Source organism: Macrosteles quadrilineatus, unplaced genomic scaffold (genome assembly GCF_028750875.1).
Source record: "Macrosteles quadrilineatus isolate MER2022 unplaced genomic scaffold, UCM_ALF_1.0 Scaffold_7__1_contigs__length_78375512, whole genome shotgun sequence".
NCBI classification, from domain to species: domain Eukaryota; kingdom Metazoa; phylum Arthropoda; class Insecta; order Hemiptera; family Cicadellidae; genus Macrosteles; species Macrosteles quadrilineatus.
This window is the reverse complement of record NW_026542600.1, coordinates 49,677,375-49,744,136: the sequence shown is the minus strand read 5'-3', so window position 1 is coordinate 49,744,136 and position 66,762 is coordinate 49,677,375. Positions and strand designations below refer to the sequence as shown.

Below are 66,762 nucleotides of genomic sequence, written 5' to 3'. Positions count from 1 at the left end.
TGTAGTCTTATTTACTGTGTGTTGTGTGTTGTGTGGTTTTAAATTATTAACTTAACGACTATAACCGAAGATATCTAACGTTTTGTGTGACGAATTATCTGTAGTGTAAACAGGTAAATACTGTGCGATATCAAGTGAAGTTCTATCTCAACTAAACGACTATAATCAAAGATATCTAACGTTTTGTGTGACAAATTATCGGTAGTGTAAACCGGTAGAAGCTGTGCGACATCAAGACGTGAGAGCTGATTGAATATTCGAGATACTAGCTTATTTGTGTAATCTGTGTAAATATCAGTGTAAACCATCCTTTCCCTGTGGTTCGCCCGCAGCATCCCCCGATCCTACCTGTGGTTCGCCCACAGCAATTAGCTTTAGTTAGCTTTAGTTCCCTGTGGTTCGCCCACGGCAATTAGTTGTAGTTAGCGATAAACCCCTGTGGTTCGCCCACGGCAATTAGTTTTAGTTAGCTTTAACTCCCTTTCCCTGTGGTTCGCCCGCAGCAATTAGCTTTAGTTCGCTTTAGTTCCCTGTGGTTCGCCCACGGCATTTAGTTGTAGTTAGCGATAAACCCCTGTGGTTCGCCCACGGCAATTAGTTTTAGTTAGCTTTAATTCCCTTTCCCTGTGGTTCGCCCGCAGCATCCTCCGATCCTATCTGTGGTTCGCCCACAGCAATTAGCATTAGTTAGCTTTAGTTCCCTGTGGTTCGCCCACGGCAATTAGTTATAATTAGTGTTAACTCCCTTTCCCTGTGGTTCGCCCACAGCAATTAATCTTAGCTAACGATAATCCCCTGTGGTTCGCCTACAGCAACTAGTCTTAGTTAGCGATAATACCCTGTGGTTCGCCCACAGCAATTAGTTATAGTTAGTGATAATTACCTTTCCCTGTGGTTCGCCCGCAGCATCCTCCGATCCTATCTGTGGTTCGCCCACAGCACTTAGCTTTAGCTAGCGATAATTCCCTGTGGTTCGCCCACAGCACTTAGCTATAGTTAGCTTTAACCTTCTGTGGTTCGCCCACGGAAATTAGTTATAGTTATCGATAATTCCCTGTGGTTCGCCCACAGCATTTAGCTTTACTTAGCGTTAATTCCCTGTGGTTCGCCCACAGCATTTAGTTATAGTTAGCGATAAATCCCTGTGGTTCGCCCACGGAAATTAGCTGTAGTTAGCGATAATTCCCTGTGGTTCACCCACAGCTCTTAGCAATAATATCCTATCCTTAACTGTGGTCCGCCCACAGCACTCCCCGATCCTTAACTGTGGTTCGCCCACAGCATGTGTAAATAGGTCAACAATACGTTTGTGTTTTATATAACTATATTTCAGGGTCTACAGTTTTAGTAGTGACGAATACGTGTGTCTTGTATAACGGTATTTTAGGTGTTGTGGTGTAGATGATATTAATACGTGTGTGTCTTAAATAACGGTATTTAAGGTGTTGTAGTGTAGAGGTTACTAATACGTGTGTGTCTTGTATAACGGTATTTTAGGTGGTTGTAGTTTTAGCGATTACTAGTGTGTGCGTGTCTTATATAACTGTGTGGTCGGTGGTGTAGGTTTAGTGCTTACTAATACTTGCGTGTTTTTATTTAACTGTATTGTAGGTGCTGGTTACTAATACTTGCGTGTTTTTATTTAACTGTATTGTAGGTGTTGGTGTGAAATAATCATATTTTGCAGCTTAGCTTCTTCCCGTTCCCCCAGATCGACGTATCCGTCCTAACTGTGGTTCGCCCACAGCGATCCGTCCTAACTGTGGTTCGCCCACAGCAATCCGCCCCGAACTGTGGTTAGCCCACAGCACTCCGTCCCGAACTGTGGTTCGCCCGCAGCGCACCTTTCTTTCCATATAGAGAACAAATATGGCAATGATGATAACGTGGGTTCGATTGTTGGAGATTTTATATCTCATACCCTGTGTCTGAGCCATCCGTTCTCTTTTCAGAATATTAGTCCGCCCTTTACTGTCGACTCGTTAGACATTTCGACCCCTGGAACCGCAACCCAGCGCGACTAGCTATCCGGCAACCGGGTCAAAACCGGACTCGCGTATTTTCCGAACGCCTCGCCCGGAAATACGTAGTAGGTTTTGGCGCCCGCGAACAGGGACTTTTACTCGAACACAATAAAGATTAATTTTCGTAAAATTTGCAACTAAGTTGCTGGCGCCCGTTCAGAATGACAGGTGGAACGACTACCACAACCGCTGTTAAGCCAAAGACAACGACTACGAGAACAACCGCCCCAACAACGATAACTCCGTCCACTAATGTTGCTGCGACCTGTAGACCGGAATTAATTACCACGACTGACGTTTTAGTAGTAACTACCTCCCAAGAATTGTTAACACCAGCCACTACAACGGCACAGGCCAGAAGTGAGCTCCTACTTCCGCTCGAATCTGATTCTAGAGTCAATTGGGTTTACAAACTGTCCAAAGATGCAATTAGACAAATTTTAAGGGACTATAACTTGTCAGACGAAGGTAAAACTGACGAATTAAGAAAACGACTTGTAACTGCTATCAGGAAAAGTCCAACTAAGGAGATGGACCCGGTAACTTTGTACAGTGATGTTCTTCGTACGAGCCCATACAAAACCACGAGCACTACTGATTCGACACTTACTACCACGGCTCAATTCGTAACCCCTGTTACAACTAAACAAGTAAAAACTCCATTGACCGACCCACGAGTTAGCTGGATTTTCGATTTAAATAGAGACGACTTGATTAGTGAAATGAAAAAGTACGGACTGAGAACTACCGGACATGCAGTGGATCTTAGACAAAGATTTGCGGATTATTGGTGTAACCACGCGGCTGGAGGCTTCACCACGTCTACTACATCTATCTCGCTGGACTCTTTGCATGTTCCCGCTACGACCAGTAGATTCGTGGATTATCAACCCATACATCAACAGGAGCTTGATACTACACAAACCACCACTGACTATTTGTTAGGAGCACCAGTTTTTCAAACGAAGGAAAATACCAATGTGGTTTTTACTTTTAACAGAGGACTACCTTCAACACATGCCTATGATACTCAGCAATCAGAGGAATTAAGAATCCGGGAAATGTTAAACCTGCCACCCGCGGCTGATTTTCGTACAGTGCAAGAACAGATGTACACAGCTCAGCCAGGAGCAGACCAGCGTGGTCCAAGGGCATACCCTTTGAATAATAAATTGTACGAATACGGCCCTACAGCATTCCTTCATCATAGTTCGTATGGAAATAGAGAGCAGACTTTCGAATCTGTACCAGTAGACAGTAGGATGCAATTTACCCGTTTACCTCAAGGAGACATTCCAGAACGTAATTTTAAACCTAGGTCAGTGTACACATTACCTGATGCTTCGACAATATTTGCTAAAAGCTATGCTCCGACGAGAAATCTAAATGCTGTGGCAGAAGTTTGCAATCAAGTACGGAAATGGAACTTAAAGTTCGATGGTGAACAGCAAGCAGTATTGTTTATCGAGAGACTAAATGAGTTAGCCGAATCTTATGATATACCACCGTCACTTCTGCTTAAAGCAATGCCCGAGATGTTGAAAGGAGACGCTTTACTATGGTTCCGGAATAAAAAGGCGCAATGGGCCACTTACCAGGAATTCGTCACTAGCTTCGCTGAAAATTATTTCCCTCCAGACTATCGAAGAAAACTTACCGAAGAAATTGAGAAGAGGACACAAGGTGAAAACGAATCGATTAGGAAGTTTGTTGTTGCTTTAACCACGCTAATGCGTAGAAGAGGAGGCTATTCACAGGACGATATACTCGACCGTCTGTTCACTAACATGCGACCAGAATACAAGTTAACAGTAAGACGTAACCACTGTTACACCGAGGACGATCTAGTAAAACTAGCCGAAGAGTATGAGAGTTATCTACGGGATAAAAGAAGTTTTCGGCCCCCGCCTAATCATGCTCAATCATTGTTTACTGAAACTGCATACAATCCACGAAATAAAGCATTTACTCCGTATAAAGTTGATGCTATTGAATCCCGACCTTACTTTAAGGAACACAAGCCAACACAGCAAACTATCTTTCAAAATAAGGAAGTGACTCGTGGAAACAACAGATCACAACAACAATCACGTGTGACGTTTGCTCAAAGGACACCTCCTCCCAACATTTTCTACCCTAACAGTAGCCGACCTGTGAGACAATCTCAAGAAGAAACACGATATGTAGAGAGCTTAAAGCGTAATGAAGGAACTGGTAACAATAATGCCAACAATTCAGAAGACTACGTTTGCTGGAATTGCGATGGACGAGGACACAGATTTCGGGACTGTCGACACCCAAAAGTTATAAGGTGTTTTAATTGCAAAAGAGAGGGTGTGTTAACCACAAAATGTCCGTGTAAGGCGGGAAACTCAGCTCGAGACCGGAAGACAAGAGGTGGACCGAGTCTCGCTACAGTAAAACCACCTCAATAGAGTGGGAAAATTGGCTATACAAAGTTAAAAATTTCAATTTCAATACGTGTTCCAAGGTTAATGAATCGGAAAACAGGATTTTTATTACAGTCGAAATTCAAAACGAAAATTTTAATGCCTTGATAGATACGGGCTCAATGATCACTCTAATCGGAACTGATGTTGCCGATTATCTTCGAGAGCATGATATAACACCTCAGATGGTTAAAACAAATATTTGTCTGGCCGACCAATCTACACGTACCGTTGACGAAGTTTATGAGTTTGAATGTTCAGTTGGAAACAAAGAAACTCAAGTCCGAGCTATAATGGTACCTAATCTGTCTGTACCCATAATACTAGGAATGGACTTAATCATTCCACTAGAACTGATTACAGTTAACTTTAACGAGTCCAGTGTTACACCTGCAACAGGAGCTACGAACATTTTGAAGTGTAATGCTGTTACACCTCTCTCAAAAGAAGAGAACGAAAAACTAGAATGTTTTCTCGATAAAGAACTTGCTCTATTTAACGAAGTTCCGGGTCGTACGAACTTAATCCAACATAGTATTAGACTAAAATCAGAATATCCCATCAAGCAGCGGTACTATCCCCGAAACCCTGCGATGCAGGCGATTATCGAGAAGGAAATCGATCAAATGCTCGCTGATGATATAATCGAACCATCAAATAGTCCATGGAGTAGTCCATTGGTAGTCGTAAAGAAACCTGGTGGTAAAGTAAGGATCTGTATTGATTTTAGAAAAGTTAATCAAGTAAGTGAACGTGACGCATATCCACTTCCTCAGATTGGAGCTATTTTAGACAAACTGAGACAAGCTGAGTACATTAGTACACTTATACTGGCAAGTTCCATTGGAAGAAAAGAGTCGTCCTATAACGGCATTTACGATCCCAGGAAGAGGTCTCTTTCAGTTCAAAGTTTTACCTTTTGGACTTCACTCGGCTCCCGCTACATTTCAACGCCTACTAGACCAAATCATTGGTCCTGAATTTGAGCCTCATGCTTTCGCTTATTTAGATGACCTGGTGTTGGTGTCTAAAACCTTCTCGGAACATTTAACACTATTGAGTAAGGTTTTCAAGAAACTCAGGGATGCAGGACTTATTTTGAATGAAGAAAAAAGTAAGTTTTGTCGAAAGGAATTGAAATACCTTGGACACGTAATTAACGAGCAAGGTATCCAAACCGATCCTGAAAAGGTAAAATCCATTACAGAGTTTCCTACACCTAAATGTCCGAAAGATGTAAGAAGTTTCATCGGATTGTCCTCATGGTACCGACGCTTTGTTGAAAACTTTGCTAAGATATCAGCCCCTCTAACGAAACTTACAAAGAAAAATGTACGGTGGGAATGGGGTTCCGACCAGGAGACTGCTTTTGCTACACTGAAAGAAAAACTGACAAAAACACCAGTTCTTTCATGCCCGGATTTCAACCAAACGTTTGTTATTCAAGTAGATGCCTCAAATCATGGCTTAGGAGCTTCTCTGACACAAAACTCTGGGAAAAACGAAAAAGTTATAGCCTACGCCAGTCGATTACTCTCAGATAATGAGAAAAAGTTCACTACAACTGAGAAAGAGTGTTTGAGCTTAGTATGGGCGGTAAAGAAATTCAAGCCTTACATCGAAGGGTACAAGTTCATAGCAATAACAGACCATCAAGCCTTGAAATGGCTAATGAACCTCGAAAAACCTTCTGGAAGATTAGCGCGATGGGTTCTTGAACTGCAACAGTATGACTTTACAGTGCAGTATAGAAAAGGAGCGCTAAACAAAGTAGCGGATGCATTGTCGAGACACCCAGTGAATGAAAGTGAACAATGTAAGAACCTCCGCACTTGTGTGGTAGAAAAAGGACAACAAACCGAAGATGATCCTATGCCACAGCCCAACGATTGGTACAGCAAAATTTTCCAATCTGTTACGAAAAATCCTTCAAGACATAAGAACTACACGATCCGTGACGGGAAACTTTACAGGAAATTCCGCTTGAAGAATGGTGATCTAGATCGAACAAAACAGTGGAAATTGTGTATTGCTGATGATCAAATAAATCAAGTCTTAAATGAATGTCACGATCAACCCACTGCGGGACATTTAGGATGCAACAAAACGATCCAAAGGATAGCTCAAAGCTATTTCTGGCCTGGATTACGTATGGATACGATTAAGTATGTTAGAAGTTGTGAAAGTTGTCAACGCTATAAAGTTGAGCAACGTAAGGCAATTGGCAAAATGTATTTCAGGAAACCTCAAGGACCATGGTATACAGTCTCGAGTGATATTATGGGCCCACTACCACGAACGAAGAAAGGAAATAGATTCATCGTAGTTTTTCAAGATACGTTTAGTAAATGGGTTGAGATAGCTCCTTTGAAAAACGCAACGGCAACGCAAATTTCTAAGAAATTTGTAGAACTAGTACTCATACGGCACGGTACCCCGGAGTGTATACTGACAGACAATGGGACCCAGTACGTGTCGACAATTTTTCAGAAGCTAACAAAAGACTGGGGCATCGAGCATAAAACGACAGCACCTTACAGTCCACAAGCAAACCCTACGGAACGAATTAATCGAGTTATTAAGACCATGATTTCCCAGTATGTTCAAGAAGACCACCGATCGTGGGATGATCATCTAGACGAGTTCCGGTTTGCCTTAAATACTGTTGTCCATGATTCAACAAAGTTTACCCCAGCCATGCTGAACTTCGGACGAGAGCTCCGTACTCCTTTGTCATTAAGTTCCCAAATTATTGAAGAAAGTTCCATCAATCTACCATCGACACAACAACTTCATCAACTTCGAGCGGCAACAATCAAGAAACTACAAGAAAAATGTGCTGAAAATCTACAGAACGCATTTAACAGGCAAGCTCGGTACTACAACCTCCGCCGCCGAGAAAATCCATACAGGATTGGGCAATCTGTTCTTCGACGAACACATACGTTGTCATCCGCGGTAGATTATATTTCCGGCAAATTAGCCCCGAAATTCGATGGACCATTCGTTATTCATGCCGCTGAGGGTGCGAACATATTTGTGTTACGTGACAACCAACGAAGAATCGTAGGAAGGGCCCACGCAAAGGACTTGAAACCCTATTCCGAAGGCTTAAGGCAACCCTAATAAGTCCTGATTCCAAACGTGTCATTACGATCAATCTTTTCTTATTGTTAAGCTACCACTTTTTCGCTTTGTATAAGTTTAATCTTATGATCAGATAAGTGTCGTATTCGGGTACTCATGAGTAAGAAAGATCTCTTTTCTTTTTCATTTTTCTTTTGTTTCTTAAAGGTAGGGGAGGGTGTAACATGTTAAATTTCGCCATGAAATTTTTTGTGTAAGGGGCCGATTTAGCTCTAATACTATGTCACAAATGTCAATTTGTAAATCCCGCCAACGTTTGAGTCGGCGGCTTCCATTCGCACAGCGCCGGGCGCTCTGCGCATGCCCGACTGGACCTGCGCACAAGCGTCGTCCCCGGCCGTTGCACCATACGCAGCTCTTCGAGACAGTCGAGGCCAGGACACGAGAGAGCAGACTTCACGCTACCTGATAGTCGAGTCAGGGAGCCGACCATACCCACTACGAGGGCACGAGACAGACGACTGTCAACCACACACGGGTCTCCGAGGACCAAGTACGACGACTCTGTATAAGGTAGTCATCGCCTTGCTTTGAATCAGACATTTGTCATTCCGTTCGTTCAAGTCTAATACACGATCAAGTTTCATTGAATATTCTGATAAAGTCAGCTTAACGTAAAACCTGCTTGCGCTAATTGTTCAGTATATTTATTCTTCAGTATATTGTTCAGTACATTTAGTACTGATCGAGAGTAAACATCATTGCAGACATACATTGACATTTTGTCTTTCACTTAATTCGATATTTTTACATGTAATTATTTATTGAACTTGATTGAACCATAATTACATTCAAAGGAATTTACCGTATCTCTTATCTCTTACCCTCAAACATTGGAGGAAACCATTTAGCTGTTGTAGTCTTATTTACTGTGTGTTGTGTGTTGTGTGGTTTTAAATTATTAACTTAACGACTATAACCGAAGATATCTAACGTTTTGTGTGACGAATTATCTGTAGTGTAAACAGGTAAATACTGTGCGATATCAAGTGAAGTTCTATCTCAACTAAACGACTATAATCAAAGATATCTAACGTTTTGTGTGACAAATTATCGGTAGTGTAAACCGGTAGAAGCTGTGCGACATCAAGACGTGAGAGCTGATTGAATATTCGAGATACTAGCTTATTTGTGTAATCTGTGTAAATATCAGTGTAAACCATCCTTTCCCTGTGGTTCGCCCGCAGCATCCCCCGATCCTACCTGTGGTTCGCCCACAGCAATTAGCTTTAGTTAGCTTTAGTTCCCTGTGGTTCGCCCACGGCAATTAGTTGTAGTTAGCGATAAACCCCTGTGGTTCGCCCACGGCAATTAGTTTTAGTTAGCTTTAACTCCCTTTCCCTGTGGTTCGCCCGCAGCAATTAGCTTTAGTTCGCTTTAGTTCCCTGTGGTTCGCCCACGGCATTTAGTTGTAGTTAGCGATAAACCCCTGTGGTTCGCCCACGGCAATTAGTTTTTGTTAGCTTTAATTCCCTTTCCCTGTGGTTCGCCCGCAGCATCCTCCGATCCTATCTGTGGTTCGCCCACAGCAATTAGCTTTAGTTAGCTTTAGTTCCCTGTGGTTCGCCCACGGCAATTAGTTGTAGTTAGCGATAAACCCCTGTGGTTCGCCCACGGCAATTAGTTTTAGTTAGCTTTAACTCCCTTTCCCTGTGGTTCGCCCGCAGCAATTAGCTTTAGTTCGCTTTAGTTCCCTGTGGTTCGCCCACGGCATTTAGTTGTAGTTAGCGATAAACCCCTGTGGTTCGCCCACGGCAATTAGTTTTAGTTAGCTTTAATTCCCTTTCCCTGTGGTTCGCCCGCAGCATCCTCCGATCCTATCTGTGGTTCGCCCACAGCAATTAGCATTAGTTAGCTTTAGTTCCCTGTGGTTCGCCCACGGCAATTAGTTATAATTAGTGTTAACTCCCTTTCCCTGTGGTTCGCCCACAGCAATTAATCTTAGCTAACGATAATCCCCTGTGGTTCGCCCACAGCAACTAGTCTTAGTTAGCGATAATACCCTGTGGTTCGCCCACAGCAATTAGTTATAGTTAGTGATAATTACCTTTCCCTGTGGTTCGCCCGCAGCATCCTCCGATCCTATCTGTGGTTCGCCCACAGCACTTAGCTTTAGCTAGCGATAATTCCCTGTGGTTCGCCCACAGCACTTAGCTATAGTTAGCTTTAACCTTCTGTGGTTCGCCCACGGAAATTAGTTATAGTTATCGATAATTCCCTGTGGTTCGCCCACAGCATTTAGCTTTACTTAGCGTTAATTCCCTGTGGTTCGCCCACAGCATTTAGTTATAGTTAGCGATAAATCCCTGTGGTTCGCCCACGGAAATTAGCTGTAGTTAGCGATAATTCCCTGTGGTTCACCCACAGCTCTTAGCAATAATATCCTATCCTTAACTGTGGTCCGCCCACAGCACTCCCCGATCCTTAACTGTGGTTCGCCCACAGCATGTGTAAATAGGTCAACAATACGTTTGTGTTTTATATAACTATATTTCAGGGTCTACAGTTTTAGTAGTGACGAATACGTGTGTCTTGTATAACGGTATTTTAGGTGTTGTGGTGTAGATGATATTAATACGTGTGTGTCTTAAATAACGGCATTTAAGGTGTTGTAGTGTAGAGGTTACTAATACGTGTGTGTCTTGTATAACGGTATTTTAGGTGGTTGTAGTTTTAGCGATTACTAGTGTGTGCGTGTCTTATATAACTGTGTGGTCGGTGGTGTAGGTTTAGTGCTTACTAATACTTGCGTGTTTTTATTTAACTGTATTGTAGGTGCTGGTTACTAATACTTGCGTGTTTTTATTTAACTGTATTGTAGGTGTTGGTGTGAAATAATCATATTTTGCAGCTTAGCTTCTTCCCGTTCCCCCAGATCGACGTATCCGTCCTAACTGTGGTTCGCCCACAGCGATCCGTCCTAACTGTGGTTCGCCCACAGCAATCCGCCCCGAACTGTGGTTAGCCCACAGCACTCCGTCCCGAACTGTGGTTCGCCCGCAGCGCACCTTTCTTTCCATATAGAGAACAAATATGGCAATGATGATAACGTGGGTTCGATTGTTGGAGATTTTATATCTCATACCCTGTGTCTGAGCCATCCGTTCTCTTTTCAGAATATTAGTCCGCCCTTTACTGTCGATTCGTTAGACATTTCGACCCCTGGAACCGCAACCCAGCGCGACTAGCTATCCGGCAACCGGGTCAAAACCGGACTCGCGTATTTTCCGAACGCCTCGCCCGGAAATACGTAGTACATGCATCAATCGGCAATCAGCGGTAGCACCAGTAGCCTATTACAAACGACTATACAGGGTTAGGCAAAAGTCTGGAACCCCCCAGTTAACTTTTTAACGCATTGCAGTAGGATAACCAAACTCGGCACATATTTACAACTTAAGAAATTGCACTTTTTCATCAAAGTGACAACTTTGCCCTAGCCCCCAAAATGGGGTATTTTGGGGGCAGCTCCAAATTTTTGAATGTAAACACCTATCAAGTGACATCTCATTTTAAAGGATTTATCAAGAGAAATTGAATGGCGCAAACCAGAGGTCAATATCGCACCCCTAATCAAAATGGCAGCCATTTTAATTTAAGATGAGTAAGCAAGATAAAGTCTGGACACCCCCAGTTAACTTTATAACGTGTGACAGTGGGAAAACTGAACTCTGCACATGTTTACAACATAAAAAATTCACTTTTTCATTAAAATTAGAACTTGTACATCGCCCCCAAAATGAGGTGTTTTGGGGGCAGCCCCAAATTTTCAAAGCAAAAACCTATCATGTGGCCCCTAATTTTAAGGGATTTCTCAAGACAAATTAAATGGCGCAAACTAAAGGTCAATATCACACCCCTAATCAAAATGGCAGTCATTTTGAAGTATCCCCTATTAACTTTTTAACAGGTTATAGCAGGAAAACTAAACTCAACATACCTTAATAAAAAAAGAGAATTCACCTTTTGGTCAGTATTAAAATATTAAATTTTTAAAGTTAACTGGGGGTGTCCAAACTTTATCTTGCTTGCTCATCTTAAATAACTAAAATGGCTGCCATTTTGATTAGAGGTGATATATTGACCTTTGGTTTGCACCATTCAATTTCTATTGATAAACCCTGTAAAATGAGGGGTCATATGATAGGTGTTTGCATTTGAAAATTTGGGGCTGCCCCCGAAATACCCCATTTTGGGGGCTGGGTCAAAGTTGTAACTTTGATGGAAAAGTGAAATGTCTTATGTTGTAAATATGTGCCGAGTATGGTTTTACTACTGCAACGCGTTAAAAAGTTAACTGGGGGGTTCCAGACTTTTGCCTAACCCTGTATAAACACTAGTGTTAAAGTTGATATAGTCAATGCTATTACTGAATTCGATACTATAGATATTGTAAGAGACCTATGAAATGGAGAAAAACGTAAGGTTAAAAACCCGTGTCTTCTTGCTTGCATGACATATAACAGGTAAAATAGAAGGTTTTAGAACAATTGGGCACAGTTCTACTTCTAGCCGTTAGAAATGGCTTTATAAAGTCACCAAACGGCTTTTAGGAGATATGGCTTCGTAGTCTACAGTAGGCCTATGTTTTGAAATTCATGAATGCAAGTTCGTCATACTGTAGTTTGATTTTTTAAATGTCTACTTGCTCATAACAAAGACAAATAACACGTGAAATGGGAGGTTTATGGACAGTTGGACACAGATAAAGACAAATGGCTTTAGAAAGTCAGTAAACAGCTTTTAGGATATGGCTGTAGCTGTAGCCTTTAATATGTTTTGAGATTTATGAATGCAATCGGCATAGGTAGTTTTAAAAATGTCACTTATTCCATGACAAATAAATGGGGAAATGGGAGGTTTTACACACAGTTCTAGACGTTAAAACTGGCTGTAGAAAGTCACCCAACGGCTTTTAGGAGGATATGGCCGTAGTCTACAGTGTGTTTTGAAATTCACGAATGCAATCCTCAAAGTTTAATTTTTTAAATGTCTATTTGCTCATGACAAACAACAGGTGAAATGGGAGTGTATGGACAGTTGGGCACGGTTTTAGGTGTTAAAAATGGCTTTAGAAAGTCACCAAACGGCTTTGAAAATTCCAAATTTCCCCCCGGACCCCCCGTCTATATTGAGGGGTGCTCCACACCTCCTAAGACCCCCCGGTAGCCCCCCCCCCTTGACAAGGTCCTAGAACCGCCACTGGACTTACTGGGTTCAATAAAACTTGACGCTTATAACGTTATAGATCGAGTATGGCATCGGTTGTTTGGTAGATTAGTCACAAATTATATATTCCAATTGCGTTTGAGCCACACACGGAGACGAATAAAATGACTGCGCATATGTTTGGGTCGTGTTTACAAGAGAAAACTGAAAATCATCCTGCACTGTTGATAATCAGCGTTTGTATGCCTAACGGTTACGGAAAAATCCCAAAAAGTGAAATTGAAAATTCCCATATTATTCTTATGGAGACTAAATCAACTATTGTAGTTTGCTTGTTTATAGGCATATTTTAATTAAATTTGGTAAATTTGTTTATTTCATACTAAGATATCAATATTTAAACAAAACACACCTTATTATTTTTCCTGTAGGAGCAAACATAATTACTTATTTAAATTAATTTTGTTAAACGGAATATATAGGTAATAGATGTTAAAGTGAAATAACCTTTTAGGTGATAATATTACTAGTAGTATTTCTTAATCTTACAAATATCCTTAGGTAACTAGTCAAACTACATGTTTCGTGGCCACACTGGCTCATATTCAGGTTTATCACGTAAGATTAATATGTCGCAATTTTAATTTACAATACTTAATGATACTGATCAATTAATGTATACAGTTTGGATCTACGAATCACGCACGCGCATATAGAAATACACGAGTGGCCGACAAGACCCTTAGTTTACTTTATAAGTTCAAACTTATAAGCCAAGTTTCGCTCTCACGAAGAGAGACAAATCTCGGCTTTTAAAATAAACAGAAAATACGTAAATATCAAGTAAGTTTCAAAACCACGCTATGTAAATAATGTATGTATTCTTATTTACTAAGTTTGGTCTGTTGTTAAAGTAAACCTTTGCTGTAAACCAGGTCAGGAAAATAAATAAACTATCAAATTCGCTCACGTTTGGCTTTTTTTTGGGTTGTCTTCTCCTTATTTTTACTAGTAATGCAACCAAGTGATAAATTTAAAATATCAAAACAGACTGTTAAAACAACTTATTTATAACCACAAAAAAAATAATTGTGGCATGCAGACAAGAATGATTCAGCAATTTAATTTTCCATTGAATGCACAGAACATCGGTCATAATTTTAATTGATCGATATTGAAACCGTACATAGTATAATTAACTACCTTATACAGTATTATACTGTGTAAGATCCATATTAGTTTTATAGAGCCCCAAAAACAATCATTACATTGAGGTGAGTCGGTGGCTCAGTCGGAAGCATCACGGACTTCGGCCCCAATACCTTAAACATTTTATCAGTACAGTTCATTCTTGTATTGTACAGACAGATTCGCCCCTTGCTTTTGCGTCGCGTGGAACGTTCCACGCACAGTTCCCCATAGTCTATGTGGACGGGCAAATGCAAAGTTAAAAGAGGCCGCCAACCTCATAAAAAATTAAGGATAATTATCAGGGGAACTCAAAGTAGATTTAGGCATCATATTCAATTTTCATAGGATAATTTAAGCCCTCCTTCAGGGTGAGTGCGAAGCGGTGAGATTTAAACTTTAACAACGCCAACGAAATATAGGCTATTCACACATTTCAAGATTATAAGCCAATCATCGAATCCGACTTACCAAATAAGGATTCGACTCTCGGCTTTTCAAAGAGTATTGTAAAGGTAAAAGAAGAGAAAAAGACAATGAATATGCACCAGCTTAATCGGGATGTCTTAGAATAGCTACTCTAGAAACACTGCGAGAGTCTAGCAGGGACATAGTGTGTTTAGGAAACTAATATACTAAAAACCACAAAATTGTCAATCAATTTTGAATTTCAACTTCTATTGTTAGCTAAATATAATGATTATTAATGTTAGTTTAGTTTCATAACTATTTAAATGTGAAATAATAAAGCAATCGACGGTAACCAGGGAATGACGATTGAAGAGAAACCTAGCGGTGACCGTGGTGACTAGGAGAAAGATGCGGACTCTACGCTACTTGACGTCTAGCGGTGAATAGGCGAACTATGCGGACCTCTACGCTATTTGACGCCTAGCGGTGAATAGGCGAACTATGCGAACCTCTACGCTATTTGACGCCTAGCGGTGAATAGGCGAACTATGCGGACCTCTACGCTATTTGACGCCTAGCGGTGAATAGGCGAACTATGCGGACCTCTACGCTATTTAACGTCTAGTGGTGAATAGGCGAACTATGCGGACCTCTACGTTATTTGACGCCTAGCGGTGAATAGGCGAACTATGCGGACTCTACGCTATTTGACGCCTAGCGGTGAATAGGCGAACTATGCGGACCTCTACGCTATTTGACGCCTAGCGGTGAATAGGCGAACTATGCGGACCTCTACGCTATTTGACGTCTAGTGGTGAATAGGCGAACTATGCGGACCTCTACGCTATTTGACGCCTAGCGGTGAATAGGCGAACTATGCGGACCTCTACGCTATTTGATGCCTAGCGGTGAATAGGCGAACTATGCAGACCTCTACGCTACTTGGCGAAGAGCAGTGACTAAAGGAACATTTTAAAATTATAAATTATACAGTATTTTATAAAATAAAAAGATTTAGTTAATTTACAATAAAAATCTAAAGATAAATACATTTAATTTTCCATTGAATGCACAGAACATCGGTCATAATTTTAATTGATCGATATTTAAACCGTACATAGTATAACTAACTACCTTATATTATACTGTAAGTTCCATATTAGTGTTATAGAGCACCAAAAACAAACATTACATTGAGGTGAGTCGGTCTGTCGGTGGCTCAGTCGGTAGCATCACGGACTTCGGCCCCAATACCTTAAACATGTTATCAGTACAGTGTTCATTCTTGTATTGTACAGACAGATTCGCCCCTTGCTTTTGCGTCGCGTTCCCCATAGTCTATGTGGACGGGCAAATGCAAAGTTAAAAGAGGCCGCCAACCTCATAAAAAATTAAGGATAATTATCAGGGGAACTCAAAGTAGATTTAGGCACCATATTCAATTTTCATAGGATAATTTAAGCCCTCCTTCAGGGTGAGTGCGAAGCGGTGAGATTTAAACTTTAACAACGCCAACGAAATATAGGCTATTCACACATTTCAAGATTATAAGCCAATCATTGAATCCGACTTACCAAATAAGGATTCGACTCTCGGCTTTTCAAAGAGTATTGTAAAGGTAAAAGAAGAGAAAAAGATAATGAATATGCACCAGCTTAATCGGGATGTCGTAGAATAGCTACTCTAGAAACACTGCGAGAGTCTAGCAGGGACATAGTGTGTTTAGGAAACTAATATACTAGCGGTGAATAGGCGAACTATGCGGACCTCTACGTTATTTGACGCCTAGCGGTGAATAGGCGAACTATGCGGACTTCTACGCTATTTGACGCCTAGCGGTGAATAGGCGAACTATGCGGACCTCTACGCTATTTGACGCCTAGCGGTGAATAGGCGAACTATGCGGACCTCTACGCTATTTGACGTCTAGTGGTGAATAGGCGAACTATGCGGACCTCTACGCTATTTGACGCCTAGCGGTGAATAGGCGAACTATGCGGACCTCTACGCTATTTGATGCCTAGCGGTGAATAGGCGAACTATGCAGACCTCTACGCTATTTGATGCCTAGCGGTGAATAGGCGAACTATGCAGACCTCTACGCTACTTGACGAAGAGCAGTGACTAAAGGAACATTTTAAAATTATAAATTATACAGTATTTTATAAAATAAATAGATTTAGTTAATTTACAATAAAAATCTAAAGATAAATACATTAAACTAGAACAGCTATAGTACAGAAAAAACATTTTTTTGCTCCGGTGTATGGATACCTGTTATCAGCTAAAAAAGTATGATTTATTTAAGTTACACCTAAAAAATTAAGAGAACTACTAAACAGTAAGTTAGCCTAATTTAATCAAACTATATCATCAAACAAGCGAACTACAACATTTTACTTACTCTCCATTAAGATAACATGGGAATTTTAAATGTACAGTTTTATGGAATTTTCTCTGTCTCCATTAGGCGTACGAGTACGCTTCAATATACTAAAATTATTTCATTTTTTATCTCTACAAAAATGGTTTGTAGGGAAATTGCAATTTTTTTGCTTCAAGGGTCAAAAGTAGGAAACCAGTCTGATAATGATGGTTCGCGAACTCGTTCGAATAGTTGTACGTTTACATGTTTGTACTGAATTCAATCAGAATCGGATGATTTTTAATCGAATTATCGTGCTCACTTAGAGGGAAAAAGTAAATCGACCATGGGTCTATTTATTACCACGAGACCTACGGTTATCTCTTATTTCCCTAATAGAAAGTTTGCCAAAAATCTGTTTTAATAATTTCCATTGTATGAGACAAAGACAACCAACGTGTTCCTAGTTTCTGACCATGAACCTCTGCATCTGACCTCGACTGGGCAGTGCTCACTCTATCAGTAGTTATCAGCCGCCTTCAGACTGCCCAGTGCCGTTCTATCACATGGTCTGATATACTATATCAGCAGGTCAGTACTTTGTTCTCAGTGTGTCAGTTACTCTATGTCATCAGATCATGAAGACATTACCTTTGTAAGTAGTTTGAATCATTATCTAAGGCAGAGGTTTTAGCACCTTAGTGACCTTGGAACTACTGACCTTGCGAATTCAACCTTGACAACGTTATCAATGTGTTAGCAACAGCATTATGCGTTTTACGGTTAAACTCATCAATTGACTAGCATATCCGATTTCTTGGTTTTGTTGTTAAATCATGAAATAACAAAGTCTGATAGGGTTATGTTTGATCACTGTAGTGTTTTGCTACACGCTTTGCATATGTAGATAAATTTTAAAATGTTGACAAACAAATGTATCTTATGTGATAGCAAAATCAAAACCTAAATTGATTTTATTGCAACTCTGCTGTATGCTGTAAGATTTTTAGTATCTATGTAAATCAAATTAGGCAAGTATTAAAAAAAATAAATTTTTAACAAGCGTAAATTTTCATATTTAATCATATAGGCGTGTAACAATATTTAAAAATAAATCAGAGCCATTTAAATCGCTGTGTTTGCCCAGGTTTTCACTGTAATAATATATTTTATTTCTTACCCTGGTTGGTTTATGAATGAAATATATATTTATGATCATGAATTGGCATTCATCAAAATGGGAACAACAGTGGCATCTATTGTTCACAAACATTTACGCACATCTTGTTGAACAAGATGTGCGTAAATGTTTGTGAACAATAGATGCCACTGTTGTTCCCATTTTACTTGTTGCGTAACGATAATTGGCATCTATTGTTAAAAACACTAGCTCGACATTTACGCATGTAGGGCTACAAAATCTTAAACAAATATTTGTAGGCCTACGTGCGTAAATGGTGAGCTAAGAACTGTTGAAAACGAATAAATCATTTTTATACAACTTTTGCTTACGTTAGTTACTTAATGTGCGTCACTTTCCTGCCAATTAAGTAAATAAGTGGTATCAGTTTCGAAACGGCCATGTTGTGCTCGATGAACTCGAGATTTCAACATATTAAGTTTAAATAACTTAATTTTGATATACGATGAATGATCATTATATGTTGATTGTATTTATATTACAAAATGTATGTGTATGTATGTTTTATGTCAGTTTGAGTATAACATAACAGTAAACCTCCTACATTATAGCTCGATCTAGCCAATTAATCAGGTTATAGTTTGCTTGTGTATCGTTAAATTAAATTTTGTTTATGTTACCAATACTTAAATATAAATACAACGTTAAGTAGTTATCTATTGTAGAAGCTAGTAAACATATTCGTCCCGTTTATACATGTCGAAGGTAGAGGAAAATAACCTCGATCGTCGTCCGATCCTCTCATTTATAGGTAAGCCCCAAGACAAATCGATCAAATATCCAGCAAATTTATTCGTTGAAAATATTAGTCGAAAACATTTAGCTCACATAAAATTTATTGCGGAACAATAAGATGTGTAAACAGCGCAATTCAACACAACCATCGACGAAACCACATTCGCAACTCAAACAATTAGTTAGGGTGGTTTTTCAATTATGAGAACGACATGCACCCCTCAACATCACCCAAATTTATCTGTCAACTAGACAATAGCCTTACTTATTAGTATATGGAAGGCTTGCTGCCATTGGGGGTAATGTTTCCGGTCAGTTATTGCTATCAGTTCCTCGATTCTACTATCAGCAAATGCGGTTACGCAAGGAATCTCTTGGTTATCTATCATTAAACTCAACGAAGTTGATTCCATCCTCCATCGAGGTCAGATAGTTTATCTTTTATACTTTCCGTATTTCCTATCATCAGCTGATCACTTAATCATTCTCCAATTCGGGGTTGAAAAGGTCGACCAAGATAACATGAATTGCAAAATGAAACATTTTGCTTACTTAAAATATTTAAAAGTATGTTTTTTTAGCATCATAATATAAGTTTGTTGATATCAGTATACGTTAATACTCACTTTAGGACGGGTCTTAAGAATAACCCGCTCTTACTACTGTAGTTATTATCAAGAACTAGGGATAGGAATGCAAAGTAACACTAGAAAAAGGAAAATATTATTAAAATATTTCTTACAACAATTTTATGTAGTATGATCCTTCCATGATAAAACTGCACATAAAAATACTGATACCATAAAAGAGTACTTGATTGAGCCACGATTTTCACCTTAGTGACTTGAATTATAGTGTTTTTAATCACAATTCTAAAAAGTCGGCGTGGTATTTTGAGTTTCCTTATCAGTGTAAACATTTGAAACAATAATAATACTTTCATAGTTAATAATGCGATATAGTTCGTAAAGCTTTTGATTTTTTTAAGATATTTGTATTCTTATCGGTGTTTTGTAAATACAATTGATTGTTTCTTTTAATATTATTTTTCTTGTTTATTTTAATCACTCTGCAACGATCTAATAGTCGCATACGTTATAAAGTAGTTACTAATGTATGTGTCAAGTTTAAGCAATACCTTTTTGTCGTATTAATAAGCTGGCTTGAGAGGGATTTGAACCTTAATCATAACAATAATGTGATAGTACATTTTATTAAAATATTTTCCCACGTTCGCGTTTGTCAAATTGACCTCCTGTGATTGAAATTGCAGACTTATCACAGAACAGGTAGTTGTTTAGATAAGATAGTACTTCAGTTAAGGTGACGAAATGGGCTTACATACCTAACACATTCATTACATCAAAGTAATATTCTGAATGACCTATTCAACTTTTCGTCCATTGATAAACTACCCCAATTCCAAAATCTGTGTTTACAACTCTGCCATTTCGGAAAAGTTCCGACATTGTTTTCTACCAATCTCGATCCAATTCGAAAACTCACTATTTTGAGATAATCTGACATGATCTGATAAACAATATAACTCATGTTTATCCACGAAGAAGGGAAACTCCCCAACAGTATGAAGCCTGTCAATAGTACAATTTTCTCAATAGAGAAATGTTTACCTTTATAGCTTCCGAAATTATATCTTGTTTTGCTATTATTTAAAAGAACACATGTTATAATTATTTCTATAATTATGGTGAAAGGGTGTATTTTTAGTGAAATATACTATATGACACGATACTATATTAAACACAAACAGATAATGACTGAATTTCTTTTAATTGGGACTATTTTCCTTCCGTATAACCAGCTGAGAAATTTAAAAACAGAAAAGCACAGCTGTTTCAGTTGGTTTAATTGACTGCAGCTGTTCATTGTTCCCCAAAAGAAAATAATCTACTTTAGTCCCACGCATGCACTAAACATCCGTTTTCACCGAATTATTGTGAAATACTCATTTCAAAACTAAAATACATTTCAATTAATAGTTCATATATTAAAACAATAGGTTTGAATACTGTTGACAATAATTAATTGCTACAGGTAGGCCAGACAAAATCTTGCCTTGGAATTGGGTTCTTTAACCAGCGCAGGAGGAAACAATTGGGAAGATTGTAGTAATTGCCTACACGGGTTTCAAATTCCGAGAATTATGCAAATGTCACGTTACTATAGGACGAAAGCATTCCAAAGTATACGACAAAACAACGAAACATTGGCATCTTTAATTAATATGCTTAACGAGTGGAATTTTTAGCCTCTATCAAATGTAATCGGTACGAATAGTAGTAATAAGCGCCAAATTACTCGCACAATAAAAAAATTACGCAATTTAGTCGAAACCCATAAACTAATATGGTTTCTGGGTATGCATAAGCTAATCTTAATCGTTGGGCACAAAATAAACTAATACTTTCCTATCTTAATCACCTCCTACGGTACATTCACAGTTTCACGGAATAATTTTATGTTTTATTACGATTTAACCTCAAATTTATAAACCACAAAATAGATAAAGACTTCCCACTACTGTATTAATCTAATAATTTCCCTATGAATGTTTGCCACTGGACCTCATCAGCTCAGTTAAGCTGTGACGCTTGATTTGATCACTTGTAGTTGTTGAGTCGAGTGTTTTTTGTTCCAAATCATTGAAATGCATCAAGACTTACCCAGGTACGTCGGCTACTTATTACGAATTCATTGATTACTAGTTTAAATTTGATTATTTTAACGTTCTGGATCTTGAGTTGAAGAAATATTAGGGGACACCTGGCGATTGTAGGGGTGTGATAAACGGTACGTGATAAGAAATATGATAAAACAATTTTTTCGTGGCTTCTTAACACGTTAATTTAATAATTTTAAATTATGTACAGGTGTCCTGTAACTCCAAAGAAACTTATTTTTAATTAAAAACATGGACCAAACAAGCGTAGTTATAGCTAAGCTTCTAAAAGCTTAACATCCATTTTAGTTTTATACTTGACAAAGGTATAAAACATGTGTGTATTTAATGTCACTTTCTAGCGTTTGTCAGTTTGGCGGGTCTTTAAAAAGAATTTGTATCCAAATAAGTTCTTAAACACGCAAACTACAACAGTTGACTTATTTTCCGTAAAAATAACATGGGAATTTTAATTTTAAAGTTTTAAGAAATTTTCTTCGTATGATAAATACGCTTAAGCATCATAAATAGTTTATTTTTAAACTTTACAAACTGGTTTAGAAAGGAATTAAAAAATGTAATGTTTTGATGTGAAAATGGGAAACCCCCATTTTGCCCCATACTCACCCCCTAAAACCCCATTACCCCGATCGATCATGGTGGTTCAAGAACTCGTTAATAAACGTAGGCTTACATGTTTTTACAAAAAAAATATCATAAAAATAGGACGAGTTTTACTCATGTATCGTGCTGACACACTTCGTAAAGGTCAGGACTAGAGATATACCACCTTTAGCCCTGCATAAATGTTGTGTTTTTTTTTTGTGTGTCTGGGGACATCAAAACGAAAAATTAAATCAATCCCGAGTCCAGGTCTTACCATGAGACATACGGTAATAGCTTATTCCCTACATGGGAAATTCGCAAAAAGCAACGTTCCCGGCTTTAACGTACATACCCATTTCCCATTATCAACAGAGCGCAGATTTCTGGCAATTTTAATATTTACACTAACCGAGTAACATTATCAATTGCATCTGTATGCAAACTTATCATCAATTAATAAACATTTAAATGCTATACCTAATTGAGTATTTAACAGTTTAGTATGTAATAGCAATATACTGGGTGGCGCATAAAGAACGCATGGATTTGAGTTGAGTGGTGAGAGCGATAGGAGCGTAGTGGAGGGCCTAGGCCTGGTTGTTTTGTAGGTTAGGGTGTCCAGTTTTAGTAGCAATGGTGCAGTGGTCCGTGGTACATCACATTTTTGCGGTAGAACATTTATTCAAAAGTAATTAAATCTGTTAAAACTGTTCAACGGCTTTTCTGCACAAAGTTCAATGTTCCGCTAGTCCTGAAAAAAGTACGGTAATGCCCAAAAATAACGAAAGTTACACCAAACGTTAAGTTTCAAATCGTGCAGTGGTTTTTTATGCAATTCTTTTGGGTCTTCTGCTGCCAAATAGTGCCAGTTTTGCTTATTGACATAACTATCCAAATGAAACTGCGCTCCATCATTAACATCATACACAAAACGCCATCAGTGGCAAGAACATCAACCATTCTCTCAAAACAGTTTCCATTTTCGTAATCACGTTCATAAATCTTCTGTACGATCATAATTTTGTAAGGATGAAATTTTAACTCATCTTTCAGGTTGCCCTGCAACGAGCGTCAAGACAAGCACACAGTTGGAGCGCATCGCCTAGTGTAACAGACACCCTTAACTCTGTCGACATTTTGTGTTGTTCGCGCCGTGCAAGGACAACCAAACCACTTCTGCTTCATAACTGATTCAGTTGTGCGAAAAGAAGCTATCCAACAAAGTATTGTGTTGCGATCGGGTTTTGTTTTGAACCATTGAACTGTGCACGGAGAAGCCATTGTACAGTTATATCAGATTCATTATTTTTGAATAAATGTTCTACAGCAAAAACGCGATGCGCCAGGTCGATTGCACCATTACTACTAAAACTGGACGCCCTAACCTACAAAACAACGAGGCCCAGTCCCTCCACGGACGCTTTTATTGCTCTCACCACTCAACTCAAATCCATGCGTTCTTTATGCGCCACCCTGTATTTACATTTGTTATTTTACTCTTACCCCCTATTTAGCAGGTATATACAAATATAATCGTAACAGAATTCAGTAATTTGAATATTAATTTATTATTGAATTTGTTGAATTTATTATTCGTGGAATATTAATAATTAAATTAATTTATTGTCTCGCATGAGAAATTGTCTTGTACAATGCGGTGTCTTTTATACATCTCTAACTGTAAGCTATTTGAGAGGAAATCTAATAATAATACTAATTATACAACTCTTTATTCATTGCATCTTTTATTCCAACATTTTGCTGACTTACAACTCGACGTTTCGTAATTTGAAGACACGCAGCTTCATCACGCCACATTGGTCGCGGTTCAGTTCAACACACTTGACCTCATCTGAAAACAAAATCGCGTCATACTTTTCAACTAATGGAGTACCAAGGACTAATCTTAAATCAACTATAGTGTCCTCACAGCGGTTGCTGTAAACAGAGTGATAAATCCAAATTCTCATTGTCACTCAAATTTCCTAATTGGTCTAATTCCTTTACGACATCGTAAAAGTTAAGCCCGGAATTAACTTTAGAATAGTAATCCAGATGAGAATCGTGACAGAACTAAATAAATGAATACTTTACACTCACGTTGAGTTGTTTCACTCCAATTTTACGAGTTGTAGAAAGAAAAGGTGAAAGGTTATGGTGGATTTTATGTAACTTTCAAAACTAGGTTGATTAGGAAGGCTACTATATACGAGTTAAGTAGATCAGCGTAATCTCAGCATAAACAGAATCCGGGAGATGATAACCCTGCGATATCTTTGATGCGAGAAGTACCTGAGTACGACATGAGTTGCTGGTAGACACTCGAGGCCTGTAACTCCGAGTGTTCGTTGGTGTCGGTTGTCCACAGTGACCTAGGTCCACAGCTGGCTCCTTAGTTCTTCTTCTTACTTCACCTGCTCGTCATCGTGGATAACCACTTCAAGGCAAACACCCGAGGTATTTATCGTTAGGTTTCATTTCTTGAAAGAAAATCCTCTCCTCTCAGCAAATAATATGCTGAACTTCGAAAATAATATTAGATTTACAAGTGGTTTTATATGTTAATATTTTAAAAATATATTACATACATTAAATAATGCCCAAATGATCAATATTTTGGGTAATATTTATATGATATCCATTTGTAAAACACGTAGCTTTTCGAAAAGTGGCCGGGTTAATTTGAGAGCTACAATTTATGAAAATCAGGGAGTTTTGAGTTAAATGTGTCGTCACCTGCATGCATTATTTTCACTTTTCTACATTATTGAGCTACTCAACACACTGATTAGGCAGGAATAATCTCAGATGATTAATAATGTATAAAAAACTTGAACTAAAGAGTGCAAAGATATGTATAAGTTAGTGTAACTATTTATAAACTAATATACTCTATAGTTTTAACACATTCCTAAGTAAAATGTGTAATGCACTGTCATTTTATAGTTTATAAACTAATAATGCAAACTTATATTATAGTTTTAAAGTAATTTATATGGTTAAGTAACTAATAAAATTAATTAATTAATTTACATACCAATCTAACGGTTTCAAAATCCAAACGAGGAACTAGTTTAAAACATTCGTGTTTTAAACTACAGACGTTCAAGCTATAGCATAACCTTCTTTTCTACACGTGCAGGCAATAGAATGACGAAATCGTAATTTTCAATTGGTGTCGGATTATATAATACTGAATTACTACTTGAGCTATTATAATAGATAAATGTTGAATCTTATTTAATCCAAAGATACACTACTATTTTTGTTTGTTGACGTGAAGGAAAAATAAATACAAATTTGTACTTTAGAATCATAATAAGCTCTTTAACAACATATTGGACAGTTTTCACCCACTATTGTTTCCTTCGAAGTATCAGTAATGAAGCTATTTCTTATAAATACAAACGGCAATATTTATCATAAATGAATACCCAGTTTATAAAATGATTGTGATGTTATATTTTGAGCTCCTTCAGGATTTTTTGACAATAATTAGGGATTTGTGAATAAAGAGTATTATCATGAAATAATATTTCTCCTTTCACATCCAAGTTTTAAAATATCAAGATTCTCAAGACAAAAACATGATTGAAATAAAAACTGTCATATTCTTAACGTTAATTTGTTTGTGGTTGGTGCATCCATCGTGTTACATGCCTCTGTGATAATTTTCCTCTTTTTCATCTTTTAAAGCACAGACAACACGGTGCCATAGATTCGTGTTTTGTCACTTAAAACGGTGAAAGCAATATCCAATTGCAGCAGGCATTCTAACAGGGGTTCTTAGAATTCAAATTGATGTAGGTTTGAAGTTCAGCCTGAGGCAACGACTCCTGTTGATTATTGACTGTGGCCCGATCGCAGATGTCGAGCTCTAGAAGCAATAATGTTAGTTTGTATTTTACCAATCACAGATTTGTCTTAATCTGTCATTGGACATGTGATGACTAACATGTTGCAACTATAGAGCAACTCGCAACAATGCTGGTCAACAGATGTTAAATATGACGAATTTGTTGTTGAACTTTATTTCAGATATTTTCATAATTTTAGATTGTCCGTCGGTATGGAAATGTTTGTAAATTAAGAATGTAGAGGTAACGTTTACCGAAGGGAAATTGGCTTTACAACCTAATTTAACTGGCAAAATTGAAAATGACGATGGTTTCCAGGTAACACAAATAAGGGAATATTTTATAGCCAAAAACCAAAAACCAAAGTTCTGTGGACTTCCAAATTAATAATTTTATTTTAAAAGGTTTGTTTTATTTAGACTTATTCTAAATGAGATTCAGTATAAGTACTAATCTCTTTAAAGACACAAATGCCCCACATTTGGGGCTATGACATTTTTTGTCTCGCAAACCCTTAAATTTAGCCTTTGAGACTGCATAATCCAGCCGAACCACATATCTTAGAGTATTCAAAATGTTTATTAGCAGTTATTACTATCCATTTTTCCGTTTTTATGTTAACACTATATGTCTAAGAGTATATTTATTGGTGGGGTTCATTAGTATGATGCGTCTAGTCAATTAAATGGTTTATAGAGTATAAAATATTAGATGAACTATTACAACATCAAGTATTATACAATGGCTCAAATTACAAATGACAATACTGTAATATTACTAATGTTAAATGCAGGTATTTAATTAGGTATTTTTTTGCTGTGTCAGTAATAGTAATGTGTGTTTATTTAGGCACAAATGTAGCACCAATACTTGAGCACGATGAAATTTAATTATATAATTATTTTATTACATATTTTAGGCTGTATTTCAATATCGTGGAAATTGAACATAATATGTAGGTCTATGTTGAATTTTTAACGTCTCTAGCAAATTACTAATCTATTACTAAATTAACACAATTTACTGAATTAATTACTATAGTACTAATGATTAATGATTATAAGCCAATCATCGGTCTCAGATTAAAGACCAACTCTCGGCTTCTCAAATAATGTTTCACTTTGGATACTGCAAGTAGATGAAGAATGGCGTTCAGGTGGGTTATTGTATCCGACACCCAAAATCACTGCAAGAGTCGACGATGGATTGGGAAGTTGATACTTTTGCGACGCGAGCCTCAATACTACAGACATCTAGCAGTGATTAGGTAAACTATTGCCAGCTCAACGCTACTGGCGTCTCTAGCGGTGTTCCAAACTATGACCTCGTTTTACTGTTACAAACGCTTGTCAAAACCTTATACATTTGTTAAAGTTAATTATTCAGATGATAATGTTAATGATGAGACTAGACTGTTATGCCTATGTGATTGTCGGCCATTTTACTACAACAGAAACACGAGGTATAATAAATAATATCCAATGAAATTGCTGTGATATAAATAAAAAAATTAATACTGTATCATTGAGTTATTTTGAAGCTCAATTATATATTTTACTCATTTTGAAACCCTAATCTGAATTACATCCGACAGACAACTATTAGACGGTGAAATAAACGTTCTGGGACATTAGGTCTGATAGTGGTCTGTTTGGTGTCAAAATTGATTAAAACTGTTCCATGTATTTAGTTGATCGGTTCATCCCCTATTAAAATAATTGAATGGTGCTTATATGGTAATATTGTAAAATTCAAATGATTCACAAGAACTACACTCATAAAAAAATCTACGAACAAAACAATTGCACCTATACCGTAGACTAATCTTTCAAATTAATTCTTTCTAATGAGGAACGAATTTTCGATTTCAAAGGCTCTGACATAGCTATTTATTTTATAGTTTACAGGAATCAACGGCTTATAGTTAAAGCCTTATCAGGGAAACGGGTGTAACCAGCGGTGTAACTGATACAGTATATAACAGTTTGTCATTGTCATGTTGTTATGTTTGTGTATAATTCAAGTCAACTGTTGTTAGTCTGTTGTAATTTTACATGCTCGAGGATTCGTATGTATGTAAGCCTCATACTTTACATTTTCTGGTAAAATGGAAGATTTAAAATCAAACCTGATTTCTGACCAACGCAGTTCTATCGGGTATCACTCAATCGCCTTTCTAAATCGTCTCACGGTTTTTTGTTTGTTTTTTTTTTTCAAAATTTGTAACCAAGTATTTTAATAAAATTAATCATAAAAACAATCCTACTCGCCACAATGTTTTCCCCTAGTTCGAATACTGAGACAAACTTCATCATGTTGACTTGTTTCTTAGCCTGATGCTTGAATACAAAATTAATTTGCACCGTAATTTAAATTTTTTAAATTGTATTATTATTACTGTTCCGTGCCTGGCATAATTATGATTAGCTGTAATTTACAGTACCATTCCTCAAGGTCAGGCGAAGGAAACCATCTCTATTAGCCTACTATTCTTGTTCCATTTCATTTCGATTACATTAACAAACCGTTACGGATGTTTTAACCGTATACAGTGATGTTACTGATGACTATAAACCACAGTCGTTAAGTCAATAAATAATTTTTTGTACATAAATGCATAGGCTACGTAAATGGATGCAATAATACGGGTTTGTTATCATGTTAGTCTTAAAATATTGATATTGGACGAGCATCTCTTTTAAAATGGTCTTACGACGATTTACTTAACAAATTGTAGTTTGTACCAGTTTCTTAACTTTATGTATTCCTCTTCTTATCTTCCCCGTGACTTCTCTGGTGGAAGGTGATTAGTCTGAAGCTGTTTTCTTCAAATCCTCAGTAATGTTAGACATACTTTGAGCAATTTCAAACACGCACTATGCTAAAAACACAGCAAAACAAACTAATGTCTGTTAGTTTCTGTGCATTTAGATTGTGCAACAATGAAAACAGCCGATTTAAATCATTAAAATAAACCTAACAAAACCCTAGCGCACATATTGGATAAATGGAGAACTAATCAAGAGCGAGGGAAAGTAAATTTAGAGCGAGTGACAATCAGCTGATCGTTTTTCCCTCGCTCTAAATTAGAGCTTAGGAAACAAGTGAAACAACTACTTTCTTGCATATCAGCTGTTATCGAAATTAGTTACTTTAGACTTTAGTGATGAAATATTTGTTTTCACTATTAACTTAATTGGTAATGAATGCAACCATCGTGATGAAACAAACATCTTCAATTATCAATTTACACTATTATACTTACTATGTTACTATAAACTTTTTGTTAGGATCAAGGTATTCTTTAAATACCATGAGCTAATATATTATATGTCTTAACTAAAATTAATCACAAAACTAACAGAAACGAAGTTGTTACCAACCCAAATTGAAATGTCAAACTACCACTTTGCGCGGATGCAGTTGAAGAAATCATTAAAACTCTCTGAGGTAGCAAAGAGTCATACCACTGAATAACCATCTATGGTCATACCTACCTTTTTGAAAAAAATTCCAATAAAGTACTCAATCCCATAATTTTACCAACATATTGGCTTACCTCATAATGGCATTGGTTATACTCATCCTGTCTCGGAGGATTTGTAATCAATTATAATAGGTAGCCTACCACCTACCACCAAAAGAGAAACATTTTCTATTATGATTGATTAAACACTTATACGAATGATAATATTTAGACGAAGAAGTAACCTCCGCAGTTGCATGATCAAAAACTAAAGCTGACGTCATGGAAACCAAATGAGAAAAAAGCTTATTGGTTTTCTATCTGCTGCTAGCTGGGGCTGGAAAGCCTCCAAAATTAAAATTCCTGCTCACTCTGTAATTCGGTTAATACAAAATTATAGTTTCAACAGCCATTCGCGTTACATTTCCTTACCTCAGATTTCGTTGGAAAGTACTTACGTTTTTATTGGTATGTATTATAACCTACAACTATTTTTATTTTCTGTATAAAATCCTCATAAAAGTTTAACCTAGGTCTCAACTCACAATGGAAAATCTACTTAGATTTTTAAAGGCTAATCTTATATCAGAGTAGGCCTAGCCTAGGTGTAGTATCAAATTCCTTGTCCTAGGCCTACGACTTTCTTAAAAGAGCGAGGGAAAGTAAATTTAGAGCGAGTGACAATCAGCTAAAGCAAATCATTTTTTGAATATCCTATTTCTAATAATATAGGCTGTTTTAGATGCTTATGCTTATTTCGTTGAATAGCTATTTTAATAGGCTATCTTAATTGACAGTTTAAAGGGAGGCTAATTTATCTTAGCAATGTCACTAGTTGGCCTACTACATAAGTTATTCTCTCACGTAGGCCTGCCACAGTCGTAAGTCACATTTGTCCTCTCGTAAAACCCTCAGGATCGAGTCGTTAGCGATTAGCAGTGTGATTACTTCAGGAAATTTTATCAGCGATTGTGGTTTAAAAGAATAGAGACTGCTCCCTTTATCCAATTTATAAGTAGGCCCTACCATAATCAGGTATGTATATAGAATAGTACACAGGTTAGCTAAGTCCTATGCTTACTTAACTAATCTACTTAAGTAGTAGTAACCAGGCCAGGCTGGATCCAGCACCAATCCATTTCTTATTCTGACCAACACTACACTTGTATAGGATTTGCTTCAAACCAACACTTCTTAAAACCGAATGCAAAACTTCTAAATATGACTCCATCGGATTATCAATCCAATTGATAACCAAACCAAAACTTACCAAAACCTAAACTTTCGATATCGATTGTTAACTTTAAGACTAAGATAAGCCAGATATCAAAGTGTTGCCAAACCATAAATTTGTAGAGCTTACTTCATAAAGATATTGAAAATTGGTGATGGTAACAACTTGAGACAATAAGGCTACGGCCACACGGGCGTTTTTCACGCAGATGCGGCGCGTCTGCTAAATAACCCGCCGCGGGCCCACAGAAAAATGGACTGGGGTGCATTTTTGAAGCTTGTTTTCACGCTCTGTCCCTGGCCACACGGGCGGGAGCAACACGCAGCTTTTCTCAAGTCGTCATAGCAAGTTTAAATAAAGATAAATGTATCAAATCTTTTCCAGAAGAGCGTAAACTATTTTTGGGTGTAGCCAATTACACAGTAGGCCTACACGTTTTATTTTAAACATAGGCAGCGCCGTCCTTAGGGTGGAGCGAGTGGAGCGGCCGCTCCAGGCCTCGCGCCGGAGAAGGCCTCGCGCAGCGAGGCCTGCCCGGCGAGGCCTGCCCGGCGAGGCCTACCCGGCGAGGCCTAACTATCGCTAGAAATAAGTTAATGTTTTGGAATGAAAATAAAAAAATAAAGGACAGACAGATACATGTGCCTAAAATATGTCTTATTTTATATGAATTAGCCTATATCAATTGTTGTATCGATTAAAAACCTACGAACGACATTTAAAACACAAAAGAATATCAAACAACGTTTGACAGCTCGGCGGCGATGACGGAACCCGAGCCTCGCGGCAGCCACCGAGCCACCCCGGTGAATGTGAGTGAGTCATACGCTTACTCTTACTGGTGCCATTAAAGTTCTATTGCATGATTAATTAAGTTCAATTTATTTACAGATGTAAATGTTTACTGGATTGAATGGATAATCAGCGTGGATAAGACTGACTGTAAACTACTCGCATTTCGCAATAAACATAAACCTATAACAATCTTTGTTATTAAAGTAAAAAGTAATACTGTGAATCAATTACACTGTAATGATACTACCTCTTTTAATTTATTATTAAAAACTCATTGACAATTATAGGTAATATTTTTTTACCTTTAAACCCCCCATTACAGACCAACTGACGAAAACACAATAAACCTATATTGACAAAAAGTGCATAAACAAGTTAGCCTATGAGCATTTACTATTTACAAAGTGACGGGACGACAATCCACAGTGAAGAGAAGTGTTCATTTTTTTATTAATGATTGTAAAGAACTTCGTGGACAATATTTATGATATTCACTTTGGAATTGGAACAATAATATGTGCAATTAGCTATGATATTAACGGCCATTTACAGAGTGTAAAAGAAATGACGAATTTGCAAGTATCTCATTGACAATTATTTATGTAATATTTTTTTAACTTTAAAACACCCTTCACAGACCAACTGCCGAAAACACAATAAACCTAACTTGACAAAAAAATAAATAAACAAGATAGCCTATAAGCATTTACTATTAATTATTGTCATCCCGCCACTTTGTTTAATTTACAAAGTGTTGATTAAATTCACAATCCACAGTAAAGGAGAAGTGTTAATTTTTTTTTATTAATGATTGTAAAGAATTTCGTGTGCAATATTTATGATATCCACTTTGGAATTGGAACAATAATATGTGTAATTAGCAATAATATTCACGCCCATTTTCAGATTGTAAAATATTAATTTTTTTCGTCAAAGTGCTTAAAATGACGACTTTACAAGTATAATTTTACAAAAATTTTCCGGGGGGGGACCCCCAGACCCCCCAGACCCCCCGGTGAGCTTGGTTAAACAAGGCCTCGCAATTATGTATTGCCCCAGGCCTCGCATTTTATAAAGACGGCTCTGAACATAGGTCAACCTTACTGGACCACTTAATAATTTTTTACTTAGGAAAGGAATTTAGTTGGACTAAAAAATGTAAAGAGGCATTTATGTAGTAGAAAATTCAACGATTCGATGAAAATCTTCTTATAAATTGATTTTAAATATGTCATAAATAGATTTTTTTTTCATACTAAATTAAAATAATTAGGTAGGCCTAAATGAAAGGTTAACAAAATAAAATAATTTAAGTGTTGTTTTCGTATCGAAATTAATATCCCATTCATATTTCTTGGTCACTAGTGAGAAACAAGATTACTATTTCGGCCATGAGGAAGATATAGAACATAATAACGTGAATTCGTCAATCTACTGCGGGTTCCCAATGCATTTTGCCGTTCCTGGACTTCAACCGGCGTGAGAATAAGCTATGTACATTTTACTGCGTGAAAAAAACGCACGTGTGGCATACAAGAGCGGGAATTCAAGTAATAATTTTATGTGCTGTGGGTGTGGAATCACCCCCCGGGGATATTTTTGAACAAAATAGGCCTTCAGTAATTGTAAACATGCATTTTGGGGCAATCTGAAGGCAAATCCTAGAGTAAAATTCAAACCTAGGCATACCTCAGTTAGGCCTACTTCTTAGTTTTTATTTTTTTTTTTTCAAATAAATTACCCCGATTGGGGGGATTGCGGCCCTCACAGACCCCTAGATCAGTTTCAAGCTGCATACGTTAAGATGGGTAAAAATATTTTATGTAAAGTGTTGCTTCTAAGCCTCTCATTTTGGTTGAAGTTGATGTCTGATTCGAGAGAGATTCAAGAGATTTATTATACCATTCAGTAATAAATACAATACGTAGCGTCAAAACTATGCTAAAAATAAATCAAACCAATTTATATAAATAAATTAAATGTTCTCAGGGACTGAAGTCCCGCGCTCTAACCACTACGCCAGATCGCTCCCCGACACCCACATAATACAGGTTATATATACATAAAAAATTTGAACGAATTGTGTTTTTAGCCACTGGGACATCAAAATGCAAAAGTAAATTGGTCCCGGGCCTAGGTCTTCAATCTCTAACTGGTCTTACTGTGTCACCTACGGTTATTGCTACGTCCCTATAGAGAAATTCGCTAAATTTAATAAATTGTTTGGTAATATATTAATGAACATCTCACAACAACATAGTAATTTAGTGTCCTGGGCTGATAGCTAAGCTAATTCCTTGATTGGAATATCTTCTAAATATTTTGATAAGTAGTTGGACTCGTACACAATTTTGCACTTTTGCAAGTCCTTCAATAACCTACTCAATGTAGTATCACAAAATTGAATGTCTATAACTCACTAGACTCACAATCAATTTTGCCATTCATTCTGACAAAATGGTGAAATAATTGAGCCGTTATTCACTTTGATTGTTTCATTATCACTCTAGGTTATCACAATTGGGTATCATTTCATTTTTTGGATAATATCTTTTAGTCAGACCATGATATATTATCTCTGAACCGTTTGAAGGGTCCTAAGCTAAAGTTGTGGCCTACATTTTAAGCCAAACAAATTTTCTCTATACATTTATGCACTTAGTAAAAACAAGAATTTTGTCAAAGAACACTTTAATATTTATATGCAATTTCAGCATGACTGGCATTAGCTATTTACTTCTTCTTATAATTTTGCACAACATGTTGTTGGTACAGGACGAGCCGCGGGTACAAATTTACCAATCTAGATTAGGACTATTAGTTTGTGTTGTTAATAATTGATGGAAAGTCATACATACAAATTAAGAATGAACTGTGAACTGTGGATAGTTGATAATGTATAAACAACTGTTGAGTAAAACAGCCCTGGTATGGTAAAATATTAAGAATATAATTTCATTTCACTGAGAGCATAAAACAGGTGCAAAGATCTCAATTTTCAACTAATTTTGTTAAAGTATAAACATAGACAAATTATTATTATTTTTGTTACAATTTTCACTTTTTACAGAAAATCTTTTTATACCATAGACAAAGATTGTTTTCTGTAGTATTTAAAAGGTATGTACTTAAATTATAATTGTTTAATCAAATGCCAAGGATGCTACATTAATTTTTTACTGATAATTATACTTTTAATATTTAATTCCAACTTAGCAAGCAGATTTTTAAAAATTCTTAACATGTGTGAATAATTACTATATCATAGCAATAAGCTGAGTTTAGTAGCTAAACAAATTCTGACAAAAAAATTGATTTAATGAGTAGGCCATTGTGACTAACATTTTTCAATATAATGGCACAAGACATTTTTTTTTACTGCCTCTTATGCGATTGTTGTCATCGTAACAACTTGCATTGTTATATTTTTTCCCACTGATGATTGTGAAAAGATAAGTGTTGTTGATATTTTCTAACCATACTCCATTTGATAAGAGGCCAATGCTCCAATGTGTACATATAGGTAAAGGTTTTGTGTGATTTTGAACTTTACCATGAAAATTGCATATGCTGATTCAATAACTTAATTCATTTTCAAATTACGATTAATTAAATGTGTTAAACTGGTTACTATTGAAGGTGTTGATAAATTAACCTCTATAGAAAAAGAGTTTTACTATGATTATAAAACTCGTTGGATTTGTAAAAGAACATTTTTCTAAAACACAGCTGATTCTACTATATCATCAGCTGTGAGTGTCATTGTAATTGGTTTGATCACTAAGTCTTCCCAATCAGCAATGGATTGATATGAAATGTCAGCATGACATGTGTTAGTTTCTCTGATTGTGCATCACAGATGCTTTGTTTAATTTCAAGTGTTCTTTCTCTATGTTCTGTATAGTATTTTTTAAACTCTGGGTTTTGTGTAGTAAATTTGAGTAAATTAATTAAGTAATCATTGTAATTTTTTGTTTTTGTTAAGATTACTGGATGTTAGAATTTTACTAACCAAAACTAAATTTGTTACATGAATTACAATTCTAAAAATTGTTTGAAAATGACTTTTGTAAAATAATTTTTGAATTTAATTTCTAAACAGTTATATTGTTATAATAAACAGCATAAGCTGCAGCAAATATTTGTTCCACATAAGTTCAATAAATTAAATACATGTTCCCTAGTTAATTTTGGAGAAAAATATTTATCAGTGAGGTAGGTACCATCGGATTGGTTGTGTGAATTTATTATCTAGTTTATTTAAAATATTTTTCATTTTATCAGTGTTTGGATTCACATTCCAGCCTTACTTTGTTCAAGATGATTTCAAAATATTTATAATACAAAGTAAGTGTACTCATATATTACCTATACTATGAATATATAGAAGTTATTTTACCCACATAGGTCTGAACAAAGGGACCGTAAGATGTTCCATGTTTTAAGAGACAACGCTAATAATTCTACATGGTTCAAATCCGTCAGTGTTGATGATAATTTTAATGTGTAATTCATAGACAATCAACCTGTCTAACGTAGAAGCCCAAGTAGACAGTTTGAGTGTAAGTTTATAGGAAGGATTTTTCTGAGCTGCATATATAATTTTGTGGAATATTAATTTCACCCATCCTTTATGTGGCGCGAGTGGGTATACTTACTGTTTTTTTGTGTTTGTTTGACAATTGATTGATATTTATAATTATATCTCTCATTTTAACTGAGCAAATTTACTATGTTTCAGTGTTGTAAAAATGGACAGCGCTCCATTGGTCAATGGTACTAAGGACGAGCCTTTGATTCGTCCCTGCAACCAACCAGCGTTCAATCAACACTGTGAATACGCAATCAAGAAACCACCAGGTAGGATTTTTTCTTTAACACATGCAAGAGTTGTTCATAAATTAAACTCTCCGACGAGCTTCCATCACAGCCAATGGAGCTATTTTGAATTGGAGACCAACGTCGTATTCTTACTTTATGTACTATTCTAATTGGTTTTCACTCTTATGGGACTATTAAAAAACATTGAAATAGCCATGATATTTTGGGGGATTTGGAAATTATGAAATGGTTTATTAAATTGGACCAGGAAGGGTCTGGATGAAGGGAAGGAGTGCTAGAAGTGCCAGGTAGCTGCTGAAAAAATATTTACTATAGAAGAATTACCTTTTCAGTGTCTAATAGGATCTTCTAAAACTGTTTTTCCTAGTTTAATCAAAATTGTTTATGTATCAATGTCATGTGAGCATCTTAAGCTTTGATTAATCTTGTCACTCTATGTGTGTGTTGGCACTCTCTCTCTCTCTCTCACACACACACACACACTGTACACTGGTCTTAGACCTAGGTCTTCCCTTTGGAGAGTTTGTTAAAAATTATTTTTGTTTTCAGGTTTAATATCAAATCTAAGAAGATCCAGCAACTTGACTATCTGGAGTTGTTTCACTTACGTGTTTCCTGTGTTAAACTGGCTGCCAAAATACAATGTGAAAGAAGATTTTGTATCTGATGTTATTTCAGGATTTACTGTGGCTGTTATGCACATCCCGCAAGGTTTGTTTTGTACTTACTTGTAATGTAGAATTTATCTCGGACTACTGCACTCAAACAGTTTTTAGTCACCCAGTTATTAAGTCTTAGATAAGATCATCACTCAGACAACAAGATTATTCGGACTCTCGACACATGTGGTCACGTCAGAGTTTAAAATCGAACACATACAAAAAACGAACATGAAATACATGTAGGCCTACTATTAAAACACCGAACTGGATATAATATGATGCAAGCATCTCTCTTGCCGAGTCTCGACTCACAGCTGACCTACACTGTTTGGGATACAACTTCTAGCAATAAGAGGTTCAGTATTATAGATTGCAAAACGGTGAAATTCAACTTCAACTTCATCAAGATTAATATTAAAAAATAAAGGTACTTTTACCATTTTGAGCTACCATGATATCAAGGTTTGAGTTATTGTGGTCCTACTGTGTTTAACGTATGTTACTTTTTGCAAGGTATGGTTATTGTAGCATTTTTTATTGCCCTGAATACAGTACACACCTAACAGCCAGATTGCTTTAGATACCAAAATGGAACAAACTGATTAATTTGATCTTAAAACAGTGAAGGAGTACATAAAAAGGCTTCATGAGTTGAACGTAATTTATAAATTGAATTTATCATTATTTTTGGTGATGTGATGTTTTTGGTATTTCACACCCTCCCAGTCTCTAAGTGTAAGAGGTTATTAGGAGAGAATTGTAAATGCATTCTGAACAACATTTTTGCCTTAAATATAAATATATACCGTATATCAGTTAGATATTTTGTCAACAGTATAATTTAATAGTTTTCTATTGTGACTTTTTTCTAGGGATGGCCTATTCTAGCCTTGCTGGTGTACCGCCCATTGTGGGCCTGTACATGGCATTTTTCCCTGTCCTGGCTTACTTCTTTCTGGGATCGTCGCGGCATGTTTCCATGGGTAATTATTGATAATAATGTTAAGTGAAAATTAAATGCAGGAAGAACAAGCTGGTCTAGTGGTAGATCGCAAGACTTTGGTCTCTGAGATCCCAGGTTCAAATCCCCCCAATCACGTAATTTTAACTTAACATACTTTTATTCTATGTTGTGGTGACCAAGTCTCCAAGTGTGGCCGTAGCCTAAGTGAAAATGGCGTAAACCCTATAGATTTAGCTTGAAGTAATGTGCAAAACGGCACTGGGCTAGAGCCTAAATCCTAGGATGTGATGGTGGCACACAAAAAAAGTCTTGTTTTCAATCTCTTTTGTAATGAGTAATATGGTTAATTTTGAACTACCTGAAAATAAAATTTTAAAGGTAGGCTACATACAGTATATAACACTATAATTATTAAAATAATAAAATGTAGTGTTATTTACCCCTAGGTTTGAAGAATTAAATGTAAATGAATTCAGTCAACAATAAGATAGCTTTAATAGGATAGCAGTAGAAGCTTGATGTTAATCAAAAATTGAAGTGGGCCTTGTAAAATAAAATAATTCCCAGAGATTGTTGGGGGACCTTGTTACTGTCTGACCTTCTTCCAACTCAGACCCCTCATCACACTGAACCCAAACAACACACTACAAGTGCTGCACCCAAATGGTGTATCTTTTATAGCACGTTTCCCCCTTTTTTAAGGTGTTGCAAGTGTATCCCTTTGAGATACAAGCTTAAATGATTGGAAACAACCAAAATTTATTTGACCATCCAGCACCGCTACTTTAAATTATTTTAGACCGTGATTTATACAGAGACCTTCCCAAGGACGTCCTATCACACCGTGATGCATCTCCGGCTTGTGGCGCACCCGTATTCTTTCCCTCCAATCATAGTTCTAGAAATCTCGTTTTGCCATTTGGCTCATCGTTCTATTTTGTATGTTTTTGCGTAGGGACATTTGCGATTGTATGCATGATGGCTGGTAAGCCAGTGATGAAGTACTCTACGTCACCTGATCACCCAGTAGCTACCGATACCGACTTATCAGAACAAAGCTACACACCATTGGAGGTGGCTACCATTGTTTGTTTGGTTGTAGGCATATGGCAGGTAAACTAACATGTTTTTACTATTAGGAATGTGTCATTAAATCAATTAATCCTCACAAATTTTACTACCGCATAGTTTTTTAGTCTGATATCTTTATTCATACAGTACCAAGTAAAAATTTGCAGTGTCAAAAATGGACTTGCAAACAATAAATTTAATATTACTTACATAATTAAATTCAATTCAAAGATACTTTATCCAAAAATATACAAGAGTATACATGAATGGCAGTCAGAACTATACATCATATTTAATGACAAGAAAGAAAACTGATAATATTTTTATATAAACCAATAATAATTTAAATTAACTTAAAAACTGAAAAATTCCTCAAAACTGTAAAGCACCTTGGTCACCAAAAATATTTTTAATTTCCTTTCAAAACATTTTACACTTTTTTTGGCTTTTATTATTTTGGGAAGGTAGTTATACTATTTTATCCCAGGAACAGTTGGATTTTTGTTCAAAATTGTTTTTTTAGAATTATTAATTTAAACATTTTCCTGATTTCTTGTATTATATGTGTGAATGTTTCGTTGTCATGGCAAAGTCTCCTCATTATTTTTACATGTAATACTGTTCTACAGGGTTAGGCAAAAGGCTGGAACCCCCCAGTTAACTTTTTAACGCGTTGCAGTAGGATAACAAAACTCGGCACATATTTACAACATAAGAAATTGCACTTTTTCATCAAAGTTACAACTTTGCCCCAGCCCCCAAAACGGGGTATTTTGGGGTCAGCCCCAAATTTTCAAATGTAAACACCTATCATGTGAAATTGAATGGCGCAAACCAGAGCTCAATATCGCACCCCTAATCAAAATGGCAATTTAAGGTGAGCAAGCAAGATAAAGTCTGGACACCCCCAGTTAGGGGTGCAATATTGAGCTCTGGTTTGCGCCATTCAATTTCTCTTGATAAACCCTTTAAAATGACGGGCCACATGATAGGTCTTTGCGTTTGAAAATTTGGGGTTGCCCCCAAAATACCTAATTTTGGGGGCTTGGGCAAAGTTGTAACTTTGATGAAAAAGTGTGATTTTTTATGTTGTAAATATGTGCCGAGTTTGGTTTTCCTACTGCAACGCGTTAAAAAGTTAACTCGGGGGTTCCAGACTTTTGCCTAACCCTGTATACAGTAAACTCCCTCTTATCCGGACTACTCGGGACCGAGACCAGTCCGGATAGCGATTTTTCCGGTTAAACCGACGTTCTCAAAAATTTGTTAAAACGGACCGTTTAAATGCATACTGTATACAGTAGTTGACTTAAATTTAGGAGAGCATTGAATTCAGACACGTGATTACTGGTCTCATCTTTCCCACAAGAACGGTCGTTTCTGTACCTCCCACTTCCTGCCGATCCACTCCGGTTAAACCGATGTGCTGATAAAAATTGTCCAGTTAAAGAGATGTCATTTCTGCTGAGTGTAGTCCAGGTAAACCGATGTCCGGTTAAAAGGTGTCCGGTTAAGAGGGAGTCTACTGTAAATATAAAGAATAAAGACGGTCTTAATTTTCAGATTACAAAAATGATCTCTACAATGAGCATCATCAGGAAGTTTAAGCATAGTCCTAAATGCTACTTTTTGAACATGTAGGATTCTTTGTAGATTTATAATTGATGTTGCGTCATACATTTCTATACGATAAAGAATGTGTGAGTGAATTAACGAATAATAAACTGATTTTAATGTGTCCAAATTACAAAAAGGTACCAGTCTACCAGAAATAGTACAGGGCCCGAAACAGACCCTTGTGGCACATAATCTTTTATGTTTCTGGTTTTGGATTACTTACTGCTGTGGCCACTGGTACCCTAAATTGTACTTGGCCTTCCCAACATATTGCCTCCGTACATCTCTGCATCTTGCGTCCTTCCTTCTACCCAGTTTTCTTATGTCCTTTTCTACTTGGTCCCACCATCTCAGTTTGGTCTACCAAGGGGTCTTCTTCCTTCTGGGTTGTTCTCCAGTACTTTATTTGGTAAAGAGTTGTCTTCTTTTCTTATCATATGTCCCGCCCACCTTATCCTTCTACTCCTTATCCTTCTACTCCTTATCTAAATGTCAATATCTGAATCTTTAAATAATTCTCTCAGTTCCCAATTATGCTTTAATCTCCATTGTCCATCCTCAAAAGTCAAAAGTAAAATTTTCTCAATATTTTGTTTAAAAACTATATCTTTTTTGTTTACTTAAAATCCAATTTTCTGATCCGTGTTTACCATTTCCTACCAAATTTAACATTATGAACATTTAGTTCATTAAAAAGATTTACTCTTAGTAGTTAAAAATATACTCTAGTCTTATACTTTGTTTTGCCAGGTAGTACTCGGAATTTTTAGACTCGGTTCATTGAGTGTGCTCATGTCCGATACATTGGTCAGCGGGTTCACCACGGGAGCAGCTGTCTTGGTGTTTTGTTCCCAGATAAAGCACGTGTTTGGGATCAAGCTGCCCCGACGGTCCGGCCATCTGAAGCTCATTTATGTAAGTTAGTTTTGGTTCATTCCTAAAATTGTAGTTTTGTACACATGAATGAATTAAGGGCGCGCTTTACCCCTGACGCGCAATCGAATGCAAGGGTTTGCAAGATTTCTCTTTTTACCTGCTAAATTGAAGGTAGAATCAAAGTTAAGGTCTCATATTAAAGAGGATGAAATTTTCTATAGTTCTTTGTTTCTATATTTCAATTATTTAAAATACACACCTTATAAACTTGAGTTGTAGTACAAGAAAAAAGGGTCTTTTCAACTAGCCTTAACTTGTTGAAAAAAACATTTTTTGAACATTTGAAAAACGCAGAATTATAGATTGGTCTTTGTACTACTATAAGCCGTTTAGAAGTGCGTAGCTATCATTATTTGTTAATTCTAAAACAGTAATCTTGGAAACGTCTGCAAGCGCTTCTCGCAGCGCTGTCCAATGATGAAACATAGCTACTGAAGCCCGAGCTGAGATTTCCAAGCTGAGGTAAAGCGCACCCTTAATTATATGTTTATTCCAACAAAATGATTGACAAAAATGTGCAAAACTAAATGTAGAAAACAAAAAACATGAATGCTAAATTAATCAATAATAAATTAAATTAACCTTTTTTAACATATATGTCAATAAATTGTACATAGTTTTATGGAGTAAGCCGGCATGGGTAAGCCTGTGTGTTGACTGTAGTCGCACCAAAACAAATCCTTATTTAAAAAAATAGAAAGAAGAAAAAATGGAGGTATGTGAAATATGAGCGAAATGGAATAACAAGAGCAAATGGTGAAATTGGTGAAATAATTAAACCATGATCAAAAATATTAGGTGCATAATGAATTTAAAAAAGTAAATACATTTCTGAGTAATCATTTGATAATTAATGTATTCTTAGGACAAGCAAGTTGGTTTGGAAGCACTAAAAAAGTCACTCTGAAAGTGTAAAATCTAATGAACGATAGATGAAGTGTAGCTATTGCACACCACATTTGAAACACCCTGATCTGGAGAAGAAGGTTATAAAGCTAAAAACAGCCCCCTTTGAAATAAGTAAGGAAATGAGCTGACCATAATCTTTTAAAAGTGGTCTTGGTTTGATAGTTTTATAACCACCAAATGGTTTCATAAAGTTAAGGAAATAAAGGTCAAATGAATTAATAATATGATGGCAACAATTGACGTGACAACAATCTGTTATTAAACATTTTTGAATATTCTTAACATTTGAAATTTATAAACAAAAAACGAACATATGTTTTTTATTTGCTATCACAGGTTCAATCAATTGAATTATATTAGATTACCTTTGTTGTTGTTGCCTGTGTTCTTAAATAGGTAAGGTGTTTGTGTCACTCAAACACAGGCGATGTTGTGGGTTCCGATCCTGGTACCTGCCACTAATTTTACCAGTACAGTTCACCCTTATACTGTAATGGCTCACCCCTTGCTTTGCTGGATACGTTCCATGCCTCTGTGGCTAATGTGGACGGGCAAATGCAAGGTAAAAGAGGCCATCAAGCTCTTTTTTTATAAATAAAAAAAATTTATATACAAGTATTAGATTGAAAAGGAATTGAGTGAAAAATGAAATTATCACCAGCACACCATATGTTGTAACTTTCAGTAGAAATTTCTACAATATAGACTTTAAGGATCATCAAATTTAGTTTCCCAAAATTCAATAGATATTAAAAATGTTGGTTGAATAAAATAAAGTGACATTTGAACTTTAGTTTATTTACAGTCTAGTCAACAAAACTTTAAAATAAACTGAGCAGTTTTATATCTATAGTACTTTTAAAGTGGTGAGTCGGTGCCTCAGTTGGTAGTGTCACGGACTTCGGGCCCAAGGTAGCGATCCCCAGGATGGGTTCGGATCCTGGTCACTGCCGAAAACATTTTATCAGAACAGTTCACCTTTGTACCGTACCGGCTCACCCCTTGCTTTGCTGGATACGTTCCACGCACAGATCTGTAGTATATGTGGACGGGCAAATGCAAGGTTAAAAGAGGTGTGCACCGCCAACCACAAAAAAAATCAATACTGAGATTTTCAAATTCAATTTTAATGATATATTCCAAAATTTCTACACTATGGTAAACATTGACTGTTCTGATTGCAAGATCTAAAATCAACACCTACCATAGCAATATAAGAAGGGAAGATTTCCTATCATTTTGCTCTTTGTTTTTCAGACATGCATGGACTTGTTCGAAAATATTGACAAAACTAACCCCTTAGCTGTCGTCATGACATTCAGTGTGATAGCGATGCTAATCACATACTTCCAATTCATAAAGGTAAGTGAATCTCCTTATCTTTAAGATCACAATGTATCATTAAAATACAAATACCACCATTATATCCATTCTTGAAAATTACTTTATCAAATCAAATCAAACCATACTCTACTCATGAGTCATAAGTCATGTACAATGAATGGAATCAGGATGTAGGCCTACAGTACTACAATTATTACGAAAATGTAAAAAAGTAATGAAAGTAAAGAAGAAAAACAATATTGTAAAAAAATATATTTAACTCTATCTTTCAGTCACTATTTAAAAATAATGAACTCGTGTGAACATTTAAAAAAATGTATTCGTAAACGTTTCTTAAATGTATTAATCTTCATTTCTTTTGTACCTCAATCTAGATGGGGACGATGAAACTGCCCCAATATTTTAGGTAAGTTTTAAATGATGAAACTTCCCCGCTCATTACAGAGCATCATGAAGGGTCACCTCGCCATACCAGAAATGCTGAAATTTCCCCGAGCGCCCGCGCCAGGTACACGCTACGGGTCTGGGGAAAAGTAAATCGTTGCTGTCCCTGCGTGCTGTCAGTGACTGCAGTCTTCTAATAACTACCTCCAATATCAGGAATTACTAGCTTATTTTAGGTTAGGTAGCGGTACAGAAACAAAAAAGAGGGAATTATTGTTGTCCCCGCGTTCTGTCAGTGACTTCAGTCTTCTAATAACTACCACCAATATCAGAAATTTATAGCTTTTTAAAGGTTAGGTTATGTTAGGTTGGGTTAGGTTAGGTTAGGTGAGGTTAGTTTAGGTTATATTGGGTTAGGTATTGGTACAGAAACAATTGTGGCTTGGCAGGAAAAGCAGTCGGTGGCAGTTAGAAGACTGCTGTCACTGACAGGACACAGGGACAAAAATAATTCCCTTTTATCCCCAGTCCTGTAGCGACTACTTGGCCGGGTGCTCGAGGCAATTTCAGCATTTAGAGTCTTGCGAGGTGACCCTTGCTAATCCTTTTTAATGAGCGGGGCAGTTTCATCGTTTCAAAAGTACCCAAAACGTCGGGGCAGTTTCACTACGCCCATCTAGATTCAGTTTTCAACAGTGTCATTGATGTGAGATCTTTCATCTTATATTTGTGATTGACAAGTGATAAAAGATTATATAAATTAAAATTACAAAACTTTCAGCAATTTAGGTACACTTAAATTTTGTGAAGTAATAATAACAGTTGCATTTAACTTTTTCCTAAAGGTAACAAACAGACTAAAAAATATTTGTTTTTTTGTATTTGGTAGCTTAATGACAACAAGTAAAGTTAGCAGTATAACAATAGTTATTTGTGCAACTAGTGAGAAAAGTGAGCAATTGACTCACTCGAGAGAAATCCTTACTCACGAGCCGTAGGCGAGTGAGGAATGGTTTCTCGCGTGAGACAATTGTACTTTGAACTCGAGTTGCACATTATACTTTTCCTACAGTTACCATAAAACAAATAAATTGGTGAAGAAACATAACCTATTTTTACACAGAAGTGAACTTTTAATAAAACATTTAATGTGAAGTGACAAATACAACAGTACAACAGCTGACCAGCTGATTTACAGCCAGTGCTGCCAACGTACTTCGCGCGCATACGACGTTGCCTGCATGTTACGCGCTCACTATTTCGTGCCTTCACATTGCAAATCTGGAGTGAGACAAAGTAATTAGAGTGAGACAATGTAAACATTGTCTCACTGATGAGCGAATTGGCCACTTTGCTTTCTCAAATCAGTGAGAGAACATGTACAATGTTAGGTAACTGTAGGAAAAATATATTGTTTAACACACAAGCCAAAAGTGTCTTTTCGACCCTTGCTCATTTTCTGTTCAAGTTAAACTTGTGTAGAAAAGAATCACCACAAGCCCTAGTAATAAAATATACTATTAACACTAACATCAAATTGTTTTCTTACAGCCTAAACTTCATCCCTTTCTGAGAAATGTGGTGCCAATGGAGTTGATAGTGATCATGATAGGAACCTTCGTGTCATACTACTTCAACCTCCAAGACACTTACAATTTATCCACCATTGGACTGATTCCTACTGGGTAAATCTCAACCCTTCATTTCATATAAATAATATCCCCGCTACAGTAAACCTGCAAACTAACAGAATTTCAATTTGCCTTGTTGGATTTTTGATTAAATACTAGTTGTTTTGCCTGTGCTTCGTAGCAGGGCAAGAATACTTAAGAGTTTTGGGTCTCTAAATCTACTGTAAAAAAAGTTACACACATGTATTATGGATTATACAGGCAAATTTCTTTTGTAGGTACTTATTGCTTATTTCAATGGAAAAAAGAGATTTTCATAGAGTTTTATCAACAGTGAGTCACGTAGTACACTATTTCAAATTGTATCAATCAAATAAAAAAATACCAACCCTGTCGCTGTAAAGTTATTTTATTTCATAGATGTCAACTTCTTATTGATGATTTGTCGTAATGTTATGCGTTTTGTTTTTCAGGTTACCAACGCCTGCAATGCCACCTGTCCGGTTAATCCTAGATGTGGGCATCGACGGGTTGGTCATTGCCATCGTTGCCTTTTCCATTAACATTTCGATGGCTACCTTATTTGCCAAGAAAGAACATTACAAAGTGGACGCCAACCAAGAATTGATTGCCTCTGTAAGATTATGAAGTTTTATATTTAACCTCTAATACAGCTGTTAAATTTTAGATGATTATTTTATCATAAACTTCTATTATATCGTCCTTCACCTCAAATTAAAGTGAAATTTTGTTGCAGCTTAGCCTCTATATCACTATGATTATTGCAATAGTATCGGTAAAATTTGTACGCCACGTGATCCTGTCCTTGTAGTTAGACTACCACGATTTCAAAGGCTTTATGTCTTCATTGTCAAGTCTACGTGAAAATTAAGCGTCATTAATCCTCTTCAACCTAGACGGTATGTAGATCCGTCATACAAAACTCGTAACACAAAGACACAAAAACCTTCAAAACACTTAAAAGGTAGCGTGGCCACAATTAAAAAACAATGGGGACAACGCGTACGTCTAGCCAGCGTAAGTACAGTTATGACACTGGGTGACGTGTCCTGCGTTGTGACGCAGTTGCTCCTCTTCCACTGTTATCTATTTCAGCATAAACATTGTAATATATCATAGGAAGTGATAACAGTCCAAATAAAAGAGCAGCTGATTAAAAAACAAGTCTAACAACGTTTGTGTGTAGCCGGCGGATGGTCATGACATTGGGTAACAACGCAGGACATGTTTACTTCCGTACTTACGCTGGCTACACGCAGGAGTTGTTCGACTTGTTTTTTAATTGTGGCCACGCTATCTTTTTTATATTTTCGTTCGTTTTTGTTGCGTCTTTTGTACGACTTATCTTCAAATTGTCCAAGTTGAAGAGGATTAATGACACTTAATGTTCATGTAGATTTGGTAATGAAGGCATAAAGTCTTCGAAACCATGGTAGTCTAACTACAAGAGCTGGATCACTCGGCAATATATAAATTAATATAACATACTATTACACAATTTTTTGTTTTAGGTGAGTATTAGCAACCTCTGATAAATTGAAAAGTAATATTGCTTGGTTTTAGATCAGAGCATTATTTTAAGAATTATTGTTTATTTTGTAGACGATGCAATGATCCGCTCACTAAGTAATCTGTTGGCTGCTTTCTGATAGACATATAAGATGACAGTTTACAGTACTGCAGACTTTGAAGTAAAAGGAAACTTATACCTTAATGGTTGTCTTTAAATAAAAAAAAAAAACGATCGGCGGCACAAGAAGTTTTTTGCCGGGTATGGAAACATTAGACAAACATTTTAGTTTTATATAATAATACAAAAAGGTATCAAAACCATGTATAATCAATAAAATTGTGCAAATCAGTAAAAACTCTTACTTAACATATTTATAAAAATATATAGCAAACAAAAACAACAACACCATAGGTGACACATGGAAGTACACTCTGGGACTCCATCGAACGAGCGGTGACTAAGGAGGAGGGCTCTACCTGTGATCACGTTTCATCTGGTGTTTTGTGTTTACATTAATTATACAAAAGTGTCTAGTTTTACTATTTTTTTTAACGTAATAATCATCATACAGTATGGATTAGACGTTCTTTATTTAACGAGTTTTAGAGAACGTCGTTTTAACCGGCAAATCTGTTATCGGGACTGTCCACGTTTCTGAGGAGTCCGGATAAGAGGGAGTCTACTGTACTTCAAACTAATCAACTAGTTTTTAGTTCTAAAACACAAGTTCCAAAGGTTTTATTATTTTCCATTATCTTTTTTAATCCAGAATAGACTAATAATAAATTCTAAGCTCTGTGGTATTACAGGGAGTGGGTAACATCGTAGGATCATTCTTTTCGTGCCTTCCATTCGCTGCCTCGCTGTCTCGAAGTCTCATACAACATGGAGTCGGGGGCAAAACTCAGGTCGCCAGTTTAGTCTCCTGTGCTTGTATCGCCCTGGTTCTGATTTTCATTGGACCTTCCTTTGAGACACTTCCTCACGTAAGTCATTAAAAAAATATAAAACATCTTTAGCTCAATTTATGACTGTATTTGAAAACAATGTTGTTTATGTAGCCCGACAAGAAAAAGTCCGAAGGGGTCAAATCGGGACTTCTTGGAGGCCAGGCAATAGGCGCGCCCCTTCCTATCCAACCATTTGTAAACTTGTTGTTAAGTGTATCGCACACTTCATTACGGTAATGAGGCGGGGCACCATCTTGCATAAAAATGACTCGTACACCAGCTCGTTCTTCAATATCGTCTATTTGAGGAAACAAAAAATGTTCTAGCATATCTAAATAAACAATGCCGTTGATTGTTTTTTCGGCAAAAAAGAAAGACCCTATCACTTGGTCATACATTAATCCACACCAAACGTTTACTTTTGGCGAATCGCGCACATGTTCTTGTACAATGTTAGGTTGTTCCAAACCCCGATTGCGACAATTATGACGATTAACAACGCCACTTATGTGAAATGAAGCTTCGTCTGAGAACAGCACTCTTTTAATAAAATTTGGATTGTTATCGATCTCATTGAGCATAAATCTAGCAAAGTCTGTACGCTTAGGGCGATCGGCTGGTTTTATGTGATGTCTCAATTGAATTTTGTACGCACGAAGTCTCAATCTCTTACGAATTACGGTGTGTAGTGTCGATTTAGGCACGTTTAACTGTAGACTTCGTCGAGCAAGTGAGGTTTTTGGGCTTCTAAAGCATGACTGTCGGATTGATTCAACTTTGTCATCACTTGTTTTTGGCCGGCCTGGTGAATGTCCTTTCAAAACACTTCCTGTCTCACGAAACTGGTTAAACCATCGACGAATTGCTTTATCGTCCGGTGACTTTTCCCCTGGATACTTTATTCGAAACTGACGCTGCACACTTACAATCAATTTAAACTCTGCGAACCACAGAACACACTGCGCCTTTTGTTGCGCCGTAAACATCGTACCGGCTACTGGCGGGAGGCGGGGCGTGTGAGTCGCAATAACAGCCTATCACCACGCATCTGGTTTGCGCATGTCAAGGTCAATGTTTCCTGCCTTGCTACATGGCACACAAAACTTGGTTATTTTAGCTTTATTTTGATGTATAAAACGTTTAGTTACTTTGAATAGTACCGGAGAAATATAAATTTAAAATCCCGGAATTCTTTTAAAAACACCCTGTATAATGTAATTGTGTTATGATATTTACAATATTTTAAAGGAATAGCCTATTATTAACATGTACAGTGCTGCATGTAGACTTTATTGAAAAAAAAAACATGTTTAGCTTGACCCTTAGTTAATTTAACTAAGGGTCAAGCTAAACATGTTTTTTTTTACATTAACAATTCATTATCAAGATGACTTTAATAAAGTCATATTGATAATGAATTTTTAATGTCAAAATTGTAAATTGTTTTGTTTGGACTGTTGGTAGCAAATAAATAAATAAACACAAGTGTTTTTTGCTTCTTCTTTACTAAAGGTTCTATGACAACCCTTTCTGACTTTTTTTGATTTTACAATCATCGTCAATCGTGTTCATGTTATTAATCACCACGTTCTTCACTATCTTGTATAAGGATAGCACCAGCCGACACAGCATCAAAATGCTCCACTGTACAGTTAACATTTTTCTGCCTAGCAAGAGGTTCAATAACCACGCTATATCTGAATTATGATCATTGAAAGCTTGTCGGATTACCAAATGTGTCAAACCGGCAAATTTCGGATCATTAAGATCGGATTGATTTCAGTTAGAGTTGACCTTTCTTTTTACTTAAAGAATTTCCAATAGTAATATATCTATGAAAATGTGACCAATTAATAGCGATTTAAATGCTAGTACCTGAAATTGTGTCTTGTAGGCTATATTTTGTGTTATTGTTTATCCTATGATAACATTTTGACTACATCTTTTGCACCTCTTAGTGCTAAAATTAGTACAACTATTACGTATACAGTGTGATTGAAAAGTCCCGGAACGGTGTAATATATTTTATACTATTATAGATGAAGTAATAAAACTTAGTATATCAAAAATAAACATAAATGTCTACTCTTTCAAGCTATTATTACATTTTTACCTTCTAAGGGGTCCCATAAGGAGTAAGACAGAATTTTCAAATAGCAGCATAGGTCAACTTTGGTATCAAATTAAAGGTCTTATTTAGTAAAACACATTGGCGTAAACCCGAACTCAAACGGATAACCAAGTCAAAAATGGCAGCCGTTCAAATATTTCTTGAATCTGCCATTTTGAATCTTTGAACGGCTGCCATTTTTTACCCAGTTGTTATTTTGAGCTAAAATTTGCGGCATTGTATTCTACTAATTAAGACCTTTATTGTGATGTGCATATCGACCTATTCTTACGTTTATGATTTTCCTCTGACTTCTAGTTGGCACCCCACAGTATAATAAGCGTTGCAAATTCAAGGAATGTTTGAGCAGCTGTCGTTTTTGACTCGATTGTCCGTTTGACTTCGCGTTTGTGGCATTGTGTTTTACTAACGTAGACCTTTAATCTGATAGCAAACTCAACCTATGCTGCTATTTAAGAATTTTGTCTGACTCCTCATGGGCCCCCCTTAAGGGACAAAAAAGTAATAATAGCTTGAAAGAGTAGACATTTATAGTACAGTAAAAATATGTTTTGACCCAAAAAAAATTAGCACAACCGGGGAATTTGGTACAGATGTTGGGTGTACCTTCCTTTTGAACATACTAAAAGTCCCCTAAAATTGAAGCTGTGCTACGGCCGCCATATTGGAAAATGGCGGCATATTTCTGTATTTTTCGCTATAGTAACTTTATTATTAGAGATACAGGAAAAAGCTAAATGTACAAAATGTAGGTCATCTAAAAATACACATTTTTTGTATTTACCATCTTTCTCTAAACCCAGCGGTTTTTGAGTTATTTGTTATTAAGTATATTTAGTTTTTTCTATTTATCAAAAATAGGTGAAACACATGGAAATTGACCGTTACTTTCAAGGATTATGATAATTTATCATATTTAGTTAAATAGTGTGATACTATAAAATCTAAAAATTTAAGCTTATTTTATGAGTAAAACAACTCTGCCACAGCAAACCTGCAGACTCAGCAAATTTCCATTTGATCAGATGTTTTATTAAAAATGTATATAAATAAAATTAGGTTCAACAGGTACCTAGGCTTGCTGATACACGTATGCTATTATAGTGTGTTTTTTTTAGTAAAATATCAATACCTTACTATAAAATAACTAATTTTCCAAGTTTGATCAACATATATGTATAAACAAGCAAACTGCAACAGTTAACTAATTCATAAGAATAGCATGGGAGTTTTAAATTTACAATAAACAAATTTGAATATACAAATTTTGGTTGTGTTTACTAAAAAGATGGCGATTATTCGTCACGATTAGAATATTAACCAAATGAGTTTTCAAAAGGAGATGGAGCCTGTTATTTAAGTAATATTAATTCGTACCAAGCACCGAAAATATTGTATGCAGTAAGGTAATCTACCATATTTTGTAAAGTACGCAATAGTCATATTAATATTTTATCTTCATTTTTTTACCCATTTAATAGTTAACATTTTAGTATTTTGATGGCACCACCACACTAACTAACTATACTTGACATCCCATTGTAAATTTGGAAGGGTGTTTTTCGTGTCTAGTTCATGTTGGTGACTAATTAAGTATGGTATAGTATAGTTAGTTTTATTTATCAAAAATCGGCGAAACCCATCGCAATCGACGGTTACTTTAAAGGTTTACGACAATTATTCATCCCAATTAGTTGATATCAGAGTGATAGTGGTAGTGCCATAAAAATACTAAAATGTTAATTTATTAAATGGGTAACAATGAGTATAAAATATTAATATGACTATTGCGTAGTTTACAAAATATGGTTGATTTCCTCACTGCATACAATATTTCCGATACTTGGTACGAGTTAATATTACAGTACTTAAATTACTTGCTTCGATTAGTATTCGAAACGTGATGAATAATCGCCATATTTTTAGTAAACACAACCAAAATTTGTATATTTAAATTTGTAAATTGTAAATCTTAAGCTACCATGCTACTATTATGAATTAGTTAACTGTTGCAGTTTGTTTGTTTATAGATTTATTATGATCAAACTTGGAAAATTAATTATTTTATACGAAGTTATTGATATTTTACTAAAAAAAAAACACACTATAATAACCTACCTGTAGCAGCAAACCTAGGTACCTGTTGAATCTAATTTTATTTAAATACATTTAATAAAACATCCAATCAAATGGAAATTTGCTGAGTCTGCAGGTTTGATGGGGCAGAGTTGTTTTACTCATAAAATAAGCTAAAATTTTAAGATTTTATAGTATCACACTATTTAACTAAATGGGATAAATTATCATAATCCTTGAAAGTAACGGTCAATTTCCATGTGTTTCACCTATTTTTGATAAATAGAAAAAACTAAATATACTTAATAACAAATAACTCAAAATCCGTTGGGTTTAGAGAAAGATGGTAAATACAAAAAATGTGTATTTTTAAATGACCTACATTTTGTATATTTAGCTTTTTCCTGTATCTCTAATAATAAAGTCACTATAGCGAAAAATATAGAAATATGCCGCCATTTTCCAATATGGCGGCCGTAGCACAGCTTCAATTTTAGGGGACTTTTAGTATGTTCAAAAGGAAGGTACACCCAACATCTGTACAAAATTCCCCGGTTGTGCTAATTTTTTTTAGGTTTATTTAATTTTTCTCTTATTTTTACTGCACTATTATAGCTATAATTCATTTACCAAGTTTCATTCCTTTATAGTAGTATAATATATATTACACAGTTCCGGGATTTTCAATCACACTGTATATTGCATGATATTGGTTGGCTGTTGATGGTCACTATCCTGTGAATGGTCATGTATATGGTTATCACCAAATTGAAATTCTAACTTAAAAAAATAAATGTAGGTCTATAGTCCAGGTGGTTGTAATCTCTATATCAAGGTTGTACGTTTGTTGCAGTGTGTTCTAGCAGGAATTATATTATTCGCACTGAAAGGTATGCTGAAGCAGGTGAAAGATTTCCCACCAGCGTGGCGACGTTCCCGAAGGGATGGAGCTATTTGGTTGATCACCTTCTTCGCCGTTATCTTGATTGATGTTGATGTTGGGCTGGTACTTGGAATCATCGTGTCTCTTGTTGTGATAATAATGATGAGCCAATCCCCCTATGTCAACAAGCTTGGCAAACTACCAAATACAGACTTGTTTCTTGAAAGTGATAGATATAATAAGGTAATTATTCATTTATTCATCCATAGATATTTACTGAATTAAGTAACCCAAACTTAGATTAAACAAAGTCAGTAACAAAACTCAAATTTGCATCTCGCTTTAAATACAACAACAAATAAGAGAACGTAAACTCACAGACATATGCCCAAAAATAAGTTCTACTGGTTGACAAATAACAACTGAGCCATAATCTCATTACTCTCATATACTCCCTGAAATATACTAACTGAGTTGTGATCTCACCACGATCATCCACTCTTAGGAAAGATACTGCACCACTCTCATTTTTGGTATCTACTTCCAGAAATATACTAACTGAATCACACTCTCACTACAAGTATCCTTTCCACTCCTAGGGAAAGGAGCTAGGGTTGCGGTTCCCCCCATCAGCTTGCTGATGGTCCCCTTCCTCCTGGCTTTGATGGCGGGTCTTGGCCTGTCAGGGATTGGATAGGTCCCGAGTTTTGCTTGCACTAAATGCGTCAGGGCGCTCCATTGCGATTCTTCAGGGTTTCGTACCAGGTGGATTCTAGGTGGAGTGACGCTTAAACAAGTAGCCGGTATCCCTGGTTAGGATTGAGGGGAAACCCTCTCTCCGAGGGGTTGCTTCGGCAGCCGGTGAGCCTGATGACCTTAAGTCATCCTCCCATGATGTGCCAAAGGTTGGTGCATTTGCTTCGGCCTACATCATGGGGCCCGGGTGTGTTTAATTATAGGTACCGGGTTTGTAATCGGAGGGTTTCTGGCTCTTACGATAAAACGAATTGAATCGAATTGAAATTGTCCGCCGACTGTCTGCCAACTGTTGACAGTCAAATTTTGGTGTTTCTGGAGACAAAATACAGTGTTTTCTGTTTCCCGTTCGAATGGGAAACACGGAGACAAGAGACAAAGTCTGCATGTGTGGACGTGTCTGGAGACAAGAGACTGGGTACAAGCCGAAGGTGTTCAACAATCAGCCCATTTAGTTGGACTGCAAAGCGGTAATATGACGATTTTTGGACGGTATCAAAAGAGCTGGATTGAGTTTCTTGAAAGTTTTGGAATTTCTTTTCAATAATTTATATTATGACATGACATTTTATTGAATTATTCATCTCTTCAAGTTTAAAATTTTAGGACCAACAAAGCCCAGCAAAAGTTCAAAATCTTTAGAAATCAACCTAGTGAAGTTCCTAAATCCTTCACCTAATCTGAAGGTTTGATGGAAGATTGTGACCATAGTACGAACCTTGTTCGAGAAAATGTTTTCCAATGGGTCCCTCATTGTCTATGTCTAGGTTCTTAGCCCCATGGTTCTGAAGCCCGCACAGGAGATAATTACGTCCTCCTCGGTTGCCATACCAAAAAAACACAGAAACACTGGCTGGCTAGTGTGGACGCAAAACACATCGGAAACTTGAATCCGAAACTGTGTTGACAGACTGTCGGCAGACGATCGGTCGACTGTCTGCCAACTGTGCGCAGACAGTCGGCCGACTCAGTCTCCATGTGTGGACTAGGCTTTACTACAGGTATCCACTCCACTCCCAGTAGAGGTACTAACTGAGCCACGCTCTCTATATGGGTATCCAGTCCCAGGAGGGATACTAACAAATCACACTCCCACTTCAAGTATCCACTCCACTACCAGGAGAAATCCAAGAAATTCCTGAAATAACCGTTGAAAATAACTCAAAACTGCTTGTCCTGACAATTGATGAAGACCTCTCCTGGAACGACCACATACACAACCTGACCAAGAAACTTGCATCTGGGGTCTATGTAACAAAGATGATGAAATGGATAGGAGGTCTGGAAACGGCTAAGACAGCATAGTATGCTGTAATAGAATCACATGTAAGGTATGGCTTAATATCTTTGGGGGGGGGGGGGCATCAGAGGCAAACCTCAACAAAGTCCTGGTGCTCCAGAAAAAAGCTGTCAGGGCACTCTCCGGCCTTGAGCGCTTAGACAGCTGCAGGTCTCTTAAGCTTCTAACATTGACAGCACTCTACATCCATGGAGTTGTCCTGTATACAAAAAAACTTAACCTTCCCAGAAATGAGAGTTTTCACTCTTACCACACCAGAAGAGCAGCCGACTACAGCCTAACGATCCACCACACTACACAATACACCAGAAACCCCTCTTAAATTGGCAGTAAAATCATCAATTCTCTTCCAAACAACCTCAAGAAGGAAACCAACTCAAACAGCAACTCTGGGACTGGCTTGTGGACCGACCGGTGTACTCCCTTGAGGAATTTTTTGACCAATTATGAACTTTCAATACAAAGAAAATGTAAACTGTCAAACAATCTAAATGTTAAACATTCTGGATTTTTGTGACACCATTGTATTTCTTAATGAAATTACAAATAAAAGGAAACAGTCTATTGTCTATAGATACTAACTGAGCTACACACTCACTATAGATAAACATTCCCTGCAAGGTAATCACTGCTTTAGAACTAACCTCTAACTAGATTGCATGTCTCGTAGTTTATTATATTCTAAACACTTTTGACTCTAACTGTTTTCAAAGGGCAAGTTTTAGCAAGAAACGGTATTAACCCTCCGAGCGTCACTTGTCGAAAAATCGACTCACGACACACTTTGTGTAGTGTCACTTGTCGATTTTTCGACATACGAACATCGTTTACGGCGAAGGCTCTATGACTGACTGAATCGGATTGAACTGGATCGAGTTAGGTATCGTTCTTTTTGTTAGATTCAGAGCTTTCTACGGAGGTCTGTCTCTAAGCGCTATTCATTTTAGTTCCGAAAATATTGTAGCAGACAGCTGACGTGCGTATTTGTAAACAGCTTGGTTAACCTCGGACCGATGACTGATGTGTTTTATTACGTTTATCATTGTTTTATGTTAAAAATCAAAAGTAGTGATATACGTGGTGCATTATAAGAAGATTTAAGTGATTTTGAAGGGCTGGTTGATGATCCTGAAGAAGTAGGTAGTGATATTGATGTAAATTATCAGCCAGATTCCTAGCTATGGTTAGGCTATGCATTCTTAGCTAAACGCTATGTACTGAAATCTGTTTTTTGCCCATAACTTATTTATTTGCAAATCTACTTCCTTATATTATTATATATTTGTAATCCTCATAAAATTTAGAACAAAGTGGTTATTTTCAAATATTTATAGGCCTTAGATTTATACAATTTCATTGAGCGCGAACTTATTTTTTTTTGAAAATTTTCCAAAATATTTTTTTTTACCTAAAAAATTTTTTTGAAACAAATGTTCCTTATGTTTTTTTATGTATAATATTGAAGCCCATGATTTTCCAAACAAAATGGTACATAGAACAGTAGAATTAACATTGTTTTAAGCTTCTCAGATCCGTTTTAATAAAACCTTGCAAATGCGCCAAAATAGGCGGACATTAAGGCCTAAACTATGGACACTCGGAGGGTTAACGGAGAAAATACAAAAATTGTAAATTTAAAATTCCCATGTTATTCTTATGGTGAATATTGTAAAATGTTGTAGTTTGCTTGTTTATGGATATATATATTTTGATCAAACTTTGCACATTTATTTATTTTATACTAAGCTATTAATATTTTACTAAAAAATACACTTTATAAGTTTCTTTGTCGCAGCTAACCTAGGTACTCATTAAACCTAATGTCTTTTAAATATATTTAATTAAAAGTTAATTCAGACAATTGGAAATTCGCTTAGTCGGCAGGTTTGCTGCGGCGGGGGTATTTTATTTTAGACTCATTGCTCCGTTATTATTTGGATGTAGGCCAGGCTATAAAGTTTGAATGAGGGTTCCCTACACTTTTACTTTTACCTGATAACATATTGATATTGTTTAGATACTAAGATTAGTTAACATATGTGCAAATTACTTTAACAAAAAGGGGTTTTCAGGTAATCCCAATTCCAAATACACTGATTATCCGAATTTGTGGCGGCCTTCACTTTGCTAACAAGTCAAATGTGAGGAGAAAAATTGACAAGGTGCTGAAGAAAAGTATTGCCGCTACAGCACCTGAGAGTCCAGTGAGTACTTACTATTCAGTATAGAGCAGTAATAGAGAAGTTAGATAACAATTCACTAGTTTACCTGTCCATCATTAAGGCCTGTATTTGTGAACTGTATCAATGAAGGGAAGGAGTAAGTGGGTACAATACAAAACATTATTTGAGGCAGCATCGGAATTCAAACTCCCCATATTCATTGGGTGCCTTGGTTGTGGAATGTTTAGTTATGGTAGACTGAGCCAAGGATAAGTGTAAAATCATTTCCCCAAAAAATTATATTAAACAGATCTAATAGGTTATTATTCTATGTGTGATCTAAACGTTGTTTTAATCTTGACGGTGTGTTTAACCTAAAGTTTGATTCGTTTATTCTAATAGACTGATTGGAGCCCAAATCAAATTAAATTTAAATCCCACCCTTGGTGTTGTTCTTGACAAAGACCTCTCTTTTTCTGACCACGTCACTTTTGCAGTTCAACGTGCTAGAACAAAAGGTTTTAGCAGATTTAAAACTCCACTGCCAGAACATCCCAAAACGGATCTCGAGCGGTCCTTGGTCCTCCTAGCCAATGTTTCCTGATATAAGGAGGATATGGCAATTCTGCCATAAGGTTCACTTATGGACCTAATCGCTTTGACCGGGTGTCCTTACGAGATGCCGCAAAGCGTATCCAAATTGGTGACATATGCAGGAAGCTGACCTGCTGCCTAATCCACTACTCAAGTAGGAAGAGCCTTGGTACCTCAGCGAGCGAATTTAAAATACGGTACAGGGCTAATTAATAATGCTCTGAAATACTAACCAGGGTTTCTATCCGAAATCTGGGAATTATGTACGCACATTTTGGTGACCGGGAAAAAGTCTGTAAGTTATTGTACGTGAATTTTATCTGAAACCAGGAAATTTGGAATGATCACCAATAATTGTGCATTCATTAACAGTGTTTGTTGATTCTATTTTAAGGTTGTCTTGCACCCAATCAATGTAGCGTTTAAGAAATTACAGCCCCTCTATTCATGTAGTATACTTTAAAACTTGTATTTTTTCAGATTACAAAACTTGTCATTGATATGTCCTCCGTAACATTTATTGATCCAGCATCAACAATGGCCTTTTTAGCCTTGAAGACGGACCTTCAACTAAAGAACATAACCCTCATTCTCGCAAGCTGCTCAAGTAAGTAAATTCATTAACATCACAGTTTACTTAATTTTAATTTTAATTAATTTTTACGGTTTTCAAATGTTCTTAGTGAAGTTTACAATATACACGTACATATTCATATTCATATTCAAACATCTTTATTCATCATAAATCATGTATTGGTGGTACAGTGAATAGTGTCAGAATACTTAAAATAAAAATACTATTTCTATGTATGTGAGGTGGAAAACTCCTCAAAAGAATATAATGCTAAATTGATTAAATAATCTTTTCGAATTTTCTTGAATTTAGATAAGTTTGTTTCTTTTTTTATCAATTCAGGGAAAAATTTTAGAAACTCGTTACCAGCGTATGAGGGTTTTTTTTCAAAAAATTTTAATTTGTGAGGCTGGACGAACCCTCTTCTCCTCCTGAAATTATAAGAATGTACTGAATTTATTACTTGCTCAGATTAATTTTTTTTGGCAATAAGAATTGTTTCATAAATATATTGCCCATAAACTGTAAAAATTAGTAATTTCTTAAAATGTTCTTTTGCCGAATTATCTCGCTTAAGCTTAAACATAATTCTGATAGCCTCTTTTTGCCGCTTCATAATGCTATCCATATAAAATTTTTTTGTTGACCCATATAAAGCTAAACCGAATTAAAGATGAGCGTGGATGTGAGCAAAATATATACTTTTTACGGTTTCAAATTACAATAAAAGGACCTATTTGACAATGCATAAATTCCGGAGTTAGTTTTGGTCAAAACTTTCTGTGTGTGTTTATCCCAATTCAAATTTTCATCTATTGTTAAACCCAGAAAGTTGATCAGATTTTCCTTTTGAATGTTATTTGAGTTGTAAGTTATTGTTGGCTCTTTTGTAATTTTGTTCTGAGCTGTTCTGAAATTTATAAATTTGGTTTTTTGTGAATTTAATAATAAGTTATGATTGTATAAATAGTTTCCAATATTCTCTATACATATGTAAAAATTTCAGTTTCTTCTGGAGAGTTAGATGATACAATAAAATTAGAATCATCAGCGTAAAGACATAATATAGAATTTTGCTTGTAGGTTAAATTATCTTCCATGCCCTTAAGGTAACACAAAAAAGCAAAGGCCCCAAAATTTAACCTTGTGGGACCCCAAATTTAATTGGTTGATAAGTTGATGATGATTTGATGATTCTATTATGATTTGTCAAATGGTTAATTTCCACAAATTGAGATCTATTTGTAAAATAGGAAGAAAACCAGTTAAGAGCTCTTTTAGATATTCCAATTATTTTAAGTATTACATTTACCCATGCAGACTGGAAACAGTGGAAACTTGATTGTGTTCTCAAATAAACGTGTTGTTTCAGGTCATGTATATGAACAGTTGAGGAGGGCCGAATTCTTTCTTCAATATCCAGAGGAAACTATGTTCCCAACAGTGTCTGATGCTGTAAGTTCTTGAACAACGTGACTGGTGTTTTGTGTGTATTTAGTGAGTTAGTGTGTGTTATGTTAATTATAACTTTACAGTAAAACCTCTGTAAACGTCGCCTGCAGGACCACGGGTTGATAGAGGTTCAACTGAATAGGAGAGTCGTTTTTGCGTATAGCTCTGTATTTCGCATGTACACCGCAACAAGGTGGCTCACCATTTACTCATCATTGGTGAACAGAATGGAACCGTTTACAGCTCCGTAGCTGACATGTACGCTTTGCTGTGGGTTTAGAAAGTTTTTTTAAAATATTGAATCTCCCGCTACATGCGAGATTAAGTAAGTGATAAAGTTTTTTACCACAAGAAACATATCCGATGCCGACATTAATCGCCAGATATCTAAAAGTTATGGTCCTAATGCAATGAGTGAGAGTAAAGTTCAGAAATGGGTTAGGGAGTGTACCAATGGCTGTGAAAACCCTTTTCCTTTATGATCTTATGTGATAAGTCTGGGTACCCATCAAAAACACAATTCCTTCCAAAATGGACATTTTCCTAAACCCCTAACATCTTTTTGCACTTTACCACTCATTGCATTAGGGCTATAAACTTGGCGATGAATGTCTGCAACCAATAATGTTGCTTGCAGTAAACAAAATATCACCAACCTTAAATCGCATGCAGCGGGAGATTCAATAATTTAAAAAATGTTCTAGACACACAGCAAAGTGGACACATCAGCTACAGAGATGCAAATGGCGCCATTCTGTTCACAAATAAAGTCAGTAAGCGGTGAGGAGCCTTGCTGCAGCATACATGTGAACTATACACACAACATACGGGGGCATACGGGGGTAGGGGGTTGTACCCTTGATTAAAAAACCACCTCGTACTATTTCTTGTTTCAATCAACCATAATTCTGTACAACTGGCCAAACAAATCAGGTTTTAATTGGCAAAAAGCAATATCGCTATCCCATGCATGTTGGTTTTTATAGACTTGACTAACTTTGTAAAGGAAATTTTAAATTATACATAAAATAATTTTTTGCTAGTGATGTAGGGTTGTGGTTGTTTTAAACCAAGAACTGTATTTTACTTAACAGTATTTTAGTTTTTTAATGTACTTAATCTAAGACTGAGAACTAAGCATGAATATATAATATTTATATAAATGTATTTGTATGTATGTGTAAAAGAATCACACAAAGAAAACATTTTTCTCTAGTTCGCTCAAAGATTTGGTATAACAAAATTTTAAAAACAGATTTTTACCATATACGTATATCTTCTAGTTGGCATATTTTAAATAACTTAAATTTCAAATACCAAAACCAAGAATTGTTGAGTATATGTTTGACTCAACCACATAATACACAGTATCAACTGTTTAAATTATATTTTGCTCAAAATGTTATATAACTTTTGGGTGATTTTCGTGACCCAAAAAACCCTAAAATATAGTTACGCTTTGCATACAAGTATGTTTAAAAAATGTTTGTGGTTCTCAACACTTTACATCTGAAATATGAATTCTTACGGTGCTTAGTTAAGTAGATTGATAAATGTTTTTGATGATTTATTTTTGTTGATGTGTCATGTGCCTTATGATAGCTTGATAGTGTACTCGTATTATTTTAAGTATCTGTGATTTCACATTTGCCTTAAGATGTAGTATAAAAATGAAACATAATTACGGTGCTGTTTACTTATTTGTTTATCTATTGTTAGTTTCCTCAGAGATTTTAATCAATGTTATGTTGGTTTCAAAGAGTTTTTGTTTCAATAGTTAATCTCCTCTTTGAATAACTCATAGGGTACCACTCTATGTCTAAGTGAGTGTAGAATATGGAATGGGTATAAACTGAACCCATCAACTAGTCTTATTTAAGTGTTAAAGTGATTTGAACAGGTGTACTGAACTATTTATGTGCTTATCAGCTTATAATAATTATAAAAGAGTTCACATAACTTATGCTTCATAAAACTCTTGGCCTACAGTAGTGTGAGTGGATTGTCCATAAATTAACAAAAAGTAACATAACCATTTAGCCTTACACGGCAATTCAGTATACATTCTTGTGCACTTGTACAGTGTTTGTTTGAGTATGGCGTTAAATGAATGCTTGTTACAGACAAATTTGTCATAGTACAGAAAAGTAAGATACAGAGGAAACATGCATAGGATGACAGTGCGCTTTTAGCTCCTAGTATGTTGTGTCAAAAATATACTTGTTACGAGCACGGAATACCCCGCACTGTGTGAAAATTACTATTGCACGGGATGCAAGGTCTTCCTCCACCATTAGTGTTCTAGTACATGAGGAATAGGGGTGGTGTTGGACTTAGCCCTAGACACCAGCGGCTAGTGCTAGACACCACTTAAGCGGACCATTTAATGTTTCCTCTGCACCTTACTACTCTGTGGCTGTTAAAACTAAATGTAAGAATAGTAGAAGACCTATACTTTAAAATGATACATTAAAGTGACCTTCATATTTATCTCAGAGCAGGTTAAATGTATAGTTCTAGGTTTATCAGTTGATACGGGTTCCTGTACTTGATGCCAATGTTATTAATACAATATATTTATAATTGTTCATCTTAAAACAAGGTACCTGAGAGCTTAAAATGAAAATATAATGTGTTTCAGCTATTACATTACCATGTATGATTACTATGTTGAGCTATAGGTAAAAATTATATCCTTCCTGGACACTTGATTAAATGTTATAAAGATTCCAACAAAGTATTTGTATACTTTTACTATCTAAGAACAGGTTAAAGTTCTACGAATGTTGTTCAACAGCTTTAAATAACAATAAGTGTTGATATAACTTAATGTTTTCATGAATCTACTTTAAGTGCTTTAATTCAAGAAATTACATAAACACTGTAGGTTATACTCTGCACTAACGTATTTAATATGTTCTTGTAACGTAGTATAACATTAATATATTCTGTGATATTTGACATTACGTTACTATTTGTATTTATTAATTTGACAGATACATTCAAGGCAATAATTGTTATTCACCTAAATGTGTTAGATTTTTGTAGTAGTCTTTTTCTCCAAATGTATAAACATTTTCTGAATGTGTGTTTGTTCTTGGGCAAAAAAAAAAAATGTAAAATTGTGATTTGATTATTTAGTATTTATTAGTTAGCTAACTAACCAAACATTGAAGAAATAAATCTAAAGTTAATAATTTATAAATAATATGAATATTACAAATGTTAAAAAAGAGAAGAGTTGTTGGATATTGATTGTTCATTTATTCAAATAAAAGTATTTATTTGTTGTTTGAACTTTGAACCTGATTTATTTTTAACTGTGCCCAAAAATTTTCATTTTAAATGGTGGTAGTTAGCAAAGGAGACAAAACGTTATTTCAAGATTTAGCAATGAATAGCGTAAAAATAATTATAAATTATAGATATTGAGTTTTATTTAATTAATTAATTTTTTAAGCCTTAGCAATTTTATACTTACATTTTGAACTGTTGGAACTGAATGCAATGTTTTCAAAGAGTTACCAATCTGTGAAATTGTAAAACATAATAATTTTTCATTTACTCGAAGAACTGTCAAAGTTATCTATCAAACGGTATTGGACGGTGGAAATATATTGAGTCTAAAATAAACGTAGGTTTTGAAAAAGCTAATGGCTTATTTATATTTCAAATTGTTGTTTGATGATTGGTCATAGAAAAGGTTTTACATATTATACTTTTACCTCAACTGTGAAAGAGGTTAAGTGAGTTATAATCATTGACTCACTGCTCCAAAAAAAATATAAATTTGAGATTAATCTTCTGCATTGATCCTTAAAACTAATACTATCAAAATATGGCTGAAACTGACTTTAAAGCGCTCATTTTTATAAGTACATATTTCATTACATTCGTCAATGTTACGGTACGTCCAGAGTGCACGCAGATTCAGATTCAGATTTTCGGCGCATGGTTAATCTGAGTCAGATATTTTGTTGGTGGCCACAGTGGAAGCAGAAAATACGCCACCGGTACTGATTCGGTTAGCAAAGAAGCAAGTCAGTCGTTGTTATGAAATTGTCTGATGAGGAATAAAGGTGTAAAATTATAACGTCTGAAACTGTTGTGAAGTTACAGCCAGTGAAAAATGGTGTTCATGATATTATATATATCTTCACCCATAGCTAGAATTGATAGAGCTTCTTTCTATATTGCGTTGAATGGAGCCCAAAACCACCGAAACTTATTATTAAATTTGGACATTTGGTATTGTAAGAAACTTTTGTTTGTTACCTACACAAACAAAACAATTTTCCTGGAGAGTGTTTAGTGGTAACCCTAAAAATAAGGATGACAAAATTAAATATTTTACTATACAAACAAAATTTTTTTAATGAAATAGTATGCGTACAAGCAAAATCTGAATCAGAATCTGAAACCAGAATGATGAATTCATTTTGGTAAGCAGGTGCCTGCGCGCCGGCTCAGAAACCGGCGGCTACTATGGACACTTCCATTTGAATACATGTGCCATTCCTGCCGCTGAAAATCTGAATCGGCGTGCACTCTGGACGTACCGTTAAATCATTTCATTAAATACACTAGTTTTTATTTTGCCTACTTGTATTTAGACGTAAATGATCCAAAGTGTTTTATTTGTAAAATCAACCCAAAATATAATTTTCTATAATCTTTTGCAAAAGTTTACATTTTATGCCCAATACGATTAGAATTATTTTAAGCTTGCTGAAGGTAAAAAAAAAAACAAACAAGTATATTGTACAGACATTTTTACAACAATAATAAAGCTTTTAAACAATAAATACTTACATTAAATGTGAAAATAAATTACAATAAATAAATATTATATAAGTTCCTTAACTAACATTTGTACAACACCATTAAATACATTTTTGGTGGATTGTTTTAGTGCACATGTTGGCCCAGTTTAGGATTTTTTACATGTTTTTACATAAGTTTATTGACCTTTATAACTACGACGGAAGATCACATTAGACCTGGATACAGTTTCATATTTCAACATATCTTTGAATTTCTTATAAATATACAAACAGTTTAAATTAATTTGAACTAAAATTACATGCCAGTAAATCCACTGTCGCTTGAAATTTTATGATTCATTATCAACCTGTTGGTAACTTTACGAAATTGTTATCAAGATTATTGTTTACTATAACTTAAAATTTCATATAATGTAACATAACAAGAATATTCATGTCCATTCACAAAAAATGATAAAATATTACAACCACTTCTTAGCAGACATAATCCTCAGTGCTCAATACAAGGAAGAGTTGCAGGGAAAAGTTGAAAGCTATTCAAGAGCATATAGAAGAAGATAGATTTGTGTTGTAAGACGAAACTATTAATGTTTACCGTTGGTAACTAGTTGCTCATAGGCTATGGTTACATCCAGAATCTGTCATTGAAAAGCCTTTTAACTTTTTACATTTGTACAAAACTTTCCTAAAACACTAGTGCTCTCAGTTCATTTTCAATGGAAAAACAGGAAGACATTTAACCTTCAACAAAATATTGTAAATACACTTTTTAATGTCTTTCATGCAGCTTATAAAATGGAAGCATAACCATATGTTTCAAAATGAACTTCATAACTTTGACAAATAACTAATAGTTGATTTATTCATTACACAGAAATGCTTTTTTGGTACGTAATTTTGTTTAAAAGGTGAGCTTTTTCTTTTTGAACAAATATAAATATGGGTTTTGTTAGTCAACCTGTGGGTTGTTGGAGATAGTTTTAACAAAAATCACCGCAAAATGGCATCACATGACAGATCTTATACTAAGCTAGTATGACCCCATATTTTGTATCCTTGATAAACTAAAAAAAGTGCACACTCGCTGAAGAAACAGCTTTGTGATTATGACCTAATAGACCCAACACTAATTTGAAAATATCTTTTCTCAAAAAGGTATTTTTTCTGCATGGGACAAAAGATTACCAATGGATATACCCAAGGTTCTTTCAGGAAAAGGAGCTGCTACCAAATGGTTTTGTAATTACTTTCTGCTTGTATAACAAATAGGGTATGGTATCAAAATTAATTCACAGAATATATATATATTATGAGTCAACATATTCGTCATATTTGTAACATTACATTCAAAGCATTTCAGCATATTAAAAAGGACGATTTATTTGTCAAAGATAAAGCCCTTTTTGAAACATCTGTATGAATTCACAGTTATTTATTTTTGGAATAAATATAAGAATTCTATAGGCCTACTCAATTTAAAGCAAATACTATAATTATTTTAAAGGGTAAAGCAATTATATTAAATTTTGTTTAAAATGCTTCAGCCATAAAAGGTTTAAGCGATTGACAATTAACAACTGGGAATATGAGTGGAATTATGTATATCCATCTGCTTGGCTGAAATATAATAGAGTTTGAATAACTTTTACTATATATCTCAATTCACAGAACCAAAATAATGACATTGCCCTTACAACGTAAGTTATTCATTCATGTTTAATTCTTTAACTATGTTTAAATTGCTACCATTTCTCTAGTTTTTACTCAAATTTAGTTAACAATCACTTAGAATTTTATTTTTTTTTATTTTTAAAAAGTGTAAGAGGATACTTGGATATTATTCAGTTTAATGCTTACCTCGAGACAAAATAACTTGCT

The 66,762-nt window shown here is 35.9% G+C and overlaps 1 protein-coding gene across 4 annotated transcripts; it reads left to right on the top strand.

The window, feature by feature from the left end:
* The first annotated feature begins 16,603 nt into the window (after window positions 1–16,603).
* Window positions 16,604–63,397, top strand: LOC128998605 (prestin-like). Of its 4 annotated transcripts, none has more exons than XM_054424814.1 (14): window positions 16,604–16,681; window positions 36,070–36,188; window positions 36,720–36,881; window positions 37,705–37,815; window positions 38,752–38,909; window positions 41,235–41,399; window positions 43,587–43,691; window positions 45,609–45,742; window positions 46,162–46,324; window positions 48,032–48,208; window positions 53,233–53,505; window positions 57,391–57,522; window positions 58,555–58,681; window positions 60,021–63,397. In XM_054424814.1, the coding sequence occupies exons 1-14, from the start codon at window positions 16,656–16,658 to the stop codon at window positions 60,113–60,115; spliced, it is 1,947 nt and encodes a 648-aa protein (XP_054280789.1). In that variant the 5' UTR covers window positions 16,604–16,655; the 3' UTR covers window positions 60,116–63,397. The 4 variants fall into 4 exon arrangements, with proteins under 4 accessions (XP_054280789.1, XP_054280793.1, XP_054280791.1 ...); XM_054424816.1 differs by lacking the exon at window positions 16,604–16,681 and adding an exon at window positions 17,314–17,409; XM_054424817.1 differs by lacking the exon at window positions 16,604–16,681 and adding an exon at window positions 29,662–29,767.
* The last annotated feature ends 3,365 nt before the right edge of the window (window positions 63,398–66,762 follow it).

Coding starts and splice junctions, on each gene's coding strand:
- LOC128998605 (XM_054424814.1), top strand. CDS start 16,656: ATGGATACCTGTTATCAGCTAAAAAA. Junction 48,209..53,232: donor CCTTTGAGACACTTCCTCAC/GTAAGTCATTAA, acceptor CGTTTGTTGCAG/TGTGTTCTAGCAGGAATTAT. Junction 57,523..58,554: donor CTACAGCACCTGAGAGTCCA/GTGAGTACTTAC, acceptor GTATTTTTTCAG/ATTACAAAACTTGTCATTGA.